Source organism: Bombus fervidus, chromosome 1 (assembly GCF_041682495.2).
Source record: "Bombus fervidus isolate BK054 chromosome 1, iyBomFerv1, whole genome shotgun sequence".
Lineage (NCBI taxonomy): Eukaryota > Metazoa > Arthropoda > Insecta > Hymenoptera > Apidae > Bombus > Bombus fervidus.
The window spans coordinates 9628709-9700797 of NC_091517.1; the positions used below are offsets into that span (position 1 = coordinate 9628709).

The window sequence follows — 72089 nt, forward strand, 5'->3', positions numbered from 1 at the left end:
TTCCCCAGAAGAACACACAATAAATATACCGATAAATGTTGGGGCACAAAAACTCAAGTGGTACGAAGCGAAGTTTTCTAAAAATTATAAAACAAAAGGAAAATAATAAACTAGCTAACTAACTAACTAACTATAATGGTAAATGGATCGACGTTCGATCGAGCAAGTTCGAGATACGATACGAGATACGATTTAAGAATGCGCCTTAAAGCTTCGCGTGAAATTAGGCGTCGTCATCGATAGAGTGCGCGCAATAATGTAACGGTTTCTAACCTAAGTGAGTTTACTCTTTCATGGCGCATGTCGTGTACGTTCAACGAGGAATAATTATCACCCGCATTTGACGCAGTGCGTTAGTCTCATATTACTAACGGAAAAGAACGTAATATAGTGCCGCGTATTACGCGATACGCTTTCCGAGCAAGTAATCCGTGTTAGTGCTCCGTAAGAAAGAACGCGGCGGTTAAGCACTGCAAAGAAAACTTGACATTGGAACGGCCATTTTGGCGTGTTGTTTCCTAATCGAGTGCTCAGCTCAGCATCGATATCCATCCATTTCAAGGCAAGTAGCTCTGTACTATATAAAAATTTTGTTAAACGAATGATTTTGCATTTAAGGGAATTTCGTTTTTCGTTCGGTCGTGTACATATATTCAGAAAGATTTTGGACTTGTTCCATAGAAAAGAAAATTGACTTTGCACAGATGGTCTGTACTCTGTTTTTCATCCTGCTCACAAGTATGTCTGACGGTAGTAACGTGATGTATTAACATCGACCACCAAATCAATCTTATTAGTATATTGAAAGTATGCCGTATAAATAACATGCGATTATAATATTAGTTACGATTTTCTGTTGAATATGCATATGTATAATATATAAAAATGTTACCAATATTTTAAACTTTCCGAATAAATTATCTTCGTTTTTCTCATGGATGTGATATATTTGGTAAACTTCGTTTAATTTACTCCGTAAACAATTTTGTGTCTTGTAATTGCTGTTTTTGTTAAAAGTTATATAAAGATTATGAAATACATTGAAATGATTGCAGTATTAATGTTATATTAATTTAGGCAATGTATTATAATTTTCCAAAATTCTGTTTTATGATATTATGTTGTAATTTATAAATTTAATTTCATGTTAATTCATAATAATTTTATAACGTTTTAAATGTTAATGGTGTTGTGAAATCGATATGTCTAAATGTAGTATGTATATGTTCTTCAAAATTCAAAGTTTTTCTAAACAATATCAGTAGCCAATATTGAACTGTTAAACTTCCTTATAAGGTTGAAATACATAAAAACTAGTATTCTTCCAATCAGTATACCTATGATGTTTACATTCTATTGTGATCTTTTCAACAGGTCACATATATTGATATTGCTTTTTGTTCTATGAACGTGTTAATGTTCCATTTATGTCTTATACTCGCAATTTCAAGTAACTTCATGGTAGTGTTTATTGTTTATTCTATTATAGTTAAACAATTAATTGTGTAAGACATTTATTATATATTTCAAGTAAATATTCCATTTATAAAAGAAAATTTATATTTTTAGGAAATAGATAATATTTCATCATTTCCAAAATGATGACAGAAACACATATAAATTCCAATCATGTCCTAAATTCTGGTTTGAATACCAAATCAGAAATAGACAAAATGGACGATGTGGGTTGGAAAGCCAAATTAAAAATTCCACCAAAGGACAAACGAATTAAAACTAGTGTAAGTTATATATTATAATCATTCTAATTTTACTTTTGTTATACTTTATCCGCTAATACAATTTTATGAATTTAGTTATTTTATCTATTTCTGGCTTAAATTATTAATAAAAATGTTTACACAAAAATTTTTAGGATGTTACTGATACTCGTGGCAATGAATTTGAGGAGTTTTGCCTAAAACGAGAATTATTAATGGGCATCTTTGAAAAAGGTTGGGAAAAGCCTTCCCCAATTCAAGAAGCCAGTATTCCTATTGCATTATCTGGTAAAGATATCTTGGCCCGTGCAAAAAATGGGACTGGTAAAACTGGGGCCTATTCAATTCCAGTGCTAGAACAGGTTTGCATATACTTAATTGCTCTAATATAATTAATTATGTTACTAAAACGTTTCATTGTGTTAACTTTAATATTGTTATTATTAATATATCACCTTAGGTTGATCCACGAAAAGATGTGATTCAGGCACTAGTACTTGTACCCACTAGAGAGTTAGCTCTTCAGACATCGCAAATTTGCATTGAACTGGCAAAACATATGGACATAAAAGTAATGGTAACTACTGGAGGAACAGACTTACGGGATGACATTATGAGGATTTACCAGACAGGTTTGTATTTAATGTATCTTTTTATAAGAACTAATTATAAAAATTAAAAATATTTTACTTATGATGTAACTCGTTTTTAGTACAAGTAATAATAGCAACGCCAGGAAGAATTCTTGACCTTATGGACAAGAATGTCGCAAATATGGATCATTGTAAAACTCTAGTTTTGGATGAAGCAGATAAACTACTGTCGCAAGATTTTAAAGGAATGTTGGATCATGTCATTTCCAGGTATATATTCTAGTATATAATTATTGATATCTTTTTATATTATATATATTATTGTACTTCAATTTTTTATTGTCATGCATATATTTAGATTACCACATGAACGTCAAATACTGCTGTATTCAGCTACATTTCCCCTGACAGTGAAACAATTCATGGAAAAACACTTAAGAGATCCATATGAAATTAATTTAATGGAAGAACTCACATTGAAAGGTGTAACACAATATTACGCCTTTGTACAAGAACGACAAAAAGTTCATTGTCTTAACACACTGTTCTCCAAGGTAAGGTCACTGTAAGGTCTGTTTGTTTTATATAATATATTTAATATAAAAATTTACTGAAATAAATTCTACTTTTTTTTTATCAAGTACTTCTGCCTAATTAATTTTTTGTTTTTCAAGTTGCAAATAACACAAAGCATAATATTCTGCAATTCAACACAACGTGTTGAATTACTTGCAAAGAAGATAACAGATCTTGGATATTGCTGTTATTATATACACGCGAAAATGGCGCAGGCACACCGAAATCGCGTGTTTCATGATTTTCGAGCAGGACTATGCAGAAACTTGGTAAGTGTGTAAAATTATTATATTATTAACTAAGTAAATTGTATGTGTTTATTGACTTTTTTTTAATGAAAAAGTTATCGAAGTTTAATTACAATGTTTAATTTTATGAAAAAATTTAAAGTTATATATTAATGTATTCTCTATAGGTTAGCAGTGATCTGTTTACTCGTGGTATTGATGTACAAGCTGTGAACGTCGTTATCAATTTTGACTTTCCAAAAATGGCAGAAACATACCTTCATCGTATCGGCCGATCAGGACGATTCGGTCACTTAGGTATAGCAATTAACCTAATCACATACGAAGACCGTTTTAACTTACATCGTATCGAACAAGAGCTTGGAACAGAGATTAAACCTATTCCAAAGGTAATAGATCCAAGTTTGTATGTAGCAAGACCAGAAGACAATAATAGCATGGAAGAGGGTAATGTGTCTAAGTAGTTTCGATACATCATCATGATGTTTATATGCGCTCAAAGAGTTTGAAGTGTTAAATGGTGATTGTGTGACTCGTACATGTAAGGCATACATTGCTATGCTTTGAACTCACAGAGTGAAACATTATTTCAGTCTGAAAAGTATTGTCTGGGGTGTTTAACAGTGTATAAAGACAAAACAGTGCTATGAACATTTAGATTTAAAAAAAAAGTGGTCTATATAGAAAAAAATTGAAAATTTCAATTAACATCATACTAAAACGGCGAAAACATGAATTACTTGTAAATAAGGCATACTGAGCATGAAACAGTGAACTCAGTGAATGAAGTGATGCGAATGCCGGTGCGAGTCATTCTTTGTACATAAATACATATAAATGTACATAATCTAAAGTGCGCGCCAGAGTCAAGCCATTATCAAGAGCACAACATGTAAACAAATAACATGAGTAACATAATAATCATTACATTTTACCACAAACTGTAAATATTACATGTGAGTATTCATCATTTTAATAGTAAATTTTTATACAATGGCTTCATACTTCCAAGATTTTTTTGTTCCTTAAGAAAAATGTGATGGGATGTGTGATTTAAGAAGAAACACAGCATAATGAGAGTAAACTACAGTTTAATGCTGTTTGTATCTGAATACCACAAATTAATCCATATACCCATTACTTTTGCATTACCATACTTTACATATAAATTCTTCTTAAATATATGATCACAAATTCTAAATATTATATCGATCTTAATATTTGATCATGGCTTGATTTTGCTACCTGTCAATGCTGTCATACAACTCTGAAATTCAAATCACTTTTCAAAAAAGGCGAGATAATCTTTTTTCTTTCTGTAAAGTGGTAATAGACTGTTTTAAACTTAATCTGATTTTTTTTTACGAAATTGTGATTGAGAGTCAGAGGTTGTAAAATTGACTAGTTTTATATAATTATTTTTTATAAATAACTGGCTGGTGGCATTTGTCGAAGTTAGGGATTCTATGTAAGATGTCTATTAAATATTTGTGTCTACTGTAATTCAAAATTGTTCCACCAATTGATATATGAGTAATGACATTATCTAGCAAGGATTCTTTGTTACATTTAAGACACATTTTAGGTAAAACTACGAATATAAGCAAAAATGTACATATTGTAGCATAATAACAATATCATTTTCTGCAACAGATAAAGACAACTGCCAAAATAAAACGGAACGTCAGCATGGAATCCCCTTTTATTCTTGGTTTTTTTTTCTTTGATATCTGTGTACATGTTAACCATATAAAAAGGTAAAAAAATGTAGACGCATGTAAGAAGTAATTTTCCATAAAGTAAATTTCTATTGTTAATATTCTCCCATGAACGAAAAAAAGTGCACCACCAGCCAAGACGACCTAGGTTTATGGAACGAAATGTGTATACATTAATAGGCAATAGTAGCATATTTCATATTTGAAGCAAAAAATTTCAATGAGAGATATTAATGAGAAAAAGGTGATGGAAAACGGTTTGGAATGCCTTTAGACTTATAATATCAGTTTTGACGGATATTTTGCTTCTGTGGTGGAGGAAACAGGAGAGATGTCTTATGACGACTAAGATCTTGACTGCTGGAATAGAGAGTTAGTATAGTATAGTATGATCTTAAAAGTATTTGAAATTTTGCTTTAATACAAATATGGAACTAAACTTAATTTTGAATATCTATCTAATAACGCGATGGATTTTTATATGTGCAAAATTTTTAAATCTGCATGAGATAAAACACTAAGCTTTCTAATCAATATAGTTCCATATAATGTCAATATAAAATTAATATGTAATTATGCTTATTACTTAAAAACTTTGACTTTTAATTTAATATTTCGTATAGATGACACATATAAATACAATCATAATGAGTACGAATATTTGATACAAGAGTTCTATGCACTGACTCGTACGCATATCAAAGATGAAACGAAAAATCCTTTTCGTTCTCCGTTTTCATTGCCCACAATAAAATGTAAGCCTGTTTTTAGTATACGGGGTAATGCGGTTTTTGCACAAAACATTTTATATAATTCTGTTCTATTTAAGAAAAAGAAAATGATATGCTGTGAAATTATTAATTATCTGACGTATTATAAATTCTCTCTTGTATCCGCTATCTGAGCATTAATGCTGTGATTTAGTATTATAGTATTAAAAGCATTAAAAACCGTTTTTCTGTGCTGACACAAATTATAATTTCATACGTACGACGTTTCAATATTAAAAATGTGTCTGTAAACGCACGTATCAGGGTGCAACAGCATTATCTATCGATTTACACTTTTTTGCCAGTTTGAGAAAGAATGTGATTTAAGAAATTCGTTTATTATAGAAAATCTCGAAACAATTGAGTATAAGCGCGCATCGTATTGTTGCAAGAATCAGGCATTATGATGCTTGGAACGATAGAAAAAAGAGCCAGTTAATGGTAGAGAATCAATGTGTAAAACGTTCTTTGCCATGTTGGAATATAGATTCCAAAGTGGAAAGAAAAAAATTAGTTACAAAAATTGGCAGTGATTTATTGAAATAATTACGTAAACGTTGTATTTATAACAGTTTAGAGAGAAACGCATAGTGTTTTTTTCATTGTGGCTCTATCTTTTTACCGATTATTACGTTTTTTTTTCATATACGAAGTTACTTATGCTGAGAAAGAAAGAAGAAAAAGTGCATTTTCACCAATTGGATATATTGCATACAGTAACATCGTATATGAATTCCGTTCTAATATTATATTATAATCCTTTTTTGTTTCTCTCGGTCTCATTCTTTCATATTTTATTATTTTCTTCATACGGAAACATGTAATTCAGTAAGTCGGACAGTATTTTGGATAATGTCAGTTCTAAAACAAAAAGAATACTCCTACATATTCACCACAAAAATTTTACATTTGTGTTATATATATTTGTGAAAGTTCTATCATGGTTCTTTTCGCGAAGTTGTACAGACTAGGAAGACGTTCGTGTGTTCTTGGTCTTATTGACTTATAATTTAAAGCACCATTAGATCCGATACCGGAATATTTTGTGAGATATATTTTAAATCAATCTTTAAGAGAGTCAAGAATGTGCCAATGAGGAAAGAAAGAAAAAAAAAAAAGTTCTTAAACACGCTGCATGGAACTGTGCCTAATAATTTTACGTGCATCTTGATTATTTCGTAAAATGTTGTATACGTGTGTATTTGTTTATTTAGCAATTGTGCAACTGTGTCGAGCTATAACGAAAACGATAACTGTTGCAACATAAACGAATCATAAAACATGTGACTAATTGGGAATGGTCATTATAGTGTTTATCTTGACTCTTTTGAAAGACTGATATTCGTGTGAAATAAAAGTATAAATCTCTAATAGAAGCAGGGTGATAAAAAGAAAAAAAAAATTGCTGAATGCAATGCTATGCGTATAGACTGAAGGAATAAATATATATTTGTTTTGTTCTATTATTGAAACTACGACAAGTAATCTTAACTTTAAAGTTACGTCATGCTCCATGTTGTACATGGAATTTGAATCTGCAAAACCATAGAATGCATGTAATAAATATATACATACATGTATTTCTTTTTGAAGCGTTTATGCTTGTACAAGAGTCATATAGTAACTTTGTTCTTTACCATCTTGCGAATGTTCCCTCATGTCTGTCGCATAGATAATATTTCCAAGTGAAGTTCCTATACCTCATCTTGGAGAAGGAAATACCCTTGATGTGGAAACAATTGTGTGAGGGCACCTTTGTAGCGATGTGTTAATATCTGGATTATGGGATACGTAAGGGAAAAACCCTTGTCATCATCCTAAGGGTTAATAATAATCTTTAAGTATATACGATTCACTTCGTATGTGTAGTGAAGGAAATAACATCTTTACGAGACTGTGGAATGTTATATTCGTGAAACAATCTCGTACCTTCGTTGCAATTTACATTGGTTTTAACAACCAATGCCAGCGAGCTGCAACACTATAAAATAAAGCATACTTTCACAATAGGCGAAAAACATATTTGGTCTCGAACGCATATCCGAAAAATATTTTGTAGTCCACGCAGCTCGTTCATAATGTTGGGACAACATCTCCAACAATCCGTGCAGAGACTATTAAAAAGAAGAAGAAGGTGAAAAAAGAAAGAAAAGAATTCGTAAAAAAAGTACCGTCAATATTCTATTTATAACAACTATGGTCATTCATTTTCCAAAATCTCATTTTAATAGTATCTGAACGTCGAATATTCCTCAGCGACGGTACCTCGAAAGAAACACATATATTTTGCAAATTGTACCCTTTTCCGTATTGTTCACAAACAATGCAACAAATTCTTCATGACACGTTCAAACGGAATTGGTTTATCCTTTGACAAAGAAAGAGAAAGAAAAAAAAGAAACTTTTGAAATACGAATTCTCTTGTAAATGCAAGTCGTACAATACCGTATATTTGTTTCTAATGTTTTATACATGAATATGTGCACTTTAAAACCTTTTCATTCGCAAAGCAATAAGTGTCATATATTTTGAGACAATCGCACGATATTGTTCGGATTGCATGAAATTAAAAGATAAAAAGAAAATAAAAAAATAAAAAAAAAAAAAAAAAAAGAAAAGAAAAGAAGAAAAGAAAAATGAAAAATCATAAGAAATCGTATGATCCTTATCTGATCGTATGTGTTGATCGAATGTTTTTTGTATCTGAAATTTTTAAGCATTTCTGTAACTTGAGAACACCACCCCCTCTGTGTTGTTATGTACGTTCGATAACGTGAAATTGATCGCGTGCGAAAACAGAATCGAAGAAAAAAACAAAAAGATGAGATTATCTGTTATATATCAGGAACATAAATTGTTTATTTCTCAATTGTAAAGATAGGTTTGTGCCTGAATTACGAAAAGAACCTTTTTTATTTGTTTTTCATTTCTGCAAAGCACAGACCCGATCTGATGGAAAAGATTAAAAAAAGAAACAATAAAATTAAAAGGCATGTCAATGAATTTTGTTTTCGAAAGGAACAAAATAGCAAAGAAAATTTGATCCTTAATAAAATTTCCGGTTCAGTATACCACGTATATTTTCTTTCCAATCTGCCCTATTTAAATTAATCATAAAATAATATTGACATATTAAATGCGCAAAAAATATTATATATACAAGCAAGTGTTTTATACGAACACAAAGTGGATAATTAGAAGATAATTTCTACGTGTAATTACGTATAGCTGAAGTGGATAATCTGTCCAACGAATTCAAAAATATCGTGGCTAAATCTAGCTGTATCAGAACTAATCGTACAAGCATTACATTTATCTTTTACGGATTTTATCAGCTGCTATTGTTTGTTTCGCTTGCAACAAGGACGAAGAAAATCAGCTTCTTAAAAGATTCGGACGATCGATATTACGTGTAGTGATCATGAAAGTGTTCTAAATTGAAAAATTGGAAATATGTGAATTTATTACTTATTTTATATTATCTCGTATAATAATATTTTTTAAAGGGAGTTGAAGATTTTCTTTAATATACTAATCTCAAGATTTTTCAAACTTTGTTAGTTGGATGTTTTATGGATAAAAATAAAAAAGAAACATTATGCAAGCATAAGGTTTGATCGTTTGAATATTTATTAAAAAATGATGACACAAGTATATAATATAAAAAATATAATAACCAATTACTTGTTAGTACGATCCAGGATAAGAATACAAATTTATTTTATTACTATGTGTTTCTTATTTTATATGATAATAAATTCATCATATTTCATTGTCATAATTTAATAGAATTTCTTTGTTTTTTCATGAAACGATTTAGTACCGAGATAGTACCTATGCAAACACAAATAATCTACGAACAACTCGAAACGAAAGCCGTGTAATATAATTTAATTTTACAGTTACAAAAATGTTTGAACTCGTGTCTCACGAGATTAGTGATCATCGATCGAAATTAGACTAGAAGTTTCATTCACAAACGATAAATCCTCCGAACTGTTTCGCGCGATTAATCAGAAAATATTTAATGGCGCTTGCTAGGATCACTCGTGTTCTCCGATCGGTCATGGTCGGACGGGAATATGTGTTGGAAATATAATTCCTGGTTAGAAGCGACAAATATTGATACGATCGTGCAAATACAATTCCATCCTTGTAATTACATTCATCTATCCATATAGTATAATCGCGAATCTCTGTTACGGATGATCGACACGACAGCATACGAGTGTACACAAACGTGCGATCTACCGATTGCTCTCCGGAGTATATATAAATTATATCATTCTGAAGTATTCTTTTCTTCCTGCACACCGGTGGAAGACATGAAATAATACTATCAGCGATCCAACATGACACCGGTGTTGTAGCAACCAATTAACGGCCGTCTGTGATAAGTATTCACTCCCTGATCGTACTTATCGTACGATCCACGCGTCGTAAATCTACGAAACAGTCGCGTTAACGCTCGTAGTACACGCGTGCAGAGGTGTCGTGACCGGTTGCAGGGAAGAGGGGTTGCTTGAAAAATGTGGCGAGCCAGCCAAATCTCCGATAGAGCCAGCAGCGATTCGACAAACTTCCACGGCACAAATCCAACCGTTTGGTCGTCTTCCGGCTCGATGTTCTTTTTTTTTCTTGCGAGGCTTTCAGCTTCGATCCGGCAGAGGGTTGCTTTTGCGGAGAGCTGATGGAAGACGAGAAACGGGAGCATAGTTTCGGATAAGAATTATATTATCGGCTCGTTGGTGCGCTCCGAACGAGCGCTATTGATTTTAAGTAATCGCTTAAATAGCGTCAGTGGCCTGTGCAACGGGTTGCCATCGAGTGCAAACGACAGAGACAAGCGAAACCCGCGCCAGAACTTGCAATAGACGCCGTGTTCTTGCCTCCGTGGTTTCATCTTCCATTTAATTCACCTAGTTCGACTTTCTTTACAATTTCTTTACAATACTCCCGTCTTAATCAAAGAAGCTATCTGTATCTGTGAGATTTGTCGGCACTGGACAAATTGATAGAGGCTCCAAATCGAATCTCGCATGGGAACAGGAAACAGAAAGGGACTCACCGAGATGTACAGGAGGGTGAAGGGTGTATAGTTGAATTCTCGGAACATATTGGACAGGCATCGAACGTCTTTACCGGAGGGTTCTTTGAAGGCTCGCGTCCATTAAGGGTGCATTACGCGAGGGCGTACGAGCGAGAAGGCACGTGCACTTGTCGCTTCGGACGATCAATTAACCCTAAAAGGTCCTTTAGGGAAAATTCGCCGGCTATGTACGTATACGTATGTACATATGTATATATGTGTAGTACATAATGGCTGGCGCCGTTCACCGTCATCCTCCGTCGCAATGTCACCTGTACTCTCGTTGTAGGCAGATTTAGCGTCCTCCCTCTGTCTCCAACCCTCGACTTCTTCGAATGAACCTAACTTCCCTCTACGGAAGGAATACCTCCATTTTCCGTATAATTTCCACGAGAAATGACAGAAAAGGAAGGAGATTCCCTGGACGGGCGAAGAGGCGGCGAGCCGGCCAGGCGGGCTGATGGGGAAGCACGCGCAAACTTCTCGAGAATGTAAACGCGAGCAACGAAGAATCGCGTTGGTGGAAGAGAGAACACGCGAGCGAAAGAATGAAAGTAGGAGGAGAAAAAAAAATGGGGGAAGAATGACTTTTCCAGGGCTCTGTGATCGTAGCCGAAAAACGACGCGAGGAGAGAGAGACCGTCTGTGGCGGTTGACGGTAGCCGATAGACGATATCGTAACCACCGTTGCTGTTGCCGGCCTTTTCTCTTTCTCTTTTCCAGCCGCTTCCACTGCATCCACCCCTCTAGCAAGCCAGCCGTAATCTGGCAGTGCATTTAACCACTTTGTGAAATAGCCGTATATCTCGCCACTGTGACGTAGCATTCGATACGTCGAAAAGGGTGGTTGGAGGACTGTGGGTGGCACGACCATGACAGGGGGGAGGGGAGGGAGGTAGGGGGGAGAGAGAGAGAGAGAGAATGTGCGAGGAAGAAACGTACGGGGGTAAAGTAGAGGGTGGGAGTGAGGTCAGGAGACTCGGTAGGAAAACGTGGAGTAGGTTGGGGAAAGAGGAGCCACGGCGCGGCAGCGAGAGTATCTAGTGGCTAGTAGGTTGTGCGCGCGCCCGTACACCCGTGTACCCCATTTAGAGGGGTGGAAAGCGAAGGTACGAAGGTGGGGTGGCTCGTGTCCAAGAGTAGGGAGTAGAAACGATCCCTACTACCCCTCTCTAGCCGGTTGGGAAAGCGCACGAGCTGTGTCTGGTTATATGCGAGTGGCGGGGGTTGTGGGGGGATTTCATAAGGGTAGAGGGGTTGTGTATAGGGGTTCGAACAGAGCTGGCTTAGGCAAGGGGGTGAAGGATGCTGGTGGATGAGACTGGAGGAGAGGAAAGGCGCCGTAAGGGGTGCTCGGAATCACGGTGGTGGTGTGTACACCCTGTGTATATAGTCTGGCCAGAGTGGAAGAAGGGTGCGCCCTACTTCGCGTCGGCGTTTTCCCTCCTGGCAGTGTGCAACGACGTATCGAAAGAAGGACAGAGAAAGCGAGCACAGGCTGTCTCTCCGGTTCGGTGCCGGGCTTTTCATAGTCTCTCATTTCACGACGAGCGTCCGTGCCATCGGTTTGAGTGTTTTGCGCGTTCGACGAATATCGGGAGTGAGAGAAAAAAGAAAAAAGAGGAGAAAGAAGGAAAGAGGTAGCGAGAATCGGCTGGGAAAACAGAACGGGGAACGCGAACCAGCGAAGATCGCCTGGCACGGACAACGCCTCGGGCACGGAGCAACGCGAGAACGAGATAGGACTTCGGTCTGTATCGCGAGTATATTTGGTGATTCGCGTCGTCCAAGGTGGTGGTGCATAGTACCGTCCGTCGACGCGGGTGTTGTTGCCGTTATTGGTTCTTATCGATAGTGAATCGTGGAGTTGGTTTTCGTCAGCTTCACGGAAAGTGCACGTTGATCGACGCGTTTACGTAAGAACGACGGACGCTCGTGGTGTATGCTTACTCGTACGTGCTCGTATGTATCTCAATGTGCGCGCGCGCGTGTGACAAGTACCGTCAAATACGGGAAGACGAGTCAGGGAAAGAGATGGTGGAGGTTTTCGTCGATTCGTGAGTTTGCCGAAAATACCAATTCGGTCAGCTTCGATCATCGCGTATCCTTCGAAGATCAAAGGAGAAGTATTCGTTATCGTACATCGAGTGGTCGCCGAGTCGACGAATCAGAAGAATTCACGAATGGACGAGCCGAGATCGTTTAATCCCGACCCTCTCGTTTGCATAATTAGCCGTGCTGCACTGCAACAGTTACACGGAGAGAAGGGTTCGCTTAAACTTTATTATAAAGGCTGAGGTGGCGGTCGTATTATTCGACGATACGAGGAGGAGGAATCGAACGTGTCGTTAGAAGGAGACGAGAGAAGGTGAGAACAACGACCGAAGGTGTCTCGCCACCGAAGCCTACTCGAAGAAGGAAATGGAAAAAATGGGCGTAAGCTTGTTGACAGAGTATTTTCTCGGGAGAGCGAAAACATTTCTCGCTTATTGATGCGCCTGGCGAGGCTAGCGTCCTCGAGCAAGATAGTCGGGGCGGATAGCGTCTATCGCAACCAGGACCAGCATTCGACAATAATAAACGTGTTCGTCATGGAAATCTCGGTGTTCTTGTTTTACGTGACGACGTTGCTGGGCATTGTGACCAGCGACAAGTGCGCTGTCGAGTGTTCTTGTAAGTGGAAGAGCGGGAAGCGCACGGTCGAGTGTGTAAATCGTGCCCTGACTAGCATACCGGAGTGGGTCGATCCGGAAACGCAAGTGTTGGACACAAGCGGTAACGACATTCGGACCCTGCCGAGTAACATCTTCAAACGTGTACGTTTGACGAATCTACAGCGTCTCTACCTACGCGAGTGCCGTATCGACCGAATCGATAGCGAGGCACTGGCCGGCCTTACAAATCTGGTAGAGCTCGATCTAAGCCACAACCTCTTAACGGTGGTCCCTACTGCAAGTTTCTTGGATACACCGTTCCTCAGGGATCTCGTACTGTCCAACAATCTTCTCAAGAGAATTCACTCGCACGCGTTCAAGAGTACACCGAACTTGGTCAAGTTGGATCTGTCTCACACGCAACTGGTTGAGATCGAGGCGAAAGGATTCCGAGGCTTGGAATTGTTGGAAAGTTTAAAGTTAAACAATAATCAGTTATCGACCCTTCATCCCGGCACGTTCGAGCCGTTGAACAAACTCACGAGCATAGAACTTCACGATAACCCCTGGATCTGTGATTGCCATTTACGCGAAATGAAAATGTGGCTCGTGAAGCACAATCTGCCGACCCTTCAAGCACCCCTTTGTCACGGTCCGAAACAATTATTGAATCGTACCTTCACCGATTTGAGTATCGACGATTTTGCCTGTCGACCGATTCTCTTGATAGCTAGTCGCTACGCTGAGGCAACGATAGGCGAAAATGCCAGTATCGTGTGTCGAGTTAGCGCGATACCACCGGCCAAGGTGAAATGGTATTGGAACGGACGTTTGCTGACCAATCATTCGGCATTCAGTGGCTATCAGAAGATTTTGATCTTTGAGGAGGGTCAGTTCCGGAAAAGAAGTACGCTAGTGCTGACGAACGCTCAGGAAGCGGATTCTAGCGAGTTCTACTGCGTGGCAGAAAATCGTGCTGGTAGCGTCGAGGCGAATTTCACTCTTCACGTATCTCTGAGAACCGCTGGCATGTCTACTCTCGGTTCCGGCCAAATTGCCGGTATATCCGCCGCTCTGGTCGTGCTCATTCTCTTTATACTCCTTATCATTCTCGTGTTGTTCATTCGTTTACGAAGAATGCCGTTGAAAGATGTGAAGTCGTCGGTTCCTGCGGAAGGGGTGTCCGCCGATAGTACAGGTGGTAACAACGAGAATCCATCATCGGCAACGTCGACTACTCGCAGAAAACACGAAGAAATCGAAACGACGTCGTTCGGTGTGGAATCGAAGCCACCGGTGTCCTTAAACCTGAGCTACGTTCAAAGACCTCAAGCAGCGGTCTTGCAGACAGAGAACGAGTACGGTTCGATCGGTCGTTTCGATGATCAGAGCCAACAGCCCTCGGTGATGGTTGCACCGGGTGCTTGTTTCTCTTCTACTACGTCGCTGATGCCGATCGACAATCCTGATCTTATCAGGGACACGCGACGTGGTTCGGCGGAAGACATCACTCCTTACGGCGGAGCGGACTATAGTCGTATGGAAGTGGTGGATGACGCGAAGATCCTTTATACGAGTTGTATGTGGGAGGCGAGGGATACGTGCAGAACAACGGTTCCGGTGAGCACGTACCCTTCGAAGGAAGCCCTAGCCGTAGTGGCACCTATGGTCGAGCAATTTCCGCCAGGGGCGAAGCAAATAAGAGTATGGCAGAAGGGAGTTCCGGTTTTGCCACCGGTGTCTGCGTTGAAGCGTGTTCTCGGCTCGACGCGTAGCTCCCCCGATGAGGGTTATCAAGAAGGGACTGGAACCGATGTCTAGGTACCGCTGCTTCATTACTGTGACGCCCGGCACCGTTACCTGGAGCTTCGTAGACGCCACCAGGACGACACCGACTGCTGAGAGACGTCCTGTCCAGTGCCGGACGAGCGGTAGTGAAAAAGAAAAAAAATTCTCGATTTAATTTAAATATCGAACTCCGTCGCGGATATTAACGTGATGGACTAGGACGTCGACCTGTCACGTGGATTGCGTATACATAAAACGTATAATATATACATACCATATGTTACACACTCGTACATACGTATATATAGACCGAGAGAGTGATCGATGAAATGGTTCGAGATGTATTCCGTATGTGGATATACATTCGTATAGAAGGGTGGTAGACATCGAGAATGGGAAGTCATTCGGCCGACTCGGTGGAAACGAACGTCCACTTGTCGCGAGATTTACGTACAGTGGTCGATGAAATAGTTGAAGGTGCCGTTGTGACTAATGCACGGAACACATAAAACGAAGAATCTGTCGAGGACTCGATCGATAAATTCCGCCATCTGTCAGCTCTCGAAAAATAACGCCGGCTTTCTAACCTCCAAGAACTTTTCATTTCGAACGTTTTCGCGTCCGTTTTGTGTGTCCGACGTGTAGCACGATAGGAAGAATATCCTACTCGACGTTCTAAACGAACGGAACGGTCAACGCAATCTGGTAAGAACGACGACGTCGTTTCGGTGATCTTGCAGTACAATGTTGACGGCTAATACTTTCTATATGAACGATTAAGGGATATTCGGAGGAAGAACAAAAACGAAAAAAAAAAGAAAAAACAGAAAAAAAGAAGCGAAAGAGAGATCACGAAAAATGGAATATAATAACATAACGTTTAAAGATACGGTTTAAATATACCGTTTCTTAAGATAATGTTTACGAGAAGACTGCAGTGCATGTTCCGAAGGATGTGTAGATAGAGACAGATACGCGAGAGAATAATTTCTATTTACCGTGTGTGTTGGCTACCGTGTATACTACATACGTGAATTTTCTAGTCAATTTCGAAGGTGTAATTAGACGATGTTAGATGATTTGGATATGGTGTGAGCACGACGACAATACGAGATCGAGAATACGGCCGACGTGCGATTACGCATCGCGGTAACGATGCACGAAAAATTCATCCCATTTTCCGTCGCGCGTCTAACGATTCGTCGATCAGATTGTTTTTTCATTTATTATTATCATCATCAACGGTACGTACGAATTATGAATACGTTATAACTTCGATAGTCGGAGTAAGATCGAGTATCGAATCGATTCGGAATAACTAACGGAAACGCGACATACGAGGGAAGCGATATTGTCACATCGGATAGTTATTGACGTTCGTGTTCGAGGACGAAAATTCACGGAAACGGTAGAGCGTGAAATATGACGTCGGGTACACCTCTGGATCCGTCGTTGCAATTCTCCTGACGATAAATTGATTTACTTTGCCGTGCGTTAGGAACCGTTCAAAATATATTCGTGTAACGACACACTGTCTCTTTCGATATCGATTCATCGAGAAATTTCACAGACCTTAAAAGCGTTAGTATACCTACGTCAATGGTAATATCATAATATGTGCGTATATATCAATATCGATACGTCGGTATCGATACATCGAATAATTGCTGACATCGCGAATGATGACAATTACGAACGTCGCGATACCTCTATCGAATGAAATATCTAATCAACGATTGAATTCGGTGAACAAAGAAAAAGTAAAGTGAGAAAAAAGTTCGCAATTCCCAGAATGTATCCGTCGTCGTTCGATCTCTGTCTGTTTTTTTGTATTACCCGGAGCCAATAGAATCAATTACATAAGACTGTATAGTAAGCACAGGAAGCCCGTAAGCCAATTGCAAGCGAATATAAACTATTGCTCAAACACTGAAACGAGGGGCTTGCGATTGGTTGACCGGCTCATGCCTCGCGTTAGTGTCTTACGTAAGTGAGTCTGTGTGTGTTGATCTAGACACTTTGGCGGTAAGCGGTAAGCGGTAAGCCAAAACGCCAATTGCGAATATCGGTCAGTTATCAACCTGTGTCTGTGTTTGTGTCCTGTGTGTTCCGTGTGTGTGTGTGTGCGTATTTCCCCGACTATGGTTCGTACGTGTCTTGAGAGCAGTGTGCCTGAATATACGTATTTGAACGTATGTGATAATATGATCCAGACGTGTGAATGTATGAGTGCACTAGTTTATACGTGTGCTCGCGCGCGGCATCGAGAGATCGAGGGTGAGATAGTGCATGCGGTGCAGTGCTTGCAATTTCTACCGATTGGTTTATCGCCTATCGTTCAGGCCGGCTACTTTTCTCTGCTCAATGATCCTGGAACCGATCGACGTATTCGTGATGAGGTAACAAAAAAAAAAAAAAAAAAAAAGAAAATAAAATACGAAAACAGCGGAAAAAATGGAAATAAAAATGCCATGCCAAATACACTGACTGGTTCTATTGAATCGTATATTTTACGCGGATCAATAATACGTGGTACAGGCTGGAGAACACGACAGGACACGGTTCTAGTGGTCATTTTATTCGTCGACGAACGAGTCCACGGGTTTATTGGTTGTTTCCCGACCGGTATCTTGGCCAAATCACGGTAATCGCAGTGAAAACACGTGACAACCGGGGCACGAGAACGCGTTCAATGGATTTTACTGGAACGATCTTTTTTTCTCTCTCCCGATCGAATTTAACTTTATTCGTTGCGATTCGTAACGAACGTTTACGCGTAACGCGCGTGGACCGTGTTCGAATGGAATTTAAAATTAGGCAAACTAGGGAAACTATGGAATTTATGTTATGTATCTGTCCATAACACGAAATTTACTGTCATGAGAAATAGACACGAATGATTTGCCGCCTTTTCCCTCGAAAATACATGGTTAGCATCACGTCCAGAATAATTTACGCGTATCATCGTTTAAAGTGAGCCATAAATGATGTGCATATGTTTAACGTGGATTGCCCTTTGTCCTTTCACGTATTATTTGTACTTGTATGAATATTTGCCCTTTCTCGAATATTCGTCTTGTTACGATAACATTGTTCCTTAACGATCATTTTGTTTCTATTAGTGTTTTACAATATCGTTCGTGTTATTAAACGTTTATCTATTTTTGTTTTATTATTCGTTAATAAAAAGTTGATTCAAGACATTTTATAATACCTTCTAGCAATTATATATAGAAATGTTAATTATTTTACCGTTCAGAGGTTCTTGCAACCGAGTCACGCCAATGCGACATTTAAAGACTACTCGTCCATGCATCGGAAGTAACGATATTTACCGCAGATTGTTTTCGTTTACCCGATCTTTTTATGCGTCACTGACACGAAACGCTATTTTTCTTTGTCGTTTCCTGCAACGAAATCGATCAAAATCAAACAAATTCTTCTCATGTTATATCTTGATCAAAATATTATTGATGAAACAAACGAATATCAAATAACCAAATATTTCTCGACATTAGAAATACAGGTATAATTAAACATACAGGCGAACAAAAAGCTCAATATTAAGTTTGCGAAACTATTAATTACAATGAACAACCCATATTATTTACTGTTAGAAGCTCTTCGATACTATCATATAGTAATAATTTATTAGAGTATATATACATATATATCACTCGAATATTATGACATATCAATCCACCGTGTGCCATATTAGTGAAACATATCATGCATTCCTCGATACGATTTACATTTTATCTATCTCAGTGTTTTCCTTCTTCTAATGACCCGCTGTTTGCGTAATCGAGTATCGGAGTTAATTATTTGCAAAGTAACGAAATACGCATAAGCTGACGACAATGAACATAATGAACGGTCAAATCGGATTTAACGCAAAATAGGCTGGTTCATAAAGGAGCTGAGCCGCAAGGTATATTTCGAAATGCAAACGTCACGTGAAATGGAGCAACACGAATTATTAATTTCTCAGTAACTATAATTTCACAAATTTGGAAAGTCGACAGAACGAAATGCACCCGCGTTTTCGCTACAGTTATGTCCGGCATGCAGTGGTTACACGAAATATTGGTACAAAGCTTTTTTTTAAGCAGATTCTACATTTCATTTTCAGAGTTTTTTCAATCATGTGATAATACCTACTATTAAATGAAATGAAATGTAATATATTTGTATCCAATTAACTAGTATGTAAATATTACAATAAATACATTGCTGTGTCAATATACTTTGTAGCCACTGTGCATATATTTTCGAACTGTTTGATGAAAAAAAGCGTTTCATTCTTTTTCGTGTATCGTATCGTCGATACACTTAAAAGCATTCTTTCCATCTAGAATGGAATTAGAATTATACTCGTACTTTGCCTGTAATATGCACCAATTGCGAGTAAAAGGATGAATGAATAACACGAACAAAAAAGAAAAAAAATAAAAGAAGGGTTAAAAACAAAAGGTTTGCATATGAACAAATTAACTCAGGAGAATACATTTAGAATTTTGTTCCTAGTCTGTGTAGTGTTTTTCTTTTCCGTTTTTCTTTCTTTTTTTTGTGACGGGTACAAATCTCTGAAACACAATAGCGTGCGGTCACAGTGGTGGCTAATGAACATTCACAATACAGCTCTCCTGATGTTACTGCGTACAATATTGCGATCCATATCATTTGAGCGTCATAAAAGCTGACAAGCTGGCATGTCTGACAATGAGTCGTAGCGGAAAGGTATCGCGAACAATTACTCGAAGCTTTATATTCCCCGAGCGGATTAAGGGAGATATTGCTTCTTCATACGATGGCTTCAAGCACGTTGTTTTAATTTTTTTGTCATTCCTGTCTGTGTTGTTCGCGTATATGAAAAATTAATATATTGGATGGATTATCTCGTTAACATGTTACTAAATATTACATCTCTTGTATTATATAGGAGAAAAGCACTGCCATATATATATTTATATTTTTTTTATTTGTTCCTTTTCACAGAAATAGGACTTGACTTACATATTTCTAATTCTTACTTATTTCCATACTGTATTTAGAGCATCCATTATATTCAGTCCTACACCCAGTCTACGTTCCTATCCTAAGCACACATATTTCATCTTATATCTACCATAATATTAGAAATTTAAATATATATCTCTTTGTTTCTTCTAACTATATTATATTCACTATCCTATACTTAATTTATATATTATACACTATCCATCGCATATCAACCTTTGGCTTAGTTCGGTACCTACATATGTTCTTAAGATCTTTCTAAAACTCTTACCCAGCTTATCACCGCTTCATTTATTCTACTTTTTACTATATCTTCCTTTCTTAATACGCTTAATACGTTAGAATCTAATCTATAGCAGCCGCTTTTGGCTACCTCTTTCTACTTTCTTCCTCAAGTATTCTGTCTTTCCCACTGTTTTTACATATTCGTTTGCTAATTCATTAATTTTCCTCGCCACCTTTTTTCATTCCGTCCTTATTATAAACCGCTAAAAATACTTCATTCATCCTCACCTGCCTTCGATCTGTATACTATTACAGAAAACATTATATTCCGATATTAATGATATTTAAAGTAGCCATTAAATCGTAAAAGATATGGTAAAATCTATTTTTTATGAATTTGACAAATCAGTTTTTTTTATTATCTACAAATATTTTTAGATTATTTAAATGTAGGGCCTTTGACTTAATATACAGGAAACGTCAAAAATAGAGATAATATCATAAGTCGAATTTGTATATTTTATTTATGTAGTGTTAATATGAGTAAGAAGTATTTTATTATCGCCTTAAAATTATCCGCAAAAAAACAGCATTCTGTTTTTTGTTATTTAATGTACAACAATTATAGATAACAGTAAATTTATTCCTTTTTAGATTAGACTCATGATTAAGCTGGGTGACTGGACAAATTGTAGAATGTCCAATTTAGATATGTGTAATTTATTTAATCTTGATGTATTAAGAAAAATTGAAATATATAAAGATTGTTTTGTATGAAATTATGACGTGACATTATATCTAAAACTGGATATTAAAATTTGAAATACCATAATTATAACGTTGTTAAATTCGCTGAATTCCATTTTGCCCGTGAAATAATAGTTTAAATAAGCAAAATAGTTTATTTATTTAACATTATAATTAATAATTACGCCTCGATTAAGAGTAATTGAAGCAATATCTTTTGCGCGACATTATAAAATAAATTCCATGTAAATTCTATATAAGAAGTTAATTTCATAAATTCTATATAAAATATTAGAGAACAATTTCTTCCTAGCTCATACTTTAGCATTATACTTGCAATTTTCAATGAAACTGAAAGCTTTTTATGCCACTTGGTTAAATGTAATTTATGTTTAACAAGTAGGTACATATGAAAAAGAGATTACTTTGAGTTATAAATACGATACTTGCAAAAGTTCTTTGCAATAAGTAACGCTTATTTTTCACTGCCAGTTCAATTTCGTTTTAATAATGTAAGTTTTTCAATTTTATAACTAGCAAAATTTTCGTTACTAACTTACAGAAAGGAAAACATTGGCCATAAGCGCAAGAGTTTACATACGTTTATGAAACTCTGTCTTATCTTTTATTATGAAACAATTGCTTTCCAGTGCAATTTTATTATCTGTTATATATTGATAAATATGTTTTCTTATTGTAATATCAATTAACATTGATTTCCTATACTGCAAATTTGTTCCATTAGTATGAATATTTATTACCAGACTACACATGTTTACGGAAATTTACATTTTTATGAATATTTTATAAATCTTTGCATGTTATATGTGATCTAAACATCTCTATATTTTAAAATTTTTCATAAATGTATAAACCTGCGTAGTCTATTATCAATAAATTCAGGATATATCTTATAATCATAATGAGAAAGTAGTTCATGTTAAGAAAGGGCCGCCACGGTTGGTTGGTTGGCTCAATCCTAATGCCGATTACTTGATTTGCTGTTTAAGTGTCCTTCCCATTTACCGAGCAAATATTTAACTATAATCTATTTCGTTAATGTAATTTCACGTCGGCAATATCAGTTCCTATGACTTTATTATAAATTTGCGTCGATCATACAAAGTGTATCAACTATGTTAGTTTAAGTAATAACGAAAAGTAATCATGATAAAGAAAGAACATGTAAATTGGAAGTTTTGCAATGACGATGTGATGTATATAATTTTGTGGAAAAATATATTAAATTGGATTATATCGATATTGATTTAGAAAGTTTCAACAAATTGTTATTCTTCAACTTCATGGAAATTCGATTTCGCGCAATCTTATTTTACTTGTTTTCTTTTCTCACGTGTACGTGATGTAGAAAATGTCCATCTAAATAAATGATTATTTTCCGATCGTATTTAGACGTTAACATACGCGATTTTGCGTGAACATGCACTTGAATACTTAATGATATTGGGATATTGATAACCAACCAAATATTTTATATACAAGTGTGTAGTCAATGCGGAACTTAAATAGATTGAATAAGTGGAAACAATTAACGCGTATATTTTATAACAAAGACGGATTTAAAGAATTATTAATAAAAAAGTTATTCAGACAATATTTAAGCTAAGAAATAAATAACATAATTTTATAATAATAAACAGTCGAGGAAAATATTTTATCGTGTAATTTGTAGAATTTTATTTTCTTAGAAACTATTCTGTACTTTTAAATAATTCATTTAAAATTACTCCATTTTACGTAATAAATATCCAATGAGTTTCAACTTGATATTATATAAAAGCCGTATCACAATGCGTGTTTTATATAATTGTTCTGACATCCAAATAGGTAGCTAATAGAATAGAGAAAACTGTCTTAATATGTATACATTCATAAAGTCGTTCGTATATCGTTCGTGGAAATTTCTGCACGACATCGTATATATATAAGAGAAGTTCAAAGTGAAGAGACCGAGCCGACATTGAAGTAGCAATATAAAGTAATTAGGCAAAGTAATTAAGCAAATTCTGTATATCGAGCAGTATGCAATACCGACTACTTTAATTGCTTGATGCATCTTTTCGCGCTTTACTCATGCCTTCCTCCGAACCAGGATTCAGTTCAGCCGTAAATTCAATAAATTTAATTAGCAAGTGTTTCGTGTCTCGGTTGATATTCCAGTAGCGAGCTCGTGCTGTTAGATCGCTCGTATATGATATATTGTTAATACGCTCATAATCCGTTCTCACAAATAAATATTGCAACGCTAAAAAAAAAAAAAAAAAAAGAAAAAAAAGGAAGAAAGAAATCTCACGAGAACTCGTTTATTTTATGCTATTAACATGTAGCAATTAACGAGATGGTATAACATAGCAAACAGTACAAAAAATAATAGCTTTGCGAAGTTAATTTCGAAAATTGGAACAGCGATGATCGTTTATAAAAATGATCACAAAATGTTGCTAAGGTGTTGTATTATTTCGATTGTCGCGAAACGAAATAATAGATTATTTTTCTCCAGTCTGTATCACGTGGCATAGCGGAAGAATCGAAGTTGAAACTGAAGGACATTCACACGATTTAATGCTTTCAAGCTATCGAGAAGTAAATAGCCCTTCTAAAGTTCAATAGTTCGCGAAGTTCCTTTCCATTCCTCGCTCCTCTTCTTTATTTTTTTCTTCTTTTATTAAGGAACTTGACGTCCAGACTTTTATTGCTCCCAGCGGAGGAATAAGTAATAGCCTTACCGGCAGTTTGATCTTCGTTACCGGTATTTTTTCAAAGAAGAAACTTTTCTTTCCTAACGATCGTGCAATCTACCATACTGTGGCGTTTATCTCGACTCGTACTACTTGATCATACCGTTTGATACAGTACAGATAACATTTTACGACTCATGCCGCTGAAAAACAATGATTTTTCACACAGAGCGTATACTTTGTGACGAAATTTTCAACATACACTATAAATATATATATAACTTCCACGTACATGTATATTTGAAATGTATCAATGACCATCGAGAACGAATTATTAACACATTAAAGACCGCTTATGTAATATCACGTTTCTTCATAGGTAAAGCATGGCCAATTATCGATGAATTTATTTCATTTATTTGAATTAATAAAGATAAGCGATGCAAAGAATATTTGAAAGCCGCACTTTTTAAATACTCATGTCTTGCCCTAATTAAAGATTTTCCATTTTAGGATTTCCATACAGTTATCGACAGTTATATATCGGGTTGATTTTTTATGATTATTATATTTTTTCGCAAAAGAGATCATTCGTCAGATCAGGCCATTTCATCGGTCGCGAGGTACTTTCCGATCATCTCGTGTCTACATGTTCCGAAATTTATGAATGTCCGGGAATCACGGAACGTCAGGCGTTCCCATTGTTCGATCACGATTAATTACGCAGAAAAGTACCAAGCGTGTTTCCCCTGTTTGACGCTCGATATTCGACATCACGCAAGCCGGAGACTCCTCGGCTTTCGTAACGATTATAAGCAACATACGATTGTATGGAAACTTTGAATAAGAGTTTAAAGCACATTTAGCACATCTTGCGAAAAGAGAGTTTTCTTAAAACGTTCAATGTGTTCTTAGCATACACATGTATCGAGGAGAAGACAGCCCTTCGGTGATGAACAATCCAACGTGCGTTCTAAACATTTTTCAAATAAAAATATTCGTTTCAGTGTTCATCGTGGAAGGTAGGAATCGTAGAAACCTGGCCATATTAAACATGTTAAGTTACATTGTTGCACAAGTTTCAAACATCTAACGTTCATGCCTCTTCAACATTGCATCGTTTTCTGACGAGATATCTGTAATCCGTATCTGTTAATACAATAAATTGGCAGAGATAGCGAAGTCACACTTTACCGTTAATTCATCTTTCATCATATGTGCTCCGATTGCGTTCGTGCTCCAACTCTTGTTTTCATACAGTTTCTAATATCGGTTTGGAAGGGTTTACCAAGCAATACGTCGAAAAGGAGGAATAATATGTCATGAATAACGTGTGTGTATACGTGCGCGTAGGTGTCTGTGTACGTGCGTTTTGTCGCGCGTACGAACAAAACGAGAGGAAAAGAAATAAGTTATTTTTTGGTGTTGCATAGCTTTTGCATATACATAAGTGGTTGTATCGTATAGAGTGAGTTGTTTGGATATACAATTTGGATGGATGCATAAAGAGAAATGCAAGGAATGTTACGATAGAGAACGCTGAGAAGGTTGCCAGTATGAAAGTAACGTATGACCGTAACGTACGATAATATGCTGTCACGCACACTTGACGATTCTATAGGTGTTCTTAATGCGTTTCGAAGCTGTTTGTTGAACATGTCTGATAAGCGTGTTAAATTAACTTCACCAAGCTTTGTCTTTCTGTTTGATTTCGTGCAAATCATCAAACACTCATGCGTCATCGTCATCTCGAGTGTCTTATGTAACACATTACATGCGGCTGCTTTCGTTTTGCAATCGCGACATTAATCATGGTGAAATTTATTTCCGTATGTTCGCGATTAGTCGAGCGTTCAAGTTGAAATTGGGCTATTTGCATTGAAAAGTTGGATAGGATTATTTTTCCATTTAAATTAAATTTGATGCTAGAATTATCTTAGAAATGTGACCATAGAATTTTTCATAGAAATTTTATAAATTTATGACGGTGCATTTTTTAACAGTTTCTATGAGTTTTTGTAAATAGGTATAAAGGTTTTTCTTTTGCGTTATACGTTCTTTCATGTATCGTTCAGTTTCATTTCTCCGGTACTATGTATTGTACAATTACAATATGTATAGTTTTATATTTAGTTGACGGTAACTTTTAGTATTTTAGAACAGAGTAAGTAAATGGGAAATTTCTTAACAAGAAGGTACACATTTAAAGAACACTCTTTGGTTGATGTTTCTATATTTCATTAGAGAATTATAACGGTAATTCCCAGAAACCAATTGTAATTTTTATTTCCTTAAAATCCTGTATAACCCATAGTGAAAATCATCTTTGTTTTCAAAGTCTGATTTTACATAAGATATTTTATATTTAAAGACTTTGCTGTTACTTCGAGTGTGTACGCAGAAAGGAAACTCGCTAATGCGAGTTACGTTTCACGTACACAATTTTCGTTCAGGACGAAAGTTTTGCAGACGAAGCAAAATTTTCACATTGAATTTTGGTGAGCTTTTCGATGCAAACTGCGACTTTTCGGTAAAAAAAAAAAAAAAAAAAATTGCAAAACTGGCGCACAAGCATCGATTTAAAAGGCAAAAATACAATAAAAAAATTTCGTCTCGTTCGGTAACGTGTCGATATACGATGAACTCATGTTATGCAAATGTATCACGTTTAGAAGTTTGATCGACTAAGTGATCGTTTTCGGCGTGATATGCAATTTTCATACGTACAGCCGTTTTTACGAAAACGAGAACAAGACATTTGAATATTCGCATAACGTTCTCGCTCAATTCCATTTTATAGTAACGACCGCTTTGTCGGTCCTATCGTTTAATCGAGTATCTCGTGAAAAACTAAGGTTGAGCTTCCTGTTACTAACGACGAACTGCCTAACGACCGTTTCAACGAACACCTCGAAAACGCGATTCACGAAGAATCGTCTATCGTACTGCCATGGGATTGTTCCTGATACAATAATCCTGAAACCTGATGAAAATTCTGTCATTTTACTTCTTGAATATTAAACACAAGTCACGACTGGCGAATTTTTCTAGAATTTAGCTCATCCTCGATCCCTCCGACAAAATTCTGATAGATCGGTGTTCAGATCGGTGCATATCCACACGTGGCACGTATATCGAATATCGTTCGAGGGCTAAAATAAAGCAATTGAAAGAATTACGAAAAATTCCCTCGGCAATCGTTGATGCCCTGTTATTAAAAGGGAGAGAGAGGAGCAGAAAAGATTGCGAAATAAATAAGTGTGTGTAAAGCGTATGCGCGCATGCGTGAGTATATATGTGTGTCTGAGCGCGCGCGTACCTCCTAAAAGGGGGCGCGGAATATCCTAGTTTGTAAATGTTTCAAATGGTCTCGGACAAGAAAAGTCTCGAGAGAAAGAGAAAGATTGTACGCATGTGTGCGAGAAGAAAAAAGACAACGGAAAAAGAAAAATAAAGAGCGGAGAAACCAGTTTTAAGGAATGTTAACGATGTACAAATGTGTAATTTAGTGTCGCAAGAGAAATCCGTCTACGGCGCGGTAACACGATGGCAGAAAATACTAAACAGAACAAACAAACAAACAAACAAAAAATATTACTTTTATTTTACGAGCAAGAGAGAGAGAGAGAGAGAGAGAGAGAGAGAGAGAGAGAGAAGTGAGAAAAAGAACGCGCATACAGGTGAACCTTTAGAGAACCTAGGCGTACCTATATTTCCATGATTACACATTTTTTGAACGTATACATGATAAATAGAAAAGAGAGATTACGTACCACGAGCGAGGGAAAAAGAACGTGAAGAAGGTGAAGACCCTCTCCACACATTCACACGTACGGTAAAAAATCATGTGCTATGACCGACAGTTGTCGAAATAAAATTCTTTTCGATCAAAAATATCTACTCGTGTCTGTTTCATTCGACTTACCTGGATTTTTACGCCCGCTTTTTAGTTTTATTTCCCTTTTCCTTTTTATCTATTTTTTAGTCATGCAAATTGAATATTGGAAGTGTGTATTATGCTGGTTGGATGTAACAGCGATCGAATATAATCGCTCAATACGAACGTCAATTAATACGTATATACCAATGAAAAATTAAAACAGGGATCACATAATGAATATAGCAGTAATATGTTATATTAAATTGCTTTCATTTTCACGATTATTCGCACGATTGTCAATTATGTGGTTCTTTTTTTTCGATGTATATTTCCGTCTATTTTGCGGACGTATACAGACTTGATGAGATTAAATATATTTTAAATACATCGTAGCGTAACGTGAGCGAAGCGAAACATCGGTTCTTTAATTTTTAATCCGATACTAAAATTGTTTGCGTTAAAGTTTTAAATACTAAATTAATGGATACACATACAAACAGATAGAAGATTGAAAATTTGTGGTTTAAAATATATCAGATTTGTCAAAGTGTGACATATTCACTACCATGAGGAGCACTGGTCACCGATACAAAATTTCCCTTTTAACAACAATAGAAAAGCGCAGAATACGTCGAATTACAGTTCGACACTATATTCATTGTTTGCTTTAACGTTTGGTGAAAATGGAAAAATCCGATAAAATACGATCGGCAGCGAATGGATGAAAACTTCTAAATTTTCTAAAATGTCGAAAAATTATAAAATTTGTTTTAGTCCTCCAAAAATCTCAAAAAGCTTTCAAAATTTATGAATGTACGAAAGTATGCTCGAGGCAAAGCACAATATTTAATATTATTTCGTACGTTCCATTTAAAAAAAAAAATCCCACCACATGAAACCTTATAAATTGAATTGAATGCGGTCGTTTACGCGAAACGTTTGACAGAAGGATTTTAATATTCCTTGGAAATGATAATCGATGAGAAGGTGAGAACCTTCACAAGGCTGATCCACATTCATACACTGGCGGACAAAAGAAAGTTTATGGAATGAGAAGTATAAAGAGAGGAAAATTTTACATAAGCTCCGTTTTACGTTAGTGTTTTATAAACCGCATTTAGAGAAAAAATGAATTTAGAGAAACTGTACGTAATATGCAACACCTGATTTTTGGAGCTTCCCCAAAAGTGAAGCACGTTCATTTTTCAATGAAACTAAGGTTAAAGAATGATAAAGTAAATAGACATTCGTATGTTAACTGCGAAAAAGTTTAAGTACCTTGAAGTCACGGTAAAAGTTGTAAAAAAAGAAGTTAAATGCGGCGAGTTATAAAAGAGGTATCTAATATGGAACAGCTGGAAAATGTGTAAAGAAATCGCAAAGAACTTTATTTTCGCTATGAAAATGAATATTAATTTAAATAAAAATGATATATAAGAGAATGTCTTCCATATTCTTGACTTATATTATATTAGCTTTCTTTGTTTTCTACACGTTGAACACGCAAATAACTTAAAGCACATTCTTCGTGATCCCAATGAAGACATTGAACCGATTTTTCATTATTATTGTCCCCCTTGTAATTGCCGCCACAAAATAAATAGAATTTTGTATTATCATCATCAGTAGCACCATTATGAACATTACGTACATTCAACGTGTTTCATGTTGGGTACGTACGTATTTCGACAGAAAAATAATGATTATACTAAGAAGAAAATAAATTTACCTATACATTTCTCTTAGACACTAAAAGAAAAATATGTCTGATGAGAAATCGTACAAACGTAACCTTTTTTAACTTGCTTGCGCTAAAAAATTTTGCTATTTAACTCCCCTTTCGGAACCTTTTATACGCTTTCAAACACAACGATCAATAGCGTTCAATAGGAGATTTCCAAGCGAAGCTCAACTATTAATACGCCTGTGTTTTGCTTCTAACGAAATATTTTACATTTACAAATGTACATAATGAACAAATGAACAAAATATACATTCATAGTATATCAGTCTTATAATGTTTTTTTATCCGCATATATAGATGGTGCGAATAAAAACAACGCGTTTTTAAAACAATAAAAACGACGATAAATGTAGATTTAAGATATATATATATATAGAGAGAGAGAGAGAGAGAGAGAGAGAGAGAGAGAGAGAGAATGAAAAAATCTATTAGTTGTCATTATTGAAAGCATCGTTTTATCAGTCTCAGAGCTGATGTCAGATCGATCAGTCACATTGGATACAGGTGAGGAATTACGATGAGTCTGGAATGTCCCGCGGCAGACAGCTGAATAAAAATCTAATTTTCAGGTACCTGTCGGCATGTCTTGTATTACTGACGTATGAGTTGCGCACGTTTCCGTTTTATTGCTTTTTTTATTCCCTGTAAACAAAATATGGGCTTACGTACACGGTGACCCGCTTAACTAGGGTAACTTATAGCTCTGAAACTGGAAAGATAGAAAACAGAACGAAATATCATTAGGCAGTATTAAATAATTCCGAATAGCACATGATCCGGTGACCCTTTATTCTGGAAGTGATGATATTTTAAAGATCTTAAAGTTACTTTATCTTCATAAATAGGTTTATTTTTATTTTTCTATATCAACAGATTTCATCTTTCTTCGTCTTATTTCTGTGTCTTTGCCTTATTTTGATAAGAAAGAGTGCACAGACAGGATACATATCTGAACCACTCAACCACGCAATTAAGATTTAAATATTCACAGTTTAACGCAAAAGAGAGGAATTCTCTCGTTTAAAAGTAACGCTTTTTAATTATTGTCTTAACTCTCATTTCTATGAAACGTCCAGAGTTCTAGAAATTTTTATTGTTCGTTCGCAAGTTTGATTTTTTTCCTCATCTCGGAGGTTGATATTACTTTTTTTCTTTCTCCGGTAGCTAGGTTAATATTACGTGTAATTTCGTCCACGGCACATAAACGAACGGAAATTCACGAAGAATGAAGTTAAAGACCCTAACGTTATTCGAGAAACGATGTAATGTCTTCATAGCTATAATGTCTTCTTGAAACAAACGGCAATAGCTTTTATCCTGATGCGGGTAGAAACATTACGTCATATTTCTGCGATACTTTTGTATTTGCCAATATGTAAGTGCGAGGCAAACATTATAGAAGACTATGTTCGAATGGACGTTTCGTATATTGTAAGTTACAACCCTATGGCCAAGCGACGAAGAGGGATAAAAATGGTTTGATATACTGTATACTTTTGAAGGAAAGGATCCCGTAAAATAAGAAGCAAAGTGCCAGTAAAGAGAAGGAGAAACGTAATTTTGAAGGAGACGAAAATCGTGGAAAATGCATACTTACATTTTTTAGTATCGATTACTAGGAAAGTTCCGTTTTTATTAAACCAGTATTAGCTTAAAGGAATTGTATCCTTCGCTCGATACGAATAGCTTTTTTTACGTTAAATAACAGTATAGATTTCAAAATTAAGATTATCATCGTTTCTTAAATAATTAGGGAACTTGGCGACTTCTATCAAAATTTATTGTGCAGAATATGGCAACGATTCAAATCTACTATTTATGCGAACAATATCGATTCAAAATATCTTGAATTTCACGGTACAATTTCACATTGGCCATTCCATAATAAACATCGACATCTGTATCGATATATCAGATTTAACTTCTTCCTGCAGTCGCTGTAGATTTTCACCTTTTCGTTTCATACTTACATGGTGACATTTTTATATACATATGTATGTATACTGCTTTTCGATACGAACAGTGCTTTTCAAAGGGGAAATCCAAATGCATGTATGGACAGATATTTCTTCTTATAATCACATATAGCCTGGGAAGAAATTTCGTTGGGAAAATTTACTCTTAGAGATTGAAACATTTAAAATCTATTATGTATCTGTGCATCTGTTCCCATATTTGGTACGCAACGTAATCTTATTAACAAAATGACACACAACAGCACGTAGTACATTTAATAACAAGCGTCCTAATAATACTGTAAGGTTTAGCATTATTGTGTCACTACCGTTTCAATTTGTAAAAGTTAGAAAGTTTGGCACCAACATCGCCTATTAAAAATATCCGAGTAAAAAAGCCTAGTAAAAAATGTAGTTTGTAATTATAATAAATCTGGCAATATAAAAAATTCATATAGAGGTAATATAAATAAGCTTGAAAACAAGATGAGCTTTCATCATTCAAACAACTTGAGCTTTCATTTAAAATATCTGTTAATGCATAACACTTGTAGAAATCTGAAACGACATTTTAAAGAGTTCGTTAATGTGTCAAATTAAAAAAGATCAAATTATTTTGAAAAATCTGTTAATTCGTAAACTTGACTTTTTATTTAATAAATCTGTTTTAAGCAAATATTTTCTTGCCATATACGCGTAATATAATTTTCTAGAGGCAGTTTTTCGTTGAAATTGATATCCTCGTCATTGATGCGATGAATTCGTGTTTCCGCGTGGAAGTCATTCGGTATGTCGTCCTGGTAGAAACATCTGGTGGAAATCTGTCCCGATGAAATAGCTAGGGGCGGCGCGGTGCGGGGGCAAGGGCCAGTTCGAAAACTTCATAACGGGCAATCGCGTTATCACGACAATACCGTGATTGGTATCATTCTATTTGCCCGACTATGATTCTATTTTTAGTGAGGAAACAAAAAAAGAGGGAAACAGGAGGGAAAAAGAAAAAAAAAGGTATTGATACCATCCGGGGGATGTTACTTTCAATTCCGTGAAATTTTCTATCTTGATTCGAAAAGAACGTTTACCGAGACGTACGTGACCTGAAATATACTGTACAGTTTAAGTATAGTAACGTCCAAAATTATGGACTTTGTTTTCGAGGAAGAAATTTGTCACATCCGGACGTTTCGATTTGCGCACTTGTAGATAGGTAGAGTGATAAGTTGAATCGATTGTACATTATTAATAGGGGACGCTAATTCAACTGTACGTGACAATGTTTTCCTCGAAGCTGCTTGTTTTCTTTCTGTTGACAATATTCCGTGAAAATATTGAAAGTTAATATTATTACCTTATGTGTATCCATACCGATAGTAAATTGTAATGCTACACGAGTATTTAACTAAAATATGTTAATGTTAGTTAAGATTTTCTTTTAGTTTTCATAGCGCACTTTTTCAGTTCACTGATCGATCATTTTTATGCAATTTCTTCAACATTTATATAAATTCAGTAATCGAGTATTTAGCGTTAAGAAAGATTTTACGGATTATTTTCTACTTGTGAAGTTTCTTACTCCGCATTAGTTACTTACACTTTAATATTTCAGTTTCAATTGCGTGAACGTGATTTTAAGTACATTCCATCGAATTCGTGTACTTTTTGAAACTCAATTTCCAGAAGACATTCCGAACGATATTTTGCATCAATTAAATAACAAATTACTAAGTCGTGGATACAGGGAATTTGGAATAAATTTCATGAAATGTTCACGTCCTATAATACAAAAGACAAATCGTTCTTATGAATGAATTTTATTTGTTCCGAATACGATGAAATTATATTATCCGCTTCTACAAAAGGATAATTTGTATAGATGTAATAGCTATGAGATTGAAATATTTTAATTAATATACTGCCATTAAATATTATCTAAATAATTTATCGATGATTGTTCAGTATCGTGCCGTAAAATAGTTTGACGAACAGGTACGTAATTCGAATATTTTGAACAGTCAGTATACATATGTCGATTCCCTCCGATAGAATATGCGCTAGAACGCATTCAATTACTCTGTTAGACCTGCACGAAAATGTCGTGTCGATTGCTTGCGTATTGAAAATTCTTTTTCATCGCAGGCAACAATCGAGAGGGTTTTGATATTGAGCTATTGATTTTATGCTGGATTTATGGCTATGTATATTCTAAACGTGCGCGAATTCCACGTTCGTAACTCTTTTTTTATTTACGCAAAGATGCTTTTTTATTAGTTAGCTTTTGTTATCAGGCGATTTTTTCATTTATTCGCGAATATAACGAAAACTATTTCATCGTAATGTATTCGTAGCTGCGTTCGTGAATGTTCTACGAGATTATTTGTCATGGATTCGTATTTGAACTTCTGTATTAAAGTTTAATGTCCGAATGGTTAATTGAAACTTAACGGTCTATACCACAGAACAGCGGCAATCAAAACATATTATTGGCCACAAAAGATTAAAAAAAATTGAAATAACTATTAGAATGAGTAAAAAACCTTCGTGCATCGAGATAAACTGAAAACAGAGACAAAATAATCTTTTTAAAATATACATGACATTTTCACAAGAAATGAATTCGTGCTTTATCAAAGAAAAAAAAAAAAAAAAAGAAAAGACAGAATCCCAAACTCTATGAATATTGCAACACCAACAGTGTCATCGAACTTTGCTGCTGCACCAAATTTAAAGACGCAAGACACAACTTAAAAATATCCAAGAATATGCAATCACTTCTAACTAATAGAACACAATATAAGAAAACTCTAAGTTTACTGAAAGTGATAGACTTTCTTCGCCGTCTATAGAATTATACAAAATTGTACTAACTCGCTAACTAGTTAATGGTTATCTAATTTGTCAATCTACTGATCTATCTACTGATCAGCAGCACCAACTAAGGTAACTATACTAAATTAAGCTTAATTACTATTTAAATATTTAGACATAAATATTTATATATAAAATCTATTTGAAAGCATACTGGAAAGTTTAGCAGTACTAAAATAGTTCAGTTTACTATTTTTATCTATATATACCTTGCTCTGTCACATCCAGCACTTATCTTGAAATATTTGTTTCAGATTCTCTTCGAAGCTAAGAATAAGAAAGTAATTTCAAGGAAGAAAGAAAATATTTCAAACGCGGAGACTTAAGTTAGCTAACTGCGAAAAACTTCTTTAATGATACTACATTTGGGAAAAGAGGGGAAACAATAACCACTACCGAAAAAAATTAAGGAGGAAAAAAAGAACAGAAATTTAAATACGCAGAGGTAAGAAGAAAGGAGCATAACGCAAACCGTGACCATACGTCTAAAGAAGTACACCATTCACGAAGAAAGAGTTATTGTGTTCATGGTGAAAGAAAGTTCTCATAAAAACGAGTCGGCTAATGCAACGTCAAAGACTCGACCGAGTGCGTGGAACAATTTGAAAACCTTTTCGAAATGGTAAAAAATGTCGGTGGTGTGCCTCGGCGGTGTTTACGATCTTAAACAAAACTTCGACCGGTGAGAAACCGGAAAAAGCTGGCTCCTCGACCGAGATAAAACAGCGAGGAAAAGGGAAATAAGAAACCGGAAAGGGAGGAACGAAGAAGAACATCGAATAACAAGATTGGGAAAAAAATATATTTATTTCGTGTAATGTAGGTACAGTTTTAACGGAAAGAAGGAAAGAAAGAGAGAGAGAGAGAGAGAGAGAGAGAGCAATATCTGGTGACACAAGAAAATTTAATACGTTTTAGTACTTTATCTCGCTGAGGCTGATGAAATCAGGGGCAACTTTCTGAGTTGAAAGAAAATTTCAGCTCATAATTAAGCGTAGTGAAAGTTTCATTTAAGCCACGAAGATTTATGGCGGCGAATGGTGTCGGTAATTCACTCCCATTACAGAGAGAATCATAAATCAGCATGTATGTATATTGCACGTATGGACATCCTGAAGGATAATCCGAAACCGTCCGAGTTTGACTTTCTCGGTGCAAAGTTAATTCCCTGTTCTATTGGGGCGGGGACGTTTAAAATTCAGGGCTCGGTTAAGGGACGGATGTAACGTGCGAAAATGTCTGCGAACGTTGTCCCAATTTCTATAACGTTAACTTAAGGAAACGTTTATGGGGTTATATGGAGCGTAAATCGTGAAAAATTTCGTTTCCAAGACTGGAAACTCACGAGTTTCAGTCTGGTTTAATTAAATATTTAAGGAAAGAATGGGCTGCGTTAAAAATGAATTTTAATTCTGAGAAACTATGACGCATTGCTAGAGTAATAACCTGCGTTATAAAAGTAAAAAGATACTCGTGTTTCTCTGCTTTAAGTAAATTAAAAACATAATTAATAATTTAACTAACAAACAATACATAAGTAGACAAGTAAATTGGTGCTACAAAAAAAGTAGCCATATGAATTATTCTACATTTATTTTAATAACATTTCCAATAATTGAAATTAAAGGTAGGATAGTTTATTATTTAATAAAGCGCTGAAGTAATTCTTCTATCATATATTTCGATATTAGTCATAATTTATATTATCTGTATTATTTTATTAATAGTAGTTTAACATAGATAGATAAGGACAAAGTTTAAATGAAATATTTTTGTGACACACGGTTTCAATCGTCTGAAAGACCTGTTACTATTTTAGCACCGTTTTTAATGTTATCGATCTAACGTAGCGGAATACGTAACTTAACGATAGTTTCTAAAAATGGTCCAGGTACGACAAACCTGACGATCTGTTAATTTCCACGAAATTTTAAATTATCTGAGAATTGAAGTACACCGGAAGGAGAGATTATACGATTAAGTAAGAAATACCCATTTTAATTAGCACGTATGTACGTTATTCGCGTCAAGTTGCGCTAGCTCACGAATTACTCCCTCGATAGAATTCAAGTTGATGTTTCGCGACGTCAGTCAGCGGTAACAAGATGACTACACACTCTCTCGACGTTTCGCCAACGTTGCGACAATTAAATCGTTCCCTAAACCCGTGCACTTCTAACCCCTCTGTGCCTTTGCTATTATTATTCATTCGCACGCGGAATATCAAAAGCAAACTAAGTCTCAGCTGCTTTGCATCATCAGAAAGTATCGACAAAAAGAATCGGAGGTAATTTTAGGTTCTCGAAAGCTTTGGTCCGCTTGTATGGCCACGTTTTCGCGGTTATATCTTCGATCCAATCGCGAGCCGGCTAAGCCGAAATACGACTTGACCGTCACGACCTGGTCGTCTTTTTCTCCCCTCAAGGCCTGTCTTTCTTCCAGTTTTTTCCCTTTTTTGCAGCCGACCTTCCAATCTCTTTCAACCACGGTGCCCTTGCCTCCGTTAATGAAGCAGGCACGAATAGACTTCCTACTTGTTCCCTCTCTATCTCCTCTCACTGCCGCTCTTCTCTTTCTTCCATTCTTTCCCGCACGTCTCTGCTATTCTTCCAGCTTCGATCGTCTCGCTCGTTGGTCTGTTTTCAACCCGCGAGCGGTGGCTTGCAATCGACGCTGGTAATTTCTGTCTTGTACGGCGTCGATGGGCTTTCGAGTGTGTTCGTGCTCGAACGACAAGTCAACTGTCTACATTCACACGCACGTAGCACGCACCGATCTTGCTGTGGATCTTCGAAACGCCCGTACATGCAAGTATGACGGTAAGTGGATGAAGATGCTGGGAAATATGAGCGTGCATGTAGATAGATGAACGCACACATAATCGAGGTCAAGCGTAAATATCCATCGGCACATACGTGGATACAGAACAAACAGATATAGAGCCGGAGGAGCAGGTTGCATCGGCGGATGTGACGCATCATTTTTCAGCTGGAAAATGCGAATTCAGCAGCGGCTTGAAAATTCACATGGAAGCCTCATAACGCATCCGACTGGTACTACCGACAACCTGACAACTATCTCGATTCCACTCTCTTCTTTTTACTCTTCGTTCTTCTCTTGCGTTCGCTGATTCCTCTTTTCTTCTCTGCTTACTGTTTTCTCCTGCACGCTTCTATCCTCATTTTTTTCATCCCTCACTGCGGCTGGAGTAGCACAAGGAGGGTTGGATGTATAGGAAGGGTATTTAATAATTGACGTGTGCAGTTGCTGCCGATTGTAGTAATCAAAGCAGTATTTCACGAACAACGCACGCTGCCACACAGAAGTTTAAACGAAGGTACATAATTCGATTCTCTTCTTCTGTTGGACAATCTACTGGTATTACTGGCGTTGGAATTTATTGGTATTGGGATTAACGCAACATATCCGATGTATTTTTAAATCTCTATTTGTCTTTGTAGTTTAGTTTAATTAAATATATTTAGTTGATACGTTGATGCCTAACGATGAATTGAGGTAGATAATCCGATCGATTAATAAAACGGTATTAGGCTTGGGGTTTTTGAGAATTTTATTTGCAATGCAGATAAAAATTAACGATTTGATATAACAAATCTTTACAATTATTTTATTATTTATATTTTAGAGATAACATAGGCAAAGTAATTTATTCTGTGTTAAAATTAAATAAATCATTTTCAAATAATGCTCCGTTTTAACTGAATTTCAAATATCATATCTTGTATATATCCGAGTCATAAATAATGTAGAATTATTTTACAATAACGGCATCTGCTCTTGCAAAATTGTTTTTAACTTCATGTACCTTTCGATAATATGTCTAAACTTGTGTACGTAAGACACTGAAAATTATACCTGACGAATTTGTCAATTGATATTACCGCATCAGGAATTATTCGAAAGATCATTCGACGAAACGTTTATTCAAATACAAAATGTCAAATAAAGTAAAAAATTATATCATTTTTTAAATATTGAATAAAACGAAAAATTATTTCTAAATAATGGAACAATTCCAAGCAAAATAATCCCTCGTGTATTTCTCTCGTACGTATTATTATTTCAAAATAATATCTAGCCAAATAGGATAATGTAAGTATTATTTAGATAATCTTTTCATAAATATTTTATGTAAAGAATCACGCTTGGTTGGAATAAAAGGAATATATGTGACATAGCTATGTAATTTCTAATTGTAGGTCACAAGGCGTTACAAAGGATTAAAATCGAAAGTACTAACCTGTATTATACGTATATCGCTGTTTCGCTTAGTTGTGTACTCATACATTTAAAATTTAAAGCGGATAATCCGTAACCTTTATGCAGTAGTGTACCCACTTCTTTCAAGTTTATTAAAGAATCAGGTGAATTCTAGCTTCTTAATCTTATTACACGTTATGTGTTTCTGACTTAAGCTGTTCGAAGCGTAATAGTTTCAAAATATATGGCTGCCGGTCGTTGGCTTATAACGTCGTTCATTATTCAATAATTATTCGAGCAACTTCGCGTGTCGGAAAAACTGAGGATTATATTTTTAGTACAAACCTTATTTATCGATTTTCACCGTTGAACGTTGCAAAGTTCGTACCCTGAACTCGAGGTAACAAAACGCCTGTCTGTTCTAACTTTATTAGTAAAACAACAAAATAAAATGGTTCCGATATTTAATATCGAGGCTGCTTAAAATACACACATACACACACACATTCTGCATAAAGAAATTTTAACGTACCAAAAATACACTAAAGTTCACCGAAATGATTTTTACGATTTTAAATTATTAGAAAAGAAGTTGATTTCTATTAATTAAAATATCGGGATGACCACCGTGGGGTTTTAGTCGGTAGGAGTCCGACACTACACGGTCGTTGCTACGCAGCGCCGAGTGTCCATGAGGATTTCCCCACGATAAAAAAAAAAAAAAAAAAAAAAAAGATATGCTTTGATATTTTTTGAGCGCTGTCATAACGAGACTCTCTTCAAATAAGTAGGTAAGTAAACAAGGGAAAGCTAAAGTAAACAAGTATGTTTATACTTTTTTTTTCGTTAAAAACGTATTAAATATAGTAAGTTCGCATGATGAAAGCGTCGAATAAAATTTACTGTACCGTCTGTATATTTCAATGTTTTCGGATATAATACATCATTTCTTCTAGTATTCATAGAGGATTCAAATTTATCGCGTTTGAGTTTGAATTTACTTGAAAGAACTGCTTCTTTTTTCTCGAAGTAGGCATAAATAAGTCCCCGTTCGGAGTTTAGTTGCGTTATCTGGTCTCCTTACCAACGGTGCTTATGTTTCGTTATCGAAGGTGTCCAACATAAATTCTTAAGGATACCAGCGAGACATATAAATCCCGCGATGACCCCGTGTCTTTTGATCGTAAAAAATATACATTTGTTCTTTCTAGCTTAGATACGTTAACGTTAGCGTTAGATACGCTTGAACAGAGGCATACCGTACGTGACATCTCGTTTATTCGTAATGTCTTAGCTGGTGTTGTAAATTATCCGAGAATATTCAAGTTGCTTAAAATCTGTACACTTTGCAGAGCTTGCCACTTATGATTCAATTAATTAAAATAATTAATTAAATTTAATCATATTAGCCAAATGTGTATGCCAACAAACTTGGTAATAAAATTGATATTCTTCATGATTCTATAACAGTTTTCGAACGAGCCATCGTTATTACGTGTAATAACTGTTCTCAATTATCTGTATCCCTTGTTCTGTCTTGTTCGTCCGGTATTCTTTGCATTTAATTTGCACTAAACGAAAATTTCCCGTTAATAAATATTTACCATGTTAGCAATAAGAGGTTCGAATCTAGTTAACCAGTGTTTGGACCCACATGCCAACTACTTGAGTCCATTCACTAGCCTAATTACTTATTGAAGGTCGTGTGAAATATTTCACAACGAAGAGTAGTACTTTTATCGTGGTTTGATTCCGTTTGTCCCACCTTCTTCCTTTCATTTTAACGTAGGAAACGCGAAGGGCTAAAATGTTGCCGTATGCCTGACGGTGGACAAAGATGGCTAATTCGTAGCTCGTAACAGGCAATCACTGTTTCTACGAGCGGCCAAACATCGCTTGCCGCGGCAGGCTGCGGTAACTCGACGACGTTGCGTCGAATTTGTTTCACTCAATTACCCGTGGGTATGCTCCCTTGACGCTGTGCCAACCTTTCCGTTTTAATTTCGTCGCGGTGCGCCGCGTCGTGTTCCTCCGAGAGGGAGGCTCCCCTCTTTATGAATGCACGCGCGCGCACGTCGTCGCCGTGAAAAAATTAATCCCTCGGGACCTTATTATTTCCGATTCCGCGGCGAACAATTTCGTTGCCTTTGTCACGTCGCAGGCACGTCCCAGCTTCCTGTTTCCGTGATTTGGCATCCGACTACTATTTACTGAAACTGACTTTCGGTCCTTCAGTATTCAGCAGACAAATACATTGCCGCTTAAAAGTATTTGGATATTAACTTATTTTCGACAATTATTTTTTCAGAACGTGATCTACCCTGTACATGTATAATAGGTGTATGGATTACTTTGTGGTGTAATTTTTCTCTGTAGTAGATTTGTTGTTTATTTACGAAAAATCAGAATATAGTTACAACTTGGACATAACCTTCATCACCTATGCATTTACACTGTTTCTCGGACGATTTGCGAACTCCTCTCGAGAAAAATATACTGGTTTTGACCGAATAACATTGGCAATGTTACATCGATCTTTTCAAATCTTTTAAATTCCGAATCGGCCAGGTGATGTAGCGAACGATGTACAGACGGTAATCTGAGAGGTCTAAGTACGGCAAATAAATCGCGTTAGAGAGATTTTCCCAGTCCATGATTCGCTTAGTTGGTTTTTTGCCGTATGTGACCGGACATTGTTGCAAGGTACTATCACCTGCCGAGTTTCACTGCTGACCTTTTCCTCACGATGTTACGCAAACGCATCAGTTGTCGGTATTAACGCTCAAAATTGACTATCTCATCGGGTCGGAGTAACTCATAAGGCAGGTAAGACATTTCATGTTAAAATGAAATAACAATTAATCGCGAGCGCTACCAATTGATTTATACACGTAAAATGATAATAAAAAGAATAGCCAACATCTGCAACGTTTCTATGCAACGTTTTTCTGCTACGCATATGCAATTGGGAATGCTGTCGAACTTAGAGATTCGCATTTGATGTCATTCTTTATCAAATTGATCTATGTTTAATGGAGAACCGTTCGATTTTCGATTATTTTTTTCGTCGAGAACGTAGGAATTAAAATGTCACGTAAATCGCGTTTTCAATCTCGTTTCGTTTAGCCTTCTTCATGTTCTGACAGTTTCTAGCTTCCTTGAAGTTGTCCATATCAGAAATCTACCTAAGAAACGGAAGTTATTTTTAGCAGGGGTCACAGCCCTCCTATTTTAGTTATAAAATTATACAAAGATGTACAGAGAAGAAGAAAAGAAAGAGAGAGAGAGAGAGAGAGAGAGAGAGAGAGAGAGAGAGAGAGAGAGGACGAGTTTATCTTTTAGTAGAATTGTTGTAGAATATTATGATACGACAAAGCTTATTTGGAAAAGTTAGAATGAAATATTCTAAGTGGGTCTTCACGTTCAATTGAATGTATAGTAGGTAGAAGGATCGATTTGGACTTCTTTAAGGTCTTCTCATCAGTGGTATTGAAGTTACGGTTACGAATAGAAAATTTATAGAAGGAATATTTGAGAATGTTCGTCTACCTATAATCTACAGCTGTTAGTACTGTAATGAAATGAAAAAAAAAGAAGATCAAATCGAATATATTACGTAAATGTAGAAACGAAACTTCGCGTTTTACATTACAACCAGGTTGTAATCTGCAATTTTCGTTTATACGTTATTTCGTTCCTTTAGATTTTATTAATATATTTTAGGAATATCTTCCTTTTCCTTCCATTAACTCTTTTTATTAAAAGTCAGACGGACAATGCTTCGAAGAATGCTGAACATCAGTAGAGACGTGTCTTGCGCAAATATTTCTTGCCAGTGGTATGTAAAACTAATTTCTTCTTTTGCAAAGCAAAGAATGGAAATGTTGGAATTTTATATTAAATTCATTCTAATAATTAAAATTGCAACGTACAGTATCTCCATATAGTATATCCCTTTTAAAAGGAACGCGTGGATATGAAGATTAACGATTACAGTTTATCTCAAATATTGGGTTCGTACAGTTGAAATACGATAGGTAAACAATTTGGAGAAATATGGATGATGATTATTAATTAAAGTACTGTTCTTGCCACGCGTGTTCTGATTGTTTTTATAAAAATATATTTATAATATTACATAAGCTTAGTTATATGTATGTACATTGGTTCGTAATCAATTCTCGAAGAGGGGAAAATATATCAAGATCAAAAGCGACTGGCAACAGCGATATTTTTCCAAACGATGTTATTTCCGCTGCTTTTGAGATTTGGCTTCGTATAACTTTCGAAACATGCACGTTAATTGCTTTTACCTCGCAACGTATCTTTGCAATGCTTCAACACGTTTACCATAAATTCCTGCATACATACTAACTAGAGATAACAAGGAACATTTTCTGTTGTTAAAATCCTGTAAAATGTAATATTTCACTTAATCTCTCGAACAAATATTTAACGTCAAAAACATCGACTTCATATTTGTTGTTTGTAAATTTATGCGTGCAAAATAATCTCACAACTCTGTCACATTTTTCTCTACACTATTGCTAAAAGGCATCTAGACATTTATTTATTTTTTAGACGATGTAATTTAGTTATAAAATCGCAGCTATTATTATTGTTATAGCTGTGTACTATACATACATTAGAACATATGAAGCGATAAAATGAATATTTAAAACTTAACATATAATGATAAAAATGTCTTGCGAAATTTTCAAATCAAGTGTGAGAAATGCTTTATCGTCAAATTGTTTAATTTGTAAATCGTAAATCGTGAAACAAGACTCTTTTATGCGAATAGAAAACTTGTGACATTGATTCAAACTTATCTATAACTGAACTACGCATTTAATTATATTATACCGATGCTAGAAATATCTTGATAAATAATAAAAATCTACAGTCTACTAACTCCATAAGAAAATGGCAAATACGATTTCAATCATTTTTTTGATTAATTCATCATTTCGTGAATTCATCATAATCATGAATTGATTAATCATACCCTGTTATTCGTTCTATTCTATTCTATTCTATTCTACTCTATTATTTCTAATTTAGAAATAAACTGCCTTTCAAGTTAGAAATATGCAATAACAACTTCTAATCCGCGCTGGATCAGCGTACGTCTGAAATAAAGATATTACGCTGATCCAGTCGTGTGCATGTTAAATTAGCAGCGAATTAATTTTTATAACAAAAACAAAGTGAAGCATAAAGTCTATATTTTTCGAATAATTATGAGCGGTGTATTGTGCCAGTTGGTAAAATTTCTTTTCGGATGCTACATTCAATTTATCCGCAGAAATATGGTTTCAATAAATGTTGATAGGAACGAGGCTCCGCTAATGCGGCAAAAAAGCCAACGTATATACCCTGGTAATTGTCTGAAACTTAGCGAGCGATTCTCACGCAACAATTATCGTATTTCGCCTATGCGCATCGACTTTTCGCCGTGCCTATCGCCTTTTCGCCATGTCTATTGCCGATCACGGTCAATTCGCTTTCATATTTCTTCCGCGCTCGGAGAAGATTGTGCCATTCTATTTTATTACAGCTGTTAATGGTACTCTCGAGCGATCCCGCCTTTCTGAAAACATTGAAATAAGCGAAACAAGGTAATTACAAACTTTTCCACTAACTTCTGTTAAATTTACCAGTCTCTCGACCGAGCAAGAATATCGAAAATCGTCGAGGACGCTGTTATTGCTCGAATGAATGTATCCATTAATAGGCAGAGGGAATAAAAATGCGAAATATCAAGAATAAAATTCTAAGTACAAAGTGTAGAACATTTTTTACGTAACGTAAAGGCATAAAACGTTGAGTTTTTTTGAAACATATATTGAAAATTATTACGTGGACTGAGAAAGGAATTAGCGTACTTGTATATGGTCATTGAAAATCAAGTTGAAATTTTGATGTAATTATTAATCGTGCCAAATTTTACTTCCTGGCTATAATCTGCTGCTTCTGAGTGCTTTCTTTATAATTAAACTTGCATTCTATTAGAGTAAATGGGATACACCGTATCCAGTAATTAAGAGATTTTAGGGAATTTCTGTTGAATATAATCTTTGTTTTCGCTTATAGAATTACAACTACCTATTTATGAATCGAGAATCTCTGAGGAATAAGCATACATAGCACAGAAATGTAGATTTACAATAAATTAGTAGGATAAAAAATTTAATTTAAGAAATCCATTGTATCTAATCCAAGATAATACATTGTAATTATCTTAAATTAAAGTAAATTAGATGGCAAACGACAACTATTATTATTTCATGAACATAACTGGAGAAGTGGGATGTAATAAATAGATTCGTTTTATTTATTATTTCGTGTTGGTTATTTAGTATATTTCTACACGTTATGCATATTCTGTACATTTCCGTACCTTTAAATTTCCTATAAACGTACAATATAACATCCGCAGTCTAATTACAACCTCTATTATATTTTATGCATCGGACCTGGAACTACAATTTATTCTTGTTATACGAGACCAAACAACTTCCATCGAAAAGACAATTTAACTTCAGCTTGTTTCTGTTAGCGAAAACTTTTATTTTCCAATGTCTTTTTAAAAGAAAGCACTTAACTTCGCTTCAATTCACTTTTGCTATAAAAAGCTGCTTCTTTTTCAGTTCTGTCATTGTTACCGTATCTGAACAACACATCACCCTCAAAACGTTCGAGAACCCTTGAACAGGCCAGACGAGGCGAGGCACCGAATCGAGAGCACTCGCCCGAAGACTATTCTTCGCGCGAGTTCAATTTACGAATTGCTTTTCTTTTTCAGTCGCGTGTCGGCTCTTCGCGGCTCAAGATGCGGAAACGAAATTTGTGCGCTTTGATTAATCATCTAGAAGCAGTATTTAAAAGCTGTCGTTCTATCAACATCACGATCAACCTTGAATAGCACGATCGAGAACCGACCTATAAAAAAGTTTATCTTTTCCGTCGCAATGCACTTTGATTAATTTGACTTTGCGGCGAAGAGAACGTTTAATGACGAGATGTTCTATGTAGCAACGTTATTAGGTTGCGCAAACGCAGTGAACCTTTTTCCTCAATGGATGATTATGAAACAACCAAGAATGATTAATCTTATATATCGTCGGTTTGCTAGAAGAGTGATATATCTAAAAAACAAAGTTGTCGATTTTGTGACATTTGTAAAATGTCACTATGAATATTTCTTTTCAACGGGATGATCATGAAACCAACGAGGAAAATATAGGAGAAATTACGCTGCATCTAAAAAATTAAAGGTAATTCCATATATCATTGATGCGCTAGAAAAGTGATATATTTAAAAAAATTGTCAATTTTGGGACTCCAAAAGCGAAGTATCTTCTAAAAGAACAGCGTCGGTTATTTTACATAAGTTATTACATAAGAAGCGAGTTATTGTAAATAATAAAATTGTACTATTTGATAAGAAGATCATATTCGTGATCATTTTATCAAAAACCTTGAATTTTTTTTTTAATAGTAAGCGATATACATGAACAATAGATAAGTCGACTAATTCGGAGAAGGTTTTACGAAAATTTGTTGGAAAATTACTCGAAAACACGTCTCTGAAAATTACTTGAAAACGCGTTTCGGAAAATTATTTGAAAACATGTTTCGAAAAAATTCCATCAATTCTGAATTTACTATCGGCGGAAGGTTAGAACGAGCGATAGGATATTGCTACTAACTGTCCCATTGGACGGACTATTTGAACGAGCCGTCGCGCGATAAGCCACGCCAACTTTCGCCCTTTAAAAATTGAAAAGAGGACGCGCGTCGTTCGTCGTCGATTCATTACCGGGCCGCACGGTTAAAACGTCACCGTGAATAGGTCTTTCAGGAATTTTGTTTTCACCACGATGACGAAAAGAAAAGTTCGTCCGTCGTTCTCGTGTTTACATGGACGTTTACGCGGTTGTTCCTCTGTATTTTTCAATTTGTTTCTTCATCTCTGTTTGCTGAGTGGGGGAAACGTACATATACTACGTTCATAATTGTTAGGACACTTACAGAAAATGAGAGGAACTTTTGAAACGATTAGGAAATTACAAAAACCTTTGAGAATTGTTACCTCGTTTGGAAGTTTGCATAATAACAGAGATTATGGAATCTCGAAATAAATAGGTAAATAGGTAAAATAAAATAAATAGGAAAGTAAATAAAACGCATCTCACGTTAAAAATTTCATCTTTGTGTACGATAACGTTACATATCATCTTCAGCGATTCACCAAAATTCTTCTTTTAATTTTGATGATACGTTGATACTGACTTATCTACCTTGTCCCACGACTTCTCAATTGAATTCAAATCTCAGGATTCTAATACTCCTCCATTATTTGCGATAATCCTCGGTTTATTTCAGCTCGACAAACGGGGTAATTCTACTCGACCGGAAAAATCTAATGGAATGGATGTCACTGGAGTAAACCATTTTACTAAATTATTCGACTAAATTTTAATGTTCACGCATGATGTGTTACTGAATTACTCGACACTCGACTAAAATACTGGACGTGTTTGTGCGAGCCTCCGGTATCGGCTCGCGCCATACGAGCCTTCAGTCTGTCAGTCTTAATCGTTTGATGAGTATCGCGTATTACATCGTACTGTGTCTATCTTTGACACGCTAACCTTGTATAAAAATACGAACAGCAGTTCATATTTCTCTAGTATATATATACACTTACGCACAAAAGTGACCGTTTCGCGCTACAACGAGCTTTTCTTAGTTTCCTACGCGCGATTTCTCGCCCATGCTCGATAGCTTCCTTATGTATTCTGTTTACGGACTTGTTTGAATCGTTTCAAAGTTTACGCAAGTTTGCGCAACAACGTTCTTACTTGCGTTACATCGATACGTCTGCTCCGCAGCGTGGGAAGCTGGCTGTGATTGAGGGATCACCGGAGGGGTTATCTAGGTGTTTTCAGAAGAGTTGAGTTCTCCTTCAAGTTGTTTCCTGGGATTTAAAAACCGAGAGACGGGCACTCTTTTACTTGGGTTCGAGTTTTTCGAGTTCGAGCCTATAGTTTCCCACAAAGTCGGTAGCGTATCGCGGGATTTATTGCCTTATATCTAGGAAGAGGCACGTTAACGATTGAATGTTTTGGAAATACTCGAGTACTGGAGGTGAAGATAAAGTAATTTAGAGTGTAGTAACCATATAGTTTAATCTGCTTCTCCTCGTTGAATTTTTCTCTCATATAAAAATAAATTACGCTAGATTATCATGGACATAAGAAATTGATATCAAATTAAGAGAAGGGTTTTGTTCCTTTTTTATCATTTTCCTTGCGTAAGATCACGGTAAATTAAAAATATTATTCTCGCCTATTTAACGTTACTTTGGACTTATCGTAGTTAGCTACCGTAATAAAACACCATATGCTCACGACGGTTCCGTTGTTTGTTTTCTATCTGTCGAATTATAATATAGTTACCAGACACGCCAACATAATTAATTATTCATTAATATCATATAATGAATTCATGTATTGATTTTTCCCATTTAATTAATTTAAGCAAAGATGAATTTAACGAGATACGCAATACCACTCGAATAATTTAATATCACGGGGGCATAATTATTTACTATATCGGTTAAAATAGTAAATGTCGCATTGTCGTTTTATATCTATATGAATATACAGGGAATCTCCTAAACTGTTGTATATTATCTTCTAAATTTTACGTTATTCGAAAAAGTGTTTCAAGTAAAGCATGCTCTGTTTCAAGGCCGACGCCTTATGATAACCACGAAATTCGTCTAAGTGGAGACGATTTCGAGATTTCACGTTCTTTGTCTTTTTAAATGGATATATACATTTTTTCCTGCGCCATTTAAAGCAGTTCTTAATATTATGCAAACAAGCATCAAAATATTTGTATCTGAAAATGCACAGTTTAAAAAATATTTCAGTGTTAATTTCATCAAGTATTTCATCATTTCATGAAAGACTAGGATAACATAAACGCAAAAGCTCTGCGTTATCCTTGCTTGTTTTTTTCATGATAAATTTCACAATAAATTTCTTTTTTGTAGAGAATTAAAAAATGCATCGAACGATGCATAGAAATGCGTATAGTTCTACTCAAACAAAACAGAGGTCATCGTGAAATTTCAAAAGCACGTCCACTTACGATCATCAAAAGATACCATCCTTGAAACAAAGCGAGTTTTGTTTGAAGCACTTTTTCGGATAACGTACAGTTTAGGAGTCGTTTGCGTGGATCAACTAAAATGAGATACTCTGTATATTTAGATAAACACCTTCATCACATATACAATTAATTCACCACGTTCACGACGTTTAATCTTTTTCAATGTATCAGTTTGTATATATTCGATAGCGCGTTTAAAAAAAAATGTCGTTTCTCCGCACTGCATTTATAGTGTTTCGTGTAAAACTTTATGACTGTCGAATGTCAGCAAATTCACTGGCTACGTAGTCTCGTAGCGAAGAAATAAAGTAGTTTCAGCGTCACACGTGAAATCGTAATTTCGCTTGCACGTTCTTCGTGTTCAGCCACGTAACTCCTGCGAATCGCTATACACGTTTGTTATAGCAATTTCTATAGCAGGTTCAACGATACGAAGATTCTTGATCAGATTGTGCGTTGCGCGGAATGTTTGACGAGAATTAAAATAGAAAAAAGGAAATTGTAGTTTTAACAGTATACGGTGGAATTGGAAATGTGAATTCGATCAATGCAATACTTTGTAGCAGAAAGGAAGTTTCGAGGCATAGCCGTAATATATTTTAAAGTAGAATTGCTGAATAGAATTTTTGAATATCTAAGTCTTTCCAATCAGGGAACATTTCATACGATATTTTATTAGTTTCTTATATTATTTCTCTCCTACAAATTGTTTCAATTTAGCTACACTGAGTTCGATAAAGGTAAATTTTTATTAAGTAAACAGTTAAGTATTTTTAATAAGCAAACTTTTTGTCTGTATTTTATTTCGTATCAGTATAATTTGTTTAATTTTGTTAAGAGAATAAAAGAGAACGACATTTGTTCGAGTCATACGAGTAATTATGTGAAATAATGAGGATCTGCTTTTATGTTAAAATTACATTCAAAGAAAATTAATATCAAAGTTGAGAAATATTTTATATACCGCTGTCGTGCAACCCACTTTAATGCACGATTACAGACGTTTTTAATTATTTAGTCATTTTATATATTCACCTATTTTATGTCCAATTTTCATAAGAAACCATAGAGACGAATACGATGTTAAATTCTCTTATGTTTTATTCGAAGAAAATTTGATCGCCTGCTACAAAATCTTTTTATCTGATTGTTTTGAAAAGAAGAAAACATGATATTCGTTAAAATAGGATCTTTAGGAGAATGGAAATTCTGTTTTCTGTTGTATCAGACAAAAAAGGTTGTCTTAGCAATCTCGTTTCGCCATTGCTGAAAATTATTAAAATATTCCTTTGGACAAGACCTCGGAGATTAACGCAGGACACAAATCAAGAAAAGAATCACGCGCCGGGACTTTTTCCAATTTACACGGATTCCTTCAGCGGCTTTAATGCAATCATACCTACTTCCGAACGTGCAAGTTTAACTTCTTACGAAGTTAATTTTCTCCGCTTGCACATCGTTGATTCTGCGAAGAATCGAATAAATGAACGAGTCGAATGGAGAAAGAAGGGACTTAAACGGACAAGTGTGGAATTTTTATGCATTTCGATCTGTTTATTCAAACAATTTCCCTGACTGATTATATAAAAGGAACCTGTGTTTCTTTCATCTCTTCCTTTTCTCCTTTTTATACTATTGGAAACATATTTGCTTTCTTCTTTATATTCTTCCTTGGAATATTTGGAATGAAATATCTTTTTTCTCTTCTTGCTGTTCTTTTCATACGATAAGTATATTTATTAAAGCGAATAGACTACTATTTTCCGTTTCTATGATTTTTCTTTATTTATTTTCTTTCATAATCGAGGGTTTAGAGTCGCAATCACTAATTAATGAGGAATATTGACCTATTATTTCGTGCCATAGATTATGCGTATACGAAAGTTCCAGAAAAAATTTTTCGAATAGAGTGAAATAAGCTTATTTATTTTTGCAAGTACTTTTTTCAAAAGATTCGTCGCTTTTTAAAAGTTTGCACATTACAAATCTTCAACTATGCTTTAGAAAAATCAAAATTAAAGCTGATGCAGGATAAGGGATATTTATAACATTTATTTGATAATACTTATTCAATAATATTTATTTTATTAGTTTATTTAATAGTACTGATTGAGAAACTATTATGGTTTCAATAATGTTAGTATAGCGCGAAATATAACTGATTAGTTTAAAAGATATCTTAATTTTAATTTTGCAGAATACCATGCAAAAGAAAAGACAGACTTAACGCGGTGCTCTTTTATTTATGTTTTCTTTATCGTACACATGATATTCTACAAAATTAAAAATAATGTATCTGATATATGTCATAATAGTGATAATAGTAATACAAATAACAATAATATATCTAATATAATAGAAATAAAATATCTTTTAAACTAATCAGTTTTCGACCATGTTACCCTAATACCTTCCCACGTAATATGACGAGAGGGTTCGATGTATGCAAAAAAAAAAAAAAAAAAAAAAAAAGAAGAGAAGAAAAATGGTTTCTATTAAAGAAAATAATGCAACTGCAAAATGCACATTTTTTTACTTGCGAAAAAGATATTATCATGAATATATAGCTCAACGCTGAATGAACCATTCATCTTTCTCCTCTTTCATTCTTTTCTCGTACTTATCGTTTGCTGGGTAGTAAATCTGTGAGCTTCCTGTGTACGAAATCGTTCAAATATTACGAAAAACATGAATGATACGAAAAAATGTTTCATAAAAATTGCACGACATTTAACTTTCCGGTTATCTCCAGCGAAATCGAGATGAAAATTTTTAAGTGGTTATCTCCTTCCTTTATCGCATGTTCTTGTTGCTGACACTCGAAGGCTTTGGAAATACTATAAGCTTGTGCTTTTCGCATCCGCTATCGTGACATGAATTTTCGAATTCGACAGAGCAATATTAGCTAAACATTGGGAAAGTGTGACCTTGTGTTTGGACAATGCCATACCAGTAGTAGCGTTATAAAAAAACATCTTTATGTGTCCCCGTGGTATACAACGGATAACGCTAATGGCTGCGACATGGACACATCGAATTTTATGGTTCATATCTTGATAGTGGATGGTGCGAAGGACAAGGGACAGCAGTGTTTTGAAAACGTCTGAGTGTTAGTTACAAGAATGTATAATAAAAAATGGAATTTTCCATTTAAAAATCGTAACATATCCTTCGCAAGAGGTTTCAGGGTTATCGCAGGGCCAAATGCACGAGAGTATATATATATAGCACGAGCCCCTCGATATCGTGCAATTTTCGCCTGAAACGTTATTTTGTATCATTCATGTTTTTCGAAATATTTAAGCGATACGAGATAAACCGGACACACTGTATATTAACACGTGTATATAAAAGTTTCATATAAATTCAGCCTCTCCATTTTATCAGCAAGCACATTCCTCGTTTCTTCTTTCTCAGACATCACCGAATTTTTTCTTCCAAGATAGAGCCCACTCTCTCGAGCACGAGTCGTCGATCTGAAATATTGATAAGATTCCCCTGTTCGCGGGAAGCAAGCGGCAGAGATTACGAATGCGGAGGAATCCGTGACACTCGCAGATGTCATTCCGAGTGGTCCGGTCACGAGGATGATAAGTGGGTGTGAGAGGCGCTAGCGGCCAGGAGCCGGGGTAAGAATGAAAAATTTCATTTTAAAGTGCGCCAGGACGAAGCCATTCCTGTAAATTAAACTTTAATCAAAAATTCCCTTGAGTGAAGGCTGGCTAGAGAGCGGGTTACGCTGCCGCGGTAAACCATGCTTCCTCTGAATCAGCCGCGAAACGTGCTGGAAAAAAACACACTCCTCCACGTTTCCCGTTTTTTCGAAACATCGTTATTAAATGAAAATTTGTTCCTTTCTTCTTTGCAAGATTGTCGCGATTAATTCGATGGTAGTTGCATTCAGTTGCTCGAGACTTGTTGAAGAGATTTCGTGCGTGAGATTCTTTGGGTTTCGATCGCGTTATCAGTAGATCGCGTTTCGTTCCGACGTTTCGCGAATATTTCGATTCGCTTCTTCAGATTTGAAAGATCTGAAAAGAAATGTCAGGCCTCTGTCGAAGAAATGAACTGAATCTGAAAGAAGAATTCTCAGATCTCTTCTGAAGAAATAAACCCGAGCGGTCATGAAACGTGTCAATAACACGATGGAAACCCGAAGAATCACAAATCATCACATTCATTGTGAAAGTTTGCGATTAAAGAACCGCGCGATTTGATTTTATTTAAATCATCTTGAAAGTTTTCACTCTGTTTCGAAATGTTTAGCCTCAAAGAATATAATTAACTAAAATCTCGTTGAAATTTAATTTTATTCAACATTGGAAATGTCGAAGTTTCTTCTTGTCGATAGGTGCGTCTCTTAGATATACTTTTGTTATAGCTTAAAGCAATTTGAAAACGAAAAATACTCGTCTTCCGTTGAAAGTACCGTCTGGTCATAACCCGATCGACTTTTTGTAATTAATATAATTTCTATGATGTTTGATACACTTTTGCCAGCTTATCGCAAGAACATTAGTTCCGCATACGTAAAAAACTGAATAATTAAAGGAAAGAAACTGTCGACAGTCCTTTTTCTTAAATCATCTTCCTGCAAGGAAATTGCCAGCGAAGAAGTAAAGAGTGAAAAGCAGTTGAAGATGAATCAGAATGATGAGATAGAACTCAAATAACCAGTTGATGTATATAATTTTTATACGATTATGTCATTGACTTGGTTATGCATGTATGTATATTTCCTACGCGTTTCAATGTTTACCTTTGACCTTCGAAACATACTGAACAACCAAACTGAACAACAACAAAATCAACTACTCGTTATTTTAAATAAAAAAAGTTGCGAGATTAAAACTATGACTAACATATGGACATTTATGAACACAAATAAAACAATGGAACCGAAATAATTATAATGAGTACTTTATTTTGGATGTTTTGCATTTGGATATTATTGCGAATTATGAAACCTATCGTCTTGTATATTTTTGTATATTAAAATTTTTTATAAATAACATAAACATTTTCAATCTAATTGTTGACTTTTGTTAAGTATATATTTATGTGTTTCTTAGGAAAATTAAAAGTGGGAATAGAAGCAGTTGATATATTTACCGTTGTATGAAATTGAAGATTCCTGGTGGAAACTTGAAAGTGGGTTAATATATTAAAGTATTCAGTTGTTCTGGTTATATTTGATATGGTTATATGAAATTCTTTTGGTTATATATGTGGTTATATTAAATTCTTCGTCTCCTTTCTTTTAGTTTCATCATTTCTTTTCGATGTTAAATTAAAAGCTATTCTTGTTTATTCAATGCGAATTCGCAAGGGTTTTTCTTATGTAGAAAAGTAATACTTTAGAAAGTAAGTATCCTAGTTTTCATTTGCAGAAAGTCAATTTGAAATTTTTCGTATTTCATTTCGAAAACATTAATACTATGTTTATAAACTTATCGGCCGCGTATACTCGTGTAACGTGGAGTAGGAAATAAAAATGAAGTCAACACGTGTAAGCGTATGCATTATTACTAGCGTGATACGAATGTTAATTTTTCAAAATTACCAGTATCACAATATAATTAATTAATTATATCTCAATTTTATATGCCGATTTTAGAAGCCATTATTAGATTTCATTTTACGATTACGTATCGATAAAGATATTTATTAATTATCAGAAACCACGTACAGTAATAAAAAATATTAACTTTTATCGCTCTGACCTAAATAAATGCAAATGTACGTCGATTATACTCTGCTTTAGCTAAACCGTTTCCATTTAGCGTTCAGATTTATCAGCCACGATATTAGTTCCATTATCATTCGAAAATATTTCTATCGCTTCCTGTTGATATTTACTTGTTACATTTACTAGGTACACATACGTAATATTAAAGCAAGCAACAATCATTAAGGTTAATATTTACGTTTATAGTACACGCATCAGAATACTTGTTGATGCTTATGAAACACACACAAATACCCGCTCTGCAACAAGTATTCACAATGTTTACAAGGATTCATAATCACGCAGAATATCATAAAATGTTAGATGTTTTACGGTCATTATGCATGTTTCATGGTTAAGACAGAATTACAGATGTAATAATTTGTGTTACACCGATCAAGCTAAAAATGTCAATTTATTTATAGTTTGTAGAATTGTTTAAAATTGCTATATGTAAACTTCTGTGAAACTGGCCAGTATTTTGCAACGAAAATTGAAAAAATGCGCTAGCTTTTGCTACATTTTTTGACGAATGTATTTCTTTAAAAGCTCTCTAAGCTCTTTACATAGTTGAATTTTTTTTCTGTACCTAATAGTTTCCAGTATATTCCGTAAAATATATTTTCGAGAGTCTACTTTAAGAGATATTTGCATTTCGAGAAGTACGTTGCACATAAATTTCACCAGAATCCTGCTCCTTCATTAGCGTTGGTAATATTTTTCAGAACCTTAATTATTCAATTATTTAATCGTTCGACTGTAACAGCTTTGCGTACTTATTAAATGGGAACTATGGAATTCGTTTTGAACAGCGCCAAAGACATATGCAATTAGCGTATATATCTATATATATCTACGTATATATCTATATATTAGAATACAATATACCAGAAAGAATGGCTTTAAGATATGTTCCTGTATATGTATATGCTTAATATGTGTTCAAATATACATAAATATAAGTTCAAATTAAGGTCAATGTTAAGTTTATTATTGGTTTAAATACTTATTTAATGAAACTATAAGGATCGGAAGATAGTGTTTGTGGTATAAGAATAGTATATAAGACAAGATAAGATATTGAAATAAATGGAGTCGTAACCGGAAGCTTGCAAAGGACATGAATCAACAAATAAACAATAGTAATATTTTTGTAAGAACGTTACTAAACAATAAACAAGAATGTATCGAAATAAAGTTCGATTATAAAGGCAGCTCACGTGTTGATAGTTTTTCGAAGATTTCTCCGATTATATGGAATTTGTGTATCGTTGTGAAAAACAGAGGAAATAATTTCAAATAGATTTCAATAAGCGAAATTCCTTTCTTTGAATTTCACGAATGGTATTTGCTTTCGCATTTTCGCCTTGCCTTTTCCATTCATCCTATATTTTGTTGATAATTCCAACGAAGTATCGTGGTCTGATTCCGATGAACTTTTGTGCGTCAAATAGTGGCGTTGTCACGTCGATCCTTTACCGGTCAAAATTGAATCAGTGCGCGTTGAACGCTGCAGTCAATCTCTCTCGTCAATTTCTAAGTGACTGAATTTCGGGATGCTCGATTAGCCAGCTGAAATCTTCTCGATAGTTGCGACGAGGTGTCTCGAATCGATAAAAGAGAAATGTCGAACTAGATTTGGCTTGGAAGTTCGAATCAGTAGTCGAACAGTATCGGTATTCGATTAATGTGTATTCGTACATTCTCGTTTATGAGCACACTTATGCTAAAATTACGCACATCTGAAAAATCATTAAGAAATCAATTGTTTAATTATTTAATTAATTGTTATGATATTTAAAAATTGCCTGAGAAATACGTATATATAACAATTTGTACAATAGGAAATATATCAACTATAGTACTCATGTATTAATCTCAAGATATTGAAAAACGCATACATATGTATATAAACGTTTGTACATTTAAAAATATATGATACATAATAATAGTATTATGTTAAGTTTATTATTGGTTTTAAAATTGGTTGTAAATATATATATATATATATATATATATATATATATATATATATATATATATATATATATATATATACATATATAAAAATGATACTTTTATTTTCTAAGTGATATCGCTAGGGTGACATAGTAATAAGTAATAAAGTACAACAGTAATAAGTAAATAAAGTAGTTTGTATAAATTTATATACACATACAAGAAATTTTTAAATTACATATCCTTATGAAGGGTTAAATAAAAAAGAGACAGCTTTATAGTTAATAGATCGATATTAATGATTTACTTATAGTTCGGTATTCAGTATGATCAGAATGTTGGTACTATAGAGCGACATCATTATACTGTGCAAATGTATATTTGACTCTACATTATATGTCTATTATGGTATTCACGAGGGACACACAGCGGTGCACGGTCAATAATGTGAAAATTTTACTTCCCAGAATTAGGTATACGCAATGTCTGGAATGCTTGGTTAGGTAATAAGTTAATATTCCGACTGCTATCAGGCCGAATGTTCGAATTCCACACGTATTTCAGTTGTTGGCTTGAACATCGCTTCATTGCTGCTCAACCGTGCAAAGTGTCACGAAGGATAGGAATATTTCTGTATCTTGAATAACACATTCTACGCGCATAATAGTAATTTCGAATTTTAGTATTTTCGCGCACGAAGAATTGATGCCTGTTTAAAGAGGCAGTTATTAAAAAATTTGGTTTTTATTCACGGGAAATGCTGGGTCGATGTTTCATTGTATGACTTTAATACATTTCGCGGATAATACAATCGTGAGTACGCTGTATGGATGACATAATAAAGGATCACGTGCTTCGATATCGACTATTGCTTAATGCACTCTGGGAGTTTTAAGTAATAGTACTAATTGAAAACATTTCTTTTGCTTATATCGATGCCTGCAGTGGCTCTGATCGATAGCATGCTCGCTGTTAAAGTAGAACACCTGTTGATTTCTCGTAACAATAAATTTATTCTTCTTCAAGAACTATAATTAAGGAAAAAAAGAGACATAGACACGAATCATTGATTAAAATTTTCTGTGTGCAAAAATGCATCAAAGCAATATACACATAGATACGTATATGCAATTATAAAAAAAGTATTAGCACACTTTTCTGCGACATCTATGTATAATATTACTTTGTTCAATCTTTTTTTACGATATATTAATTACTAATTACAACCTTTGATTACTAATCTTATTAACTTTTCAGCCTAAATCTCAGTATATCATAATTCGTTACCTCGAAGCAGTTGTATAATATGAATAAATAATAAAAGACATATAATAGACTGAATTTTTAATGAAACGTAAGATTTCAATTACCGTAAAGATGATATAAGATTTTAGAAACGTTTTGTAGTCGATATGGAACCAAAAACATAATGGTTTTAGAACTGGTATATAGGAACCGATATAGAAATCCAATCGAAATGGATGGAGTTATAAATTTCAGTGCTTTGTAATAGGTATTCGCGATAAAGTTCTGTATATTTCAAGAGATTTGAGATTGATGTGTCTAAAAACTGTTTTCAACTCCTACTTACGATGTATTTAATGCTCCGACTGTAAATTATATTTTACAAAAGAATTGAACGAAGAATCGTATTTGTTCACAAATTTACTCAAGATTTTCTATGAAAGAGACTTACCTGCGCCACTATTTAACATAAAAATCGAAAAAGAGCTAATCATTAAATATGTCTGTTCCGAAATAACCAAGATCAATAAATGATAACAATGTCAAATTTGAGCGTAATTACTATTTACGACTTGTAATTATTAAACGATTATTATACAATTATTACATTGTTTCATCATGGTAAATAAAATGAGCTAATGAATTATTTAAAACACGCAATTCTATATGCAATTAGTATTCATAAAGATCGGAATATTTCTCAGTTTATGAATACTGACGACAAAACGTTGTAGGTACTAATTACAATTTGCGATAATTGATTATCTCGCAATGTAGATCGATACATATCCGCGATAAGTATACTTTCACACGTTTCAAGATGCCATGTATTTTCTACGTTAATTTCTTTATGCACCAATTGTAGGTATTTTTAGGAGATTTTTAGGAGATATTGTTTCTGCAGTTAAATGAAAATAATAAGTGTATGCAGGATCAATTGTTCGATTTATTTTATGTTAAATAGAAATTTAAGAATATTTTAAAGAAAATACATATACATGTGTATAATACTGAATTTTCTATTATTTTGGTCTTCATCAAGAGATAAAAGTAAAGTTGAGAACACAGCTAGGTTGGCCGAGCGGTCTAAGGCGCCAGACTTAAGTTCTGGTTCCCTCTGGGAGCGTGGGTTCGAACCCCACACTTAGCAAATATTTTTTGGTGCTGCCATAGTGCCATAGCGACGAGCTTATTGCTAGTCAGTCAACTTCTGACCCGAAAATCGCGGATTTCAATTTCCGTCAAGTAGATATCTCCACCAAAAGTTAGGCTACTGTAGATGTTTTAATTGGTAAAGGTCAGTCACTATTTCACATCATTAGCGATCACGATACTCGAATACATACAAAATCGTACTATAAAAACATACAAGAACGCGTGTAATTCACGTTCATATTGGTTGATTATAATGGATAATATTTCGATCATTATCTATATTACGAAATTATTCAGCAAGAATTACTTATCTCTTTTCTCAATAATTCTCAGTAACGCTACATAATTTTCTAGTTCGTCTTTTTTTTTCAAATTATACCGTGAAACGTTATACATTCCCTTTGAACAGCTGGTATCGACAAAACGAAGAAGCAGTAAAAATCTGTGTAATAAAATTCTGTATTACGCGTCTGTCCGCCATGCTACAGTCTTCGCCTGGGTTTATCTAAAAGTCTAAAAGGTTTGCTTCCTTCTAGAGAAATTAAATTTAATACGTCGTGCTCCACGTACGTTATATTTCTCAGGAAACAAGAAAAAACAATTATCTTTCTTTGACCTTACTAAATTTGTCTCTAAAAAAGTTAATGGGATAACCAAGTTAGTTAACTCAGCTTGTATATTCGACCCATTCGCTTATCAAGCTATACAAACGAACAATCCACTAATTATCATCTCCCTTCTACTCTTCCCTTCATAACTTAAGCTATCACTCATCTGGAATCTCGCTAGTGACTTTCCCTTTCTGAGCATCGCGCCGAGCAAGAAAACGCGCTCGACGTTGGCGAAATATCCTTTCGCGAATGGGAACGTTACGTTAGGTTAATGCAGACGTATGAATTACTGTCACGTAGCGGGAAGGTTTTCTGGACGGGGATGCGTAATTTGTACCGGTGGCTGCAGCATCGTGAGATGAATAAATCATCTGGCACTTATCGCGGCTAAACTTTTCGAAATGTACGAGACCCACAAGCTCGCGGCTCGTACGCGCATCTACGTTAGTTTCCTACGTAACGTCCTTTTTGGTCTCGCGGCTTTCAGAAGAAGACAGAGAAAGGAAGAGAGAAAGAGAAAGAGAGAGAGAGAGAGAGAGAGAGAGATTCGAAAGCGTCGAAAACGATTTATATCCGTCAGAAGGAACCGTCGCGGATTCCGTTGCTGAATTATTGTTTGTTTGACATTCTGATCTTCTTGGGCCAAGAACTTTTTTCTTCTTTTTTTTTCTGCACGGTTAAGTGGAACAAGAAGAAAAAAAAAGGAAAAATCCAGGGAATGAATATTTATCAGCCTTTGGCCGGGATTAGTCGCGGTAATTCGTACGTGTCTCAGCTCTTTTGCTGGATTACATAAATTTAGGAAAAGTACTTCTCACTGCAGAGATTTCTCGGATGTTTCTTTTTAGGAAACCGAGGTATTTATAGTTGATGCTTTGGATAATTCTTTTCATTTAATGCGATCTATGTTCCTCTTTTTGTGCGCCTTTTACAAGCGCTTTCTGTCGCTAAATGAATGAATGAATTTTTCAGTTGTAAGCCGATGAATGGTCAAGTCACGTTCTAGAAAATTATACAGTTACACGATAATGTAAGCGTATACGTGTCTCTTTGACTGTCGTAATGCAATGAGTTTGCATTATGACAAAAATTTTATCATTTTATAGTCATCATGATCTTTGTATTTTATATCATTTTGTAGTATTATTATTTCATATAGTATATATCTTTTCAAAGAGATTAGGCGGACAAAGGATAACTTTTCAAAAACTTTACTATAGTTTAATGAAATTAATACTTTCCATTCTTTATCAGAGTATAATCAACAAAGAATAAAATTGTACAGCAACGATAACAAATTTCTTCTTAAAGGATTAAATGTAACAATCTATTATCTTATTTTAAATTTAACGTATAACAATATGTTCGCAATTACTATTTTGCGCTTTGCAATTAACTGTGATTGCAATTAATACTTCACGAATCATAACGAAAGCTCTTAGCCTCGAAACCTTGTAAAGTTTTGCACAAAAAGATGTGCTCAAAATCCTTTATCCTATTTCTTGCAGCTTGTATATTTTCGATCCCGCGAAACCATCCAGTCAAACGGGAATACTTTTTGCTGCATTTTCTGCCAAACGGAAACTCTCGCCGAAACTTTCCTTCGTACTAATGTTCCCCGAATTTTCGTTGTCCCGATTTGCAAGCATTAGTTGATCAATTCCGCGACTAATAATGATAAAAGCCGAGTTGTTTCAGGGTGAAACCGCGTAAAAAGCGGCGGATAGCCCGGCTCAACGACGGAAATAACTGTGGCTCCCGGTTCATTTTCATTTCTCCAACGGAACGGTCGGAACAGATGGCAAATTTTTGCCGGATACCATGTAAAACCGCTTTTAGTTCTTTCCACAGAGTTATATCGTATTTTCAGAGAGAAGTCGCCCACTTTGCCCGCCGCTACTCCGTACGGTACCATTTTTCTTTGCGATTTGTACATTTGCACTCGGCTGAATTGTTTATGTAATTAGATCGGACGTGGTTCGGTGGCTTGTATCTGTTTTGAGCGTTAAGGTTGTGTTCGATGTAGGAAACAAGTAACTTGATGTCAATGGAATCGTAGCGAACGACTTGACAAGTGAAGTTCGCAATTTTCAGTTCGTTTTGAGCGCGGAGCGAATCGTCAAAAATGGAAAAAAGCCATACAGTGACGAATAATTTTGTTGGTTTTGTAAATCAATAATTACCGATATATATATATATATATATATATATAGATAGATATTACAGTACATATATCAATATTAATATTAATATATATAATAATACATATGATGATTAATATATTATAACTATATACATATATATAATGTGATTAGAGTGATGAAATATTAATTAGATCGAAAGACGCGATTTTTGTGAGATCCTATTGAAATTAGTAACAATTTATTGTTAACAAGCACGCAAGAATAGGTAATATAAACTAACATGCAAAGTGTTCCAAGTATGACCGTAGATTGATAAAATTAGAAAAATCTATAAAACTGTACATACAGGTTTCAACGTTAGAATTTTTTAAAATATTGAGAATAAGAAAAAGGTAGAATACAAATTAAATTGCTCAACAATCATATCTGAAGTTCTGTATGTTTCGATGGATCCGTATGGAGAATACTTTCTCCTTTTCCGCAAATTTTGTTATTACGGTGAATTAATATTTGAGAACAGGATTTATAAAAGCGAACAAAATTCTGGAGTATCTACGTTCATTTTAGCATTATTGATTAGATCAATATAACGACAAATAATGCGATAATAAATAATAGCAACGAGGTAATTCTTGTGATATAAATTTAACGAGGTTCTTTTTGCAACACTTTTCAATTGTGACAGGGTAAATAAGTTTCCATTTTTAAGCTCCACTCGTGTACTTTTCTTTCTAAGTAAAAGCAGCGAAGTTTTACGATAAAATTTCGCGTCGGAACTTCGAAACTCGGATGCTCGTTTGTCCACGTGAATCATGCTTATAAGTTAAGAACAATGAGCCCATTAGAATCGATAGATAATTCTGCACAGTTGGATCGTTAACACGAGAATCGTTCCTCGTAAAATGTTTCCATATTCATTGGAAATATTACAGGAAACTCTACTATGTACGAGATGATCGAACATCATTACGGGCAATTATTCATTTCGAATGTCCTTTAGATACGATAATGCATTAAATATTTACCAAAAAATAGATTTATTGATTTATACGAATTTGATAAAATAAAAAGATGTAATTTTTGGAATTATGTAATGATCTTAAACAATGGTATCTTATAATTACTAAATTTGAAAAATTTATTTTTCCAATTTATAATTCTTTTCTAACACCGTGTTTACTTATTTAAGCTTTTATAATTTAATAACTGTCCTTTTATAATTTCAATATATTTATTACGAACGAGACACTAAATTAATTTTTTACAAAAAATAAAATATACAGCTATATATTCAAAATACTAAATATCCTGGATGAAAAACAAAATATGACAACGTGCGTAATGGTCTCACAATTGTTCGTCTATACATTTTCTAATATACGCGCAGCTACCGTATCATTTATCAATTTTACCCGATAAACGAAACGTTATTCGGAACAACAAGAAACCAACAAAGCTAAAGCTACCTGTCACAGTGGACTCTTCCAGGTCGTCTCAACCGATTCCTATTAAACATTTCCAACATCGAAGGCGTCGATTCGATTCGAATTCGAAATCGAGCACACCATATTCCGAACTTGAAGCCCGTCGACGCAAACGCGATATCGCCATGAATCAAATTTAACCCTTGTACAATATCTTCGACGCGATACCTACGGACAAACGATTGCATTGCGGTCCCAGCGACGATAGATTTCCAGCAGATGCATTTTCTTCGTGCGCACCTTGAACGGCTGCCCGAAATCATTGTTAGTTTACGAGCGTTCAGGAGCCGTGGCTCGGTCCCAGGCGGGCGTTACTCTTCGGCAAACTCAAACGCTCGCGATTTCCCAAACTTCTTTTGGTGCCGATGAGAAAGTGAAACGGCGAACGTCCACCGCACGTGGCGTACGATACTCCGTGACACGCGTAAATCACGCCGCCAGGGGAGTTTCGCAACTTCGACTGTCTTGCGAGCCCGAAATCACCGATATAGGGGAAACGTTAAGGGGGCAGAAAAGAGAGAGAGAGAGAGAGAGAGAGAGAGAGAGAGAGAGAGAGAGAGCGACGGCGGGGGCTATGGGGGACGCACAGGGGTTTTTGGTGGCATGTACACACGAACACGAGCACCGATACGTGCCAACGGGGCGATAGGCGAAGGAAGGAAGGGCGGAAGGAAAGAAAGAAGGAGAGGAGAGGAAAAAAGGACGAACGTGCAGAGCACACGTGTGGCCCATTCGTTTCGAACGTCCCCCTCTGCCGACAGGGCCAGCAGCAGGGACGAGAGGGAAAAAAAGGGAACGGTGGAAGGTAGTCACGCTTTAGGGGCATTTTTCAGGAGCCGTTTGTCGGCCACCGTGTCCTGGTACTCGTCCCTCCGTCTCTTCGCTACGCCTTCCCTTCTTTATCCGTTTCTCGATGGCTGCGTGGACGCCGCGTGTCACTGATCGATTTCTTCGATTCTTCTTCGAGCCTCGTTCGGATTAGTCGAATTATCTCACTCGAAGAAGTATTCGGACGATCGATATTATCGCTAATATTGTTTTCAATGTTCAGGGTTTTCGATATTGTATTGAGTATATACTCAGGGCATGTCATTCGATCCAAACGAATATCTTCCGAGTTATATACGTTATTGGAAAAAGTTTCGAACAAAGCTCACTCTGCTTCGGGAAAGACATGTTGCGACGATCACAAATCTTACGTAGATGCACGTGCATTCGAGACTGCAAGGTAACCTTCGTCTTTTCTAAATGGTTCCATACATTTTTTTATGCACCATCCGATGTATTTTTTGATTCTATACCAAAAGACCTTAAGTCACACGGGTTGAAAAATGAATAGTTTCAAAGATATTTTATCTTTGATCTTATAAAGCTTACCGTATGAAACACAAGTAAAGATAACGCAGTGCTAACGCTTTGTTTTCCTTGTCTTTCGTATACTCTGATCGATGATAGACAAATTTGATAGTCATCGTAAGGCGCTCTCCATGAAGCTCAGCAAGTTCTATTTGAAATGCTTTTTCGAATAATGTATAGTTTAGGAGATATTTGCGTAAATCGATTAAAAGGAGACGCTCTGTATATTGATAGTGAGATCGATAGAAGGTATTTTACGTACGATAATGTCAAGAGACCCGAATATTCACAATAATTATTGATCGTCTGAACGCGCCTTAAATTTAACTAAGCGGTTAGAATTCGAGCATCTTGAGATCTTTTCACCAGCGCTGAAGTTGTTATTTACTTATTCCTTCGAATACTTTCTTCTACGTTTACTCTCGTTTATCGAGTCATTTGACTTCAAATCGCTTCAATTGCTCGAAGTAATTTGAAATGGTTCTTTGATGTGATTTAGCTTGAAATCTTTTTTTAATTTGAAGCGAGGCATAATTATTCAACGATCTAAAAGAAACATGCTAGATAACGTTACTTCCAATATTTTACTTCCTACTGTTGATTCCTTGAACCAAGTCGTTTTCTCCTGAACTTTTATATCTTCTTTATTTCTTTGTTTTTATCTTCTACAGTCAAGAGTCTTACATGTACTTACCAAGACGATCCTGTCATAGCAACTGATTTCCTTACCCAAATTGACTTACTTGTTCCTCTTTTAATAGCGTTTTTCGCGCTTTAGCATTTCGTTACCAATAAATGATAATAAATATACGTATATAATTACAAATTACATCATAAAGATAATTATCTATAAGGCATGTTCAATGACATAGTTGAACACCAAAAGTTTCTAAGATGTTCATATTGATTGAGTCGTGAGGCATTTAAACTTAATTAGAATGGCTTAAAATGGACGTCGTGTAACATTTGCGAAATTACTTGACTAATATGTATGAAGCTTCGCTTGAATACACGTATGTCTAGTCACTAGACTTCAAACGACTAAGTCAAATAACATAAACCTGTATAAACTTACAGTCAAATTACTTCAGGAAATTTGTCTAAATTGTACGCGTTATTATCACCTTCCGCTTATTTCGTTATATACAGTCAGATAGTTTCTTTACTACCACGACCAGAGATTTTCTGCCCTTTATTTCGAACGATAGATTTGTTAACCGGCCACCCGAACTGCACGGTTCACTCGAAAGCACCGATACAATTGCGTGAGCCATCGGACGTGCATCCTGAGCACGGAGCAGATCGACACGGAACCATTCGCCACTTCACCATGTCCGGCGCCGTCCAGAGATTTCGCGGTCATGCGCCAGCTATTTATTACGATCCTGATCCTTCCAGATATAATTTATTGGATATCAATGGGAGCCGGCGAGCGACGTTACTTCGTCGATGATCCGTGGCCGAGAGACAGCCTCCTTAATCATCGACCGTAGAAAAAGCTTCTATTTACCGTAGCCATGGGTTATCATAAGCCGTGAGACTGGAGGGTGTGAGATGCGGAACGAGGGATGGTAAGCCAATATCATTCCCTGGGGAAATATTTCGTAGTTGGTAGAACGGCGCGCTTAAACGTGTTTACATGCACGGCGAGTATCTTTTCCCCTCTTTTTCTTTTTCTTCTTCTTCTGTATTTTTTACCGTGTGCTTCGTTTTTCCTCACTTCCTTTTTTTCTCAAGTTGGTCCTTTACGGTTTCTTTTTACGGCCACGCAATTTTTCTCCGGCAAAATTTCCCTTCGCGACAAGATATGTATATGTATATGTATATATATATATATATATATATATATATATGTAGGATATATAAATGAAGGAACTAGCGAGAGGAGAGGCTGTTTTGCCTTTCCGACTAAAGCCAAGATATTTATCGAATCAAACTTCTCTTCGTGGATTTTTACGGCAGCTCGCGAGGGAAATTGATTCCCCGCGTGTGTTTACGACGTCGTCGATGCGGAGGAAAAGATTTCTTATTTCCGTCGGATGAGATACGTTTCTCCTCTCTTCTCCGTCGACAGCTCTTCCGCGTCTTTAGATGGACTGGTATATCGGCCTTTGAACATCCGGATTGATGCATAACGGGTGTAGGGACGTTATTGGGGAGAATTTTGTGGAATTAATGGGACGCGTTGGAGAAAATGAAATTTTGTAAATATATCGTGCCGTAGGAAATTATACTTGGTACATTTTTTAGATTTAAGTACAATTTGCCGAATGACGTATAAAGTAGGAGCAAGCAGTAAAATAGAGAGATAGATATCGAAAAGATGTGTCCGTCCTCGTGAAAGAAGAAATCGATCAAGTCTCGTATGTTTGATTTTGATTGTTATTTATATTTATTTTATAATTTTATTTGATCGCTTAATAAAATTCGACTGTTTCAATTTGCTAATAATGTTTTATTTGGTAATTTCACACGTGTTTCACTCCTTGCATTTAAAATTTCTATTTTTTATTTTATGGTAGCTTTATTTATGAGCGTAATTAAAATGTCTTTCTTCTTCCGCAGAGTCTAAACATGTAAGTTTCAAGTAAAAGCAGAATTCCCATTAAAGAAAAGCATTTTCTCATTTATGAAAAACGATCTCGGTTAAATGTTTATTACGTTATGTTAAGCTGTGTCTGAACACGTAAGACTTTAAATCTTAGTCTCTGTATATATTTTTGTTTAAATCTCCTTTTAATCCTTTGCTTCATTCTCAAACGACGTCTTATTTAAATACTCTATCCAACTCCTTTTAGCCTCCCTCCTCTCCTCTTTAACTTCCCTTCTTAATTGCCATTTAATTAGCTAATTAGTTAATTTTAATAATAAGTTTAATAGCAGTTAAATGGTAATTAATTACTTTGAAGCTAATGTGGCTGGAGGAAGGAATTCTCTTTGCTTCAATTTATTCCGTTCGACTCTCGTCACGGATACTTTTTATCTTCAACGGTAGAAAGGTTTAATTAATTGTTCTATTCTTATCGGCTTTCTCGATTTTTGAACATATTAAATAACGAAATTGACAAAACATTTACCGCTTGACTTTCTTTCTTATTACAAATACGTCACACTAATGTCACGATTCCCCAACCGTTCGATTACTTTAACCCTTCGTGATATCAAACACTTTGCAAGCATATAAAAAATGAATATAAATTTTGGTTATTGCTACATTCCGCTAAAAATATTACGCGTTGGATTAATTTGAAGTCGAGGATGTATGTTCAAGTGTATTCATCAGTTGGAACGCGTGTTCGTTGTTTGAATATTAATGCATCAAGGGTTCGGGATTCGAATCGACGTGATTTGTTTTTCAAACATTTATGGAATAAAAATATGTACCGATCGTCGTATGTTATTTATAATTCCTTCGTATTACGCGTATATACAGTGTAAGTAAATAATTTGAGTTTGTCAGTCGCCTTTGAAACAGAAATATCTGGAACAATAACTAAAGATTCATTCTTTTAACGATTAAAAAGATTTATCAATCATGCAGACGTGAAAGGGACACTCGCAGGATGAATACATTTTGGCTTTAAACTTTCAAAGAGGTGACTATTTTTTTTATAGAAATATAACAACACTAAAGTGTAATACTAAAGAAATCATAAAGGTTGCATGCGTTGAAAGAATAGGAAACGTTTTTTTCTTTTTTTTAGTCGAGACTGTTACAGATAAATGATTTATTTTAGTCTCTAAGGCTCCTATTGTACGTTAGAGCTATGATCATAAATGCCGATCAAGGTGAGGCTGATAAAGATGAAAGTATAATGTGCAAATAAATTTGTCTCCTTTCTATTGGAAATCTTTACTCGTGGGATCTATCGTTTAACCTCGAAGAAACATAATAATACGCCTATGACCGTTAATGTGTCAATAATCAAGCTGTCTGTTGTATTGATCTTTATATAATAACCAAGCTGTCTGTTGTATCGATCTCTATGTGCCTAACCATTATATTATTCTCGTCTTCTTATCGCTCAGCCCACAAAAGTACCTAAATTATTAAATACATTCGATCGACGATAAAAATTCGTTCCTGGAAGATTCGTTACATAATTTACTTCTACACGTTCATACTTAATTCGTTCCGTGCATTCATAGTCGATTAATAAAAACGTTCCACATTGATGCGCCATTGATGCAGGTTCGAAAGAATTCGCTGCTCTATGATAGAAATGAAATTTCCATACGTTGCGTAGCCCGATTTACTGAAAAGATGAAATTGCCTTTCGCTAGAGTAATTACATTATATTTTGTTCTATTTGGTCTATATCCAAGTACAATTTCGAGCTGAGTAGCGAGCTGAGAGGGTTTTCAAACGAATTATTCGATCACTGAATCGTGTCGTACTTAAAAGGGCATCAGTTTTGCTTGTTGGCACGATGTAAATCAATAAGATGTTTTAAACGGATTGAAATTTCTATCTATTTTAGTTTTATTTTGCGATCCTGCTTTTCTCTGTTACTTCCTCTCAGTACTTTTTTTTGAAAATAATAACGACTAAAAACAATCAAGAACGTTCGTTGATGAAAAGGTTAGAATTGGATTAAAAAGAAAAATTAATTTTCATCGCGATATTATTTATTGCTTTATATTAGATTCTGTTCTTTGCTTCGAATTTTTTGTTTGTTGGATACGACAGATTCGAGGAAAAAGGGCTAAAGATTTTCACACTACACGAGTGTTTCTCTATCCTGGAAATTTGGACATACGCAATCGAACGACACGCGATTTCACGCCGATTCGAACAGACTTACGCGATTACGATTACGACTGACCTGATAAGCCTCCTCTTTGCAGCTGTTACAATCGATTGTACATCGTAACCGATTGTTTATGCCAATGTCCGTTACGTTAGTACTCCGATTATCAAGATCTGGCTTATGCTACAGTTCAGGTAGTGTCTCTGATCTTTCGTTTATCTCATTAATAAAAGGGAGTTTATATCAATAAAAACCATTCTTATTAAATTTTTGTCTGTTTCTAGGAGAACGAAACTGTACCATTTAAAATTTTTATCGAACAGATTTCAATTTTTTTTAGACAAAACACTCATCGTGTAACGTGATTCAGTGAAACAGATGTGGATGATACGGTGCAGTACATTATATGTGTGTATAATATGATTGTACAAATTACGTGTGCATATTAGTAAAGAATTGTAGTCAATTAAATCACGAAGTTATGGATTGTATGATTAAGATTGCATCTGGAGCACAACATATCAAAACCAAATTGACGTGTCCAGAAGTATACCCTTACTTGAACCGAATATTTTCTATGGAATAAGAAAAGCAACGAATGGAATATTTCAAAATATCACCGTTCTTTTCTGTATTGTCATTACTAGACTGAATCTGTCTCCAATACGTGAATAACTGTTTAAGAAAGCGATGATTATGACATTCTGATAAAATAAAACGAAATAAGTTTTATTTCTTTAGTAGTATTCATAAAAATTTGAATTTTCTTGAATATTTGTATCCAATCATCAGGTTGTGTTACATTTCCTCCATCGCTAGACCATGGATTTTTATACGTTTATAGGAATTCAAAAGTTGTAAAAATGTACAAAATGCGCATAATATGCAAAAATATAAAAAATATTTAAAGTGAACTATCTGTTTTAATTTAAGATTTAATAGTTGAAATAAATGTTTATACATTCAGGTACCACAGTTCTTTAGTTACGTTAATAAAAATACGATATTGATTACCAATTCACAGTATACTCGTCGCAATTACCAAGTTAATTTTGTTGCTCGCACACTTCCACATTCCAAATTTCATTAAAATCGAAATTTTTCGAATGATTGAGTCTCCTCGTTGGTGGCCATCATTAAGGATATAGGTGACACCGAAATATAGCCTGATCCTCGAAAAGCATCTCGCGCCAGGAAGTTGCAATAACGTGCGATTACCGCATCGCGCGCGATTTGGCCGAGAAAATGTCGAGGAAAACGTGCGCCACTGAAAACGACGCTCTTCAGAAACTTTTCGCTGGTGTCCTCAGTAGCACTATAGTATAGAGTATCTGTTGGCACGTTGGAGCTTTTCTCGCGTTTAGAGAAACAACGGCCATGGAGTTGGTAGCACGTGCGCTTTTATTGTCTCTGACGTGCTTGGCGTTTGGAGGCTGAAGAGAAAAGTGGCGAAAATCTGATAGATAGTAGTTTTGGACAGATTTCTGAGAATACAACCTGAAGATTAAGATGTTTTGCTTCAATCTATGTGAGCGCGATCATTGTTTGATAATTGAGCGACTTGATAGATTTTGATTTTCCTATGTCACTGAATTATTTTTTCCCTATTGTAATATAATTACAATATTATCGCGGTAGCTATTATGGTCTATTTGTAGCACAGTGGAACCTTTAGTATTCATATTAACATAGACACATAATTGTTCGGACGAGGGAATTTTTAGATGATAGGAATCGATATTTCAGAAACAATAATACAAGAATAATTACATACGATATAATGTAATATTTTTATTCAATTAAATTGAATTCGTAATAAATTTGTAATAAATTTATTTGATTAAATGTTCTATTCTTTAAATTATTTCTAGATCCCACATCTTTTTTACTGTTAGATTAATTTTTGTTAATACATTGAAGTAGATTCAATCATATTCCGTTTCTGTTTGAATCTAATTGTAAGTCTTCTTTCTCATGTCGTCAACAGTTTAAAATAAGAAGGCTTCTTATCGTCAATTTCACTGTAATCTTCTTTTATTCAGCACGAGGACTTAAAATATTGATAATAATATATATCATATATATACAAATATTTCAAAATTTTGAAATATTTTCCTATGATATACATCTATATATACAGGTATACTTTTATTGCTGATTTATTATTACTACCATGTAACAGAGCATAGGTATATATTTTGCAATTTCATTGGTTTTTTTCTATTTTTTGAAACACCTGAATAATTTTCTATTATATGTTTTTGTTTATGATGCCGTTACTTATAGATCCTCTAACGTTGTAGATTTTTGCAACTTTTGCAGCGTTTCCACATTTTCTACCAGCTTTTGTAGTATCTTTCCTTTTCTTTCAATGTTCGGAACAACATATTTCCTCTTTGATATCATGATACACACGATACTAACGTGTACAATACTAGTTTCGTACCAAAGTAACAGGAAAGTAACATGAAATTATAGAATGGACATATAACAGTAAAGGACACAAGCAAAAAATATCGTTCCGTTTATATATAATAGAACGTTTGGATAGTTCGAAATGTTCGGATAGTAGAACATCCGGATAATAGATGTTCGGATACGAGAGATTCGACTGTATCGTATTTTCAACAACGAAGTCTCTTCCTTCTTGACATCTCTACAAATATAAGATATTTGCAAAAAAAAAAAAAAAAAAAAAGAAAACAGTACCAGGGCATGGAACGAAGGTTTACTTTGCGATAATACTTTCGAAGTAAAACAAAATGATGTATATAACACTAATAATTTGTAAACATGAAACAAAGATTTTCTATGGTAAGTCCGATTTTTAGACTCCAATCCTTAGATTTTTAGACAGATTTTTAAACACCTCATATAGAACCAGACTTGAACAATTTCATTCTCCGGTAAAATACTTCTCTCATTTGTATCAGAAGAACGAACGAATTCTGCGAATCGA

The 72089-nt window shown here is 35.1% G+C and overlaps 2 protein-coding genes and 1 non-coding gene across 3 annotated transcripts; all 3 read left to right on the forward strand.

Moving 5' to 3' along the window:
• The first annotated feature begins 277 nt into the window (after positions 1–277).
• Positions 278–8694, forward strand: Me31b (ATP-dependent RNA helicase me31b). Its single transcript, XM_072022265.1, has 8 exons — positions 278–562; positions 1570–1739; positions 1874–2080; positions 2179–2350; positions 2431–2581; positions 2670–2865; positions 2986–3156; positions 3303–8694. The coding sequence occupies exons 2-8, from the start codon at positions 1599–1601 to the stop codon at positions 3597–3599; spliced, it is 1335 nt and encodes a 444-aa protein (XP_071878366.1). The 5' UTR covers positions 278–562; positions 1570–1598; the 3' UTR covers positions 3600–8694.
• Positions 8695–12016: 3322 nt separating this feature from the next.
• On the forward strand, positions 12017–27740 carry LOC139998050 (leucine-rich repeat, immunoglobulin-like domain and transmembrane domain-containing protein 2). The gene has a single exon (XM_072022274.1). It carries the CDS (start codon positions 13205–13207, stop codon positions 15185–15187), a length of 1983 nt encoding a protein of 660 aa, XP_071878375.1. The 5' UTR covers positions 12017–13204; the 3' UTR covers positions 15188–27740.
• A 30956-nt stretch (positions 27741–58696) lies between these two features.
• On the forward strand, positions 58697–58779 carry Trnal-uaa (transfer RNA leucine (anticodon UAA)). The gene has a single exon. It is a non-coding gene; the product is annotated as a tRNA-Leu (tRNA).
• Positions 58780–72089: the final 13310 nt, after the last annotated feature.

What these genes read in the sequence shown, in the direction of transcription:
- Me31b (XM_072022265.1), top strand. Translation starts at nt 1,599, where the DNA reads ATGATGACAGAAACACATATAAATTCCAATCATGTCCTAAATTCTGGT. An exon ending in TTAACACACTGTTCTCCAAG is followed by an intron (nt 2,866 to 2,985) that starts GTAAGGTCACTG and finishes TTGTTTTTCAAG; the next exon opens with TTGCAAATAACACAAAGCAT. An exon ending in CAGGACTATGCAGAAACTTG is followed by an intron (nt 3,157 to 3,302) that starts GTAAGTGTGTAA and finishes TATTCTCTATAG; the next exon opens with GTTAGCAGTGATCTGTTTAC.
- LOC139998050 (XM_072022274.1), top strand. Translation starts at nt 13,205, where the DNA reads ATGCGCCTGGCGAGGCTAGCGTCCTCGAGCAAGATAGTCGGGGCGGAT.